The sequence below is a fragment of the Pygocentrus nattereri genome, chromosome 13 (genome assembly GCF_015220715.1).
Source record: "Pygocentrus nattereri isolate fPygNat1 chromosome 13, fPygNat1.pri, whole genome shotgun sequence".
Taxonomy (NCBI): domain Eukaryota; kingdom Metazoa; phylum Chordata; class Actinopteri; order Characiformes; family Serrasalmidae; genus Pygocentrus; species Pygocentrus nattereri.
In genome coordinates, this window is record NC_051223.1 from 30,811,767 (window position 1) to 30,883,855 (window position 72,089).

Sequence of the window (72,089 nt, forward strand, 5' to 3'; positions counted from 1 at the left end):
CACTCAGATTCTGATCTGATTAATGCAGATTTCATTATCATGAAAGATCATGAGAGAGAGAGAGAGAGAGAGAGTCAGAGAGACAGAGAGAGACAATGATAGTAGGGAGGAGAGAGAGAGAGAGAGAGAGAGAGAGAGAGAGAGAGAGAGAGAGAGTCAGAGAGACAGAGAGAGACAATGATAGTAGGGAGAGAGAGAGAGAGAGAGAGAGAGAGAGAGAGAGAGAGAGAGAGAGAGAGAGAGAGAGAGAGACTTATTCTCTGTAACACATAAAACTACCATATTAAAATATGCATTAGCACTGCCCTCTTGTGGATTTAAAAAGTACTGTTACATTTTGTTGCTGCCTAAAAATAAATAAATACATAAAATACTTTCTTTTAATTTAAGTTATTATAAAGACATTTTACTGTAAGTAATTCTGGAGCATTTATATTGATGCATTTATCATGAAATGTTCACAATGTAAAATGTAAAGGACATCTGCTGAGCCCAAATACTGTAGGGAAAAAACAGAAAAACTTTTTTAACAGTAAGTATTGTTTTCTTATTTGATTTCTCGCTAATTAAACATCCACTTTTCTCAATAACCATCCACTTTTCTTGTTTCGGAGACAGATTAGTGAATAAGGGACCGTCTGAAAAAGTGCAATCCAACTTCTCATGTATTTAGCTAAAAGAAGGCAAAATCAAGTCAAACCCTTAAAGCCTTCTACATGTATTCTGTATTTTTAAGCTGACAATTAGTTTGGTGTTCATGTTTCATTTTTCAGTCCTCGAGTTTCTGACAATTTTTACACTATAGTTATTCAGTGTCTAATGAATACCCAGCTAATCAGAAGACAGTCACTTCACAATGCGATGAAAAACCAGAAACAAGTAGATGTCACAATGTCAGCTGTGCCATCATAATGAGGCTTATAAAAGAATAGAATAGAATTTACAACCATTTGTCACTGTGTTTGCACACTGTGAAATAAGACCTCTGCATTTAACCCTTCCGTGCAGTGAAACACCCACATACATGCACGCTAGTGAACACACACACTAGGGGGCAGTAAGCACACTTGCCCAGAGCAGTAGGCAGCCCTATCCACAGCGCCCAGGGAGCAATTGGGGGTTAGGTGCCTTGCTTAAGGGCACTTCAGTCATGGATTGTCAGTCAAGGGGATCGAACCAGCAACCTTCTGGTCACAGGGCTAGTTCCCTAACCTCCAGCCCACGACTAGCCCCAGCCCAAATGTGGCCAATTTTTATTGTTTTACGGCCTTTTTTATGTTTTACACCCGAGCTGTGCACATGAACATTGCTATTCATTTTTAATCAATTGACCAAACCAGAAAGGCTAGTGAGTTTATCATGCCTGACCAGAGAAAGAAGAAAAAGAAAAAGACAGGCTGAGTGGTGGTCATCCTGCTGCTGTGCTCCTCCTGAGCTGCTGCAGAGGTGGAGCTTCAGAATGACCACCACAGAGCCCTGCAAATGTCCATGCAAGGACAAATGCGGGAAAGTAACACTGACAACTGACCTGAGGCCAAGACCATCCCACCACAAAGATCTTTACAGCAGAACTATTTTGTTAGCATAACTTAGAACCCAGATTGACCAGCTAAACAGGACATTTTAAAATAGGGTTTTTAGATGAAAGAAACAAACCATCCCACCTGACCAGCATGACCCGATACTAGGGCCATCCCACCATGGAGATCTTCGTGGCAGTTTATATGCAATAAGGGTTTTCTAAGCTAAACTCTAATATTAAACTTAATTTTCTGAACCTAAAGGTTAAATCTTAACTTCTATAGCCAAACAGAAACGCTTACAGTTTTAGAAAAGAAACACAGCTTTTATAAAAAACAACTTTATAAAGTGAGGAGTATTTCATTGCTCCTGTAGGTTAAGACCGGGTTAAAAAAACACAAAACACATTCAGATTCATTTCAAATCAAACTACTCTGAGTGACAATGCTTACATCTCACCATCTTAATAATGCAGGACATTTGCAAAATTCTCCTTTAAATAATCTTAAATGTGAGGATTTAAATCTATAGACTAACATTGCTGATCATGGCATTGTTGTTGAGTTATTGATGACTTATTATAGCCTATTAACACTCTTTTTAATGAAGTATTTACTTATTTTATCTATATACTATATATTATTTTATTAATCACAGAAAATCACTCATTTTATAAAGTAATGCTTGATAAAATTAATTAAAAACATGTGAAAATGCTTAGAAATATAGCAATAATCTCACATTGAGAATATTTATATTATTGAGGAACTTTTTGATGCATTTGTTACAAGCAGAGTTGATCACTGTAATGTTCTTCTTCTTAATGAACTTCCTAAGAAAACAATACATCCCTTAAAACTCGTACAAAACACATGGAGACTCTTTCAGTTATTCTGCTTCTAAACTATGGAGCTAAATTCACCTTTTATTAGTCAAGTTCTGTCAAGTTTAGTGCTCATTTAAGAAGCATCTAAAATGTAAAAACAAATAAAAATGTATGAATTAATACTTATTTAATTTCTTGCATTAAGGTTAAGATTTATCACCTGTCTGTAAAGCACAGAAAAGTGCTATATAAATAAAAATTGTAATTCTAATCATTATTATTATAAGACCAATTATTGCATATAGATAAATTACAATAGGTTAGCAAAAAGTTCTTAAAACAATTTCAAAATGATAAATATACACTGCATAGATTTAAGATGTTTTTTGCAGCATGACTAAATGCGTGAGTGACTGAATGACATGAGATGTACTGAGTTACTCTATCACACCCTCATGAGCATCAGTCAATACTATTACAGGCAGATCAGCACTAACCACTATATACTGGCTGAGGCAGCTGATTGAGTCTTGTGAATAAAATCTCTGAGTCTATATTTAGCGAACTACTTAAAAACTCTCTCTGGTGGTGGGCAATAAACCAAAGGCCAGTCAAAAGCAGACAGTTCTTCTTTTGTTACATAAGCAAAAACATGATTACCAAAAATGTGATCATCAAAAGCACAATTGGAAATCTCTGCATGGTTGTTAGTGTGGATATGCAGATATGTAGGGCATGTCCGAGCAGGGACATGATTGATGCCCTATTTTGTTCAGTGTAATTAAAATGTCCTCTTGCCTGGAGCAAACTTACAGCTTCACCAGCTCTGGTCACCGCATCCCGCAGAGTTACTATGGCAACACCCACGACTCGATCATACTGACTAATACTATATCCACTGTCCATCACAGAAAAATCACCCAGGCTGAATTAACTCACACTATCCAGAGTCAACCGGTCAACTTCTACATGGAGTGAGCTGGACTTAAATGATCACTGCAAGGATTAATTCAGATCAGGTGATTTTACTGCGCTATACCATTCAAAGGTCTGGACTTTTCCTATAGGTTTTGGTATATTATACAAAAGACTAAATCTGTGGATTTAAATAAGATGACAGGGGTATTCAAACTTCTATATGATATATTATGTACATACGCTCATTGTTCATTTTATCAGCTCCACTTACCACATAGGTGAACTTTGTAGTGCTACAATTACAGACTGTAGTCCATCTGTTTCTCTGCATACTTTGTTACACCCTTTTACCCTGTTCTTCAGTGGTCAAGGCCCCCTTGGACCCTCACAGAGCAGGAACTATTTGGGTGGTGGATCATTCTCAGCACTGCAGTAACACTGACATGGTGGTGGTGTCTTAGTGTGTGTTGTGCTGATCTGAGTGGATCAGACACAGCAGTGCTGCTGGAGTTTTTAAACACTGTGTCCACTTACTGTCCACTCTATTAGACACACCTGCGTTGTCGCTTCACCCTGTAGATATAAAGTCAGAGATGATAGCTCATCTGCTGCTGCACAGTTTGTGCTAGTCATCCTTTAGTCCTTCATCAGTGCTCACAGGACGCTGCCCACAGGACATTTTTGGCTGGATAATATTTGGTTGGTGGACTATTCTTTAAAAACTCCAGCAGCACTGTTGTGTCTGATCCACTCAGAACAGTGCAACACACACTAACACAGCACCACCACATCAGTGCCACTGCAGTTCTCAGAATGATCCACCACCCAAATAATACCTGCTGTGTGAGGGTCCATGGGGGCCTGACCACTGAGGAACAGGGTAAAAAGGGGCTAACAAAGTATCAGAGAAACACGTTCTGTAATTGTAGAACTACAAAGTGCTCCTATAAAGTAAATGCAGCTGGTAAAACAGACAGTGAGTATAGATACTAGTTTAGATACATGGCCGTAATAAAGTAATAATAAATAAATACTGCATACATATTGCATGCATGCACACACATATATGCATGTAGGTCTAGGCATGTAGATTGTTTTTATACAATATCTGCAACAAAATCTGTTTTATATGTCTTGAGAACACTGATCTCAAACTTTTGAATGGCAGTGGCACAAATTGCAGTCACTAATGCTGCATGGTGTACAAATGAAATGATATCAAGCCATGAACCTTTGTCTGGAGCTGGGTTTGGCAGCCACGTCAGCTGCAGGCTGGGACTTTGCCTGCCAATTAAAACCAAATCAATGCTCATATATTCACACATTGACAAGTTCTGCTGCAGCGCAGAGGCTGCCATCTAATCCACTCAAATCAGTCTGTTCAGATTAGGATCTGCCTGTGCTTGATAGAGGCCAGGAAGATCCTCCTCAAGTAAATAATTTACCTCTCAGAAAGCATTCTCTCTCTCTCTCTCTCTCTCTCTCTCTCTCTCTCTCTCTCTCTCTCTTTCTCTCTCTCTCTCTCTCTCTCTCTCTCTCTTTCTCTCTCTCTCTCTCTCTCTCTCTCTCTCTCTCTCTCTCTCTCTCTCTCTCTCTCTCTCTCTCTCTCTCTTTCTCTCTCTCTCTCTCTCTCTCTCTCTTTCTCTCTCACTCACTCAGTGTATTTGTGCTTTGTTACCTCGTGACACAGCCAAGGTCCTGCCCGTCTCCGACTCAGCACATTTCTCTGATCCCTTGGCTGGCAGTAAACAAGTGACATAACCACAGTGTCTAGAAAGAGAGTCTGGAGAAAAGAATGAACGTGGTACTTTGGCAAAAATATATATATATAATTGTCACAATTGTACGTTTGCTGTGTTCGGTACATAAACAAAGTGGACCAATATATAAAAAAAGAAAAGAAAAGAAAAGAAAACTGTAGGATGTAGGCCCTTTAATAACTTTAATAATAGCAAGTATGTGCTGATTCAGGTTTGCAGTTTATATGATGCTAATTGGTGGGATTTAAGTTTCCATTACTTGTTAGCTACATTAGCCTTGCAGCTACAATGCAAAAAGCCATATCACTTTTTACATGACTGTTTTCCAATTTCTCTTTATCCCTTGAAATAAAACAGGCTGTTTTTGTTATTGTGCCTTTAAAATACATGTACATACCCTGTGTTCTGATTGGCTGCCCTGTGTTGTGCCTCATTCAGAAAACAGTCCATGCTGAAACATTCATTATAGCTTCAGTTTGAATGGGTGGAGCTAAACTGCTGTAGGCTGAATAGGCAGATGTATGTAAACAGGTTATATTTTGTGACATCACAACAACAACTGGTGCAAAATGGGCTGTTTTTCAGCTTACTTTTCCTATTTATAGAGTGTATGGACTGGGGTACACTGAAACTTTAGCAGTGTTTAGAACTGCAAAAAACTCCTTTATTTCAAAAAAAGAGAGGAAAACCTGGCTTTTCATAATATGGGATGTTTAAGAAATACCTAATAGATTTGCTTATGTGGTCTCTGACACTGTATGACATACTGCTGTCTATAAAAAATGAACAAAAGTACAGACAAAATTCAGGCTTTAAGATTCTGCTACAGCTGTTTTGGAAATGTGTCATACTTTTATAAATTTTTATAGATAATATAATGCAGTTTGAGGCAAGTGTGTGGTGATGTGTGAAATCGCCATGCAGTTGGTGGGGTATAAGCTTCCACTACATTAGCCCTGCAGCTACAGTGCAAAAAGCCATTTTATTTTTTACCTAAGCATTTTACAATCTCTCTTTATCCTTTGTGCCTTTAAGATATGTGCAAATGATATCTGTTTTGATTGGCTGCTCTGTAATATTCCTTATTAAATTCCTTATTAAGGCAGTCCAGACTTAAAGATGCTGCTATTACTATTACTAGAAATGTGATCTACTTTATACATTATTATAGATAATGCATTGCGGTTTGAAGCAGTTGTGTGATAATATGTGTAATTGCAGTTTGCACAATGCAGTTTGATGGGGTGTATAATAATCCATTCCTTGTTAGGAGGAAAATAAGATGCAATTGATTTACAGCATCACAAACAGCTCTGGTAGGTCATTCTGTGTGGACAGCCCAGGCTGTAATAGGACTCTCCAGCTCTCCACTCGAGCCACTGAATGTACAGTATGAAAATAGCATGTTGAGGAACAGCATGTGTAGTTGAATGAGTTCACCTGACTCTAATCAACTGTAAGCTTAGCTGGACAAGACTGGAATCTATTATGTACATTATGTTCTGCATGAATAAAACAGAAAAAATAAAAGTCTGAGATCAGTTTTAATACATTATACAGTTCAGAAGTTTAATACAGGAAGAACTTTAATCAGCACTGCTATGTTTTCAATGATGACTTAAACAGTGCAGATTGAAATATTATGAAATCTTTTGAGTTTTGATTCTATAGTTCAAGTGTTTTTTTGGAAATTCCAAGAAGTTTATTATTTGTCTGTAGTAAAATCCAGCCATGTTATCTGCCTCGAGGTTTGATCACCACTTTCAAAATTAAAGGCTGTCTTCTGGATATTGTTTCATTCTAGCTTATTCTTAATTCACTTGTTTTTTTCTAAATTATGACATGATGTTAAAGAAATGACTTGTTGTATGTTAAAAGTCTTTCTATCCCAAAATCATTTCTTGTAATTTAATGACTCATTATTTTGACATAGAATGTCAAAATTCTGTGTTAATCTAAAGAAAGTAGGTGATTATTTTGAGATTCTAAGTACACATTTCAAGGAAATTATTAATTTCTTAATATTTAATTATTGAGACTTATATTTTGAGCAATAAGTGATTATTTTGTGATATGAAATACAAATTTGAGAAAATAAATCTTTGTTTTGAGATATTATGGCAAAATTTCAAGAAATGTTATTTCTAGTTATTAAGCTCATATTTTGAGAAATAGTAGTTAAATACAAAGTAGTAGTTTAAATACAAAATTTGAGAAAATATGTTGTTATTTCGATATTCTAAATCATTATTTCAAGAATAAATACCATTACAGTGACATAATAAGTCTTCATTTTTTCAGAAAATAAGTCATCTTGAGATACTGCTGCCAAAAACAGAGAAGGGGTAAAAAGCCTTCATTTAGTGTGTAAAGATTTCCTTAACAGGACTGTTCATCATTCTGGACACATTAATATTGTATCCATTTTTACAGCTTCCAGTAAATGAACTGAAATCTCTGAAGCTGAATTATGTACATGTATCTGCAGAAAAAAATGTTACATTACCAAAAACACTAACATTCCAAACTTTTGGTATGGTAGTGTAAGTGGCAATCTATCGACAGTAAACTGACACACTTTCATGCTTGCAAACATGAACACGTGCACACATGCACACACACACAGACACACACACACACACACACAGACACACACACACACACACATACACTCATGCACATACACTCACACACATATACACACACACATACACCATGACCTGTGATGGTAAGCACGGCTCCCCCAAATCAATGCCATACAACATTGAAAGCAGAAAACTCTGAATCAAAGCTGTCGCCATGGTAACCACCCCCTTTCCCACCTCACGTCCGCTGATCGATTGGGGTTCAGTGCTGATGGGACTGACCCAGAAGAATCACTAACCTACATAGCAGGCAGAACGCACTGTTCACCAGAGAGTGGAGGCCAGTTACAGCAAGAGAGCTGGACGAACGGCAAAGGAGGAGGAGAGAGAAAATTCAACAAGAGAATTAAACAAGCAGGACTGGGATAGAGAGAGAGAGAGAGAGAGAGAGAGAGGGGAAAAGAGGGAAGGACCTGAAAAACAGGAGAAAAGGGAAAGTGAACTGCGTCCACTACCAGGGGAAAATGATGACCGGTGCATTGTACCTGTTGCTGGCTGTCTGGCTCCACATCAGGCCATTAAGTGGAGGTAAGGTATCTTGGTCTGGGCACAGAGACAGCAGCAGCTGGGCTTTAGTAAGTAGAAGTGTTGAGACTTGGCAGAGAGAAATGGAGCAAAGAGCTTCAGAAATGTTAAGTTTGACTGGGGATCACCAGCACAGAAAAAAGCTCAGTGTGCAGGGTCACGGCTGGAGCAGACAGAGGGTCCTGCAGTGGGTGGGGGGGTTCAAAGGGACACTGCCGGAGATTTTTAAACAGCTCATGTTCAGCTCATGTTCGGGAAAAGTCCAGAACAGCTCAGTAATAACAACACACAACACAATAGAGGAAAGAGTTCAGAATGTTTTACATGGAATGCTTTTACATGGAATGCTTTTGCAAGTTGCAAAGTCACGTTTAAAGGCAATGTATTTTTAATTTTGCTAAATATATCTGTCATGCATTTTGTGTTACTTTTAAATGCTGGTGTTCTTGACTGAAGCTCTTCACTTAAAGAAGAATTCCATGTCCACTTTTTCTAAATTCCAGCAAAAATGAATCGTTCCGATATAATCAAAGTCATTCAGATTGGTTTGATGTGAAATGTTCCATTCTAAAGAAATTCAGTGATGGTGATGGGAATCAGATGTCTGAAGTGTGTAATCCCTCCAAAAGCTCCCTCACAGAAAGTGTTCATACTAAATGGCTATGGTAATACATTGTTTGATGCCTGATATATTGTTTTATTACACGTTTGAAGTATGACTTTGCATTAAAATATTTTTGTACTTTAACTCCTAGCAGGTACTTACATGCACTTGGTCCAAAGACATAATTGAATCGTCCCAAAAGAAAATCTACAAAAAGGCAACTTTACAGAAGAAGGCCAAAATGTTCTTAACTTTTCATGTAAGTTAACATGTAGAGCTTTTCTTCCAAGCAATTTCTATTGGTCCATTCATCATGTAATTTGCACACAATGAAAGGGGCAACCGGTGTGCTAAAATGATGTGGAAAATAGAAAACTGGAAAAAATTTTGACACCTTTATTGTTATTTCATTATTTATTTATTTTTGGGCTCTATTTATTTCGGCTCTATTCCCTGGTTGTTCTGGATTGTAATATTTGCATGGCAATGGTAATATTTGCATGGCAGATCTGGCTACTGCTGGTTTCTATAACCACCACTGTACAGAAATCAGAGTCTTAAAGTTTCTCTATAATATAATATAATTTTTTATAATATATAATATAATATAATCTATAACCGTTTTGCATGAAACCACTCTGAATGACTTTCTTTACATCTCAACCCATAAATCAAGCAGAAATTTTGAAAAATCAGAGTAGCTCTCCTTTCAGATGAGCATCCAAAAGTGGGCTGTCATGCTCAAACATTACTGGACTCAATCATATTAAAGTTTGGAAAAGGTTTGAAATTATAAAAAGAAATATTGCTGTAAAATATATTAAATGACTTATTTAATTAGTAGGAAGATGATGGAAGCTTTTTCTAAGTAAGAACAAAGCTGTAAAGTTTGAAATAATATTTAAAAGTCAGAGGTGTCTGGCTGGCGTTTGCATGAGTTTTCAGACCTTCACACATACTGATAAAATATGATAATGATAGATACTTCCCTCACATCCTTGGAAGACAGGTCCTTCACCAAGTTTTAACTGAATTCTATTTGAATACTCTTTCATTATGCTTGCAATCATCAGATTCATCTGCTTGGGGACGGGGTCCAAAGCACAACCCACGCTGAAAAATTTTCTTGCACATGTTCTGTGCAATTACACGTTTTAACCAGAGAGGGCCCAAATCCTACATAGTGTAGCTTTAAATACCCTTCTTTAAGCATGCAAAACTTCATTGAGCAACTTCAAATCAATGTTTCGTCTTGTGATTCATGTTTCCTGGCTGCTGATGCTTCATGTATGACTCACATTAAGGGTCATGATCATGTGGTTATAAGTAACAAGGAAATTGCAACTAGGGCACAAGATATGGTTTATTCACATGGGCGTGTGACCATGTGCTCACACACAGACACACACACACACACACACACACACACACACACACACACACACACACACACAAATATGCACACCATATAATGGAGGCCTAACAATAAGTGTCTGAGAATTGATCTGAGTGGGCTTTGCTATGATATAATGTTCAGTGTCATGCCAGGACTTTGAAATCTGATCCTCACCAGTTCAACAGAGGGAGGAGGTCGATCTAGCTGCTCAGACTGTGCAGAGATGTTTACCCAAGCTTGTTTTCAGACAGAAAGGGAAGTGCTGGTGTAACAACGCTCCAGCATGTAATTTTAACAATGAAAAAGAGGAACAGTACATCACGTCCTCACTACAACCCACAGACATAAATGTATATATATATATATATATATATATATATATATATATATATATATATATATATTCAAATCTAGCCAAACAGCACTGCACCTGCTCTTCAACATGACTAGACTTTGTAAATAAACCATTAACATTCAATGTGTTGTCAGTCCTGCTGTAATATAGTAATCATATAAAGTAATTGCTTGTCCATTACATTTCAATTAGGTATTTATATGAATGTATTAATTTATATAATACATATAATACATTTTATCAGCTCCACTTACTATATAGGTGCGCTTTGTAGTTCTACAATTACAGACTGTAGTCCAACTGTTTCTCTGCATACTTTTTTAGCCCTCTTTTATCCTGCTCTTCAGTGGTCAGGACCCCATGGAGCCTCACAGAGCATGTACTATTTGGGTGGTGAATCTCAGCACTGCAGTAACACTGATGTGGTGGTGGTGTGTTACTGTGTGTTGTGCTGGTCTGACTGGATCAGACACAGCAGTGCTGCTGGAGCTTTTAAACAGTGTCCACTCACTGTCCACTCTCTTAGACACTCCTACCTTGTCAGTCCACCTTGTAGATGTAAAATCAGAGACGATAGCTCATCTGCTGCTGCACAGTTTGTGTTGGTCATCCTCTAGTCCTTACCAGCGGTCACAGGATGCTGCCCTCAGGATGCTATTGGCTGGATATTTTTGGTTGGTGGACTATTCTCAGTCCAGCAGTGACACTGAGGTGTTTAATCCACTCAGACCAGTGCAACACACAACACACACACACACACACACACACACACACACACACACACACACACACACACACATATATATATATATATTTTTTCCAAGTAATTTTTCCACAATAAGCAAGACGGACACAATGGTGTAATATATTTTATATTCACAGTGAAATGCACATGAATCAGGTCATTCAATACACTACTATTGTCAGTGAATGAACATATGAGAACATACATACAGATCAACACATGCAGTATCTCTCTGTTTGCTCTCCTGCAGGTCTGCTGAAGTTGGAGGGTGAGCTGGAGGGCAGCAATGTGATCAGTCACTCTCAAGGTTTGGTGGGCCGACTGGAGACCCTCCTCCTCCATGGAAACAGCAGTGACGTCTCACTGCGTGTGGAGACGGTGGACGGTGATGAGGTGAAGCTGATCCAGGCCCACACTTTGGTTCTGTCCCTACAGAGCTCCACATTCAGCCGCATGCTGCAGACCCGCAACAGCAGCACACTGGTCCTGCAGGAGAGCTCAGACTGCGTGGCCGTCTTCGAGAAGTTCATCAGGTCAGCTGTTGACTGGACACACACACAAAAAGTTTGTAAACACCTTTATCCAGTGTTTGTTCTGAAATCACGGTATTAATAGGAAGTTTGCCTCTACTGTTCTGGGAAGGCTTTACACTAGATGTTGGGAGATTGCTGTAAGGGTTTGATTGTATGCAGCCACAAGAGCTCAGCTACTGATGTTGGATAATTAGTTCTGGATTGCCACTCCAACTCATTCCAAAGGTGTAGGATGGAGCTCCATCACTCCAGACAGCACAATTGCATTCTTCCATAGCTCAGTGCTGGAAGGCTTTGTACCACTGTAGCCAACACTTGGCACTGGGCATCGAGACTGGCTGCTCCAGAATATCCCATTCTATTATCATAGCTTTTTAAAGGAAGTTATTGAAGCTATCTGTGTGCAACTGAATGCAATGGGTGCACCTTAAATGAGCAGAATTCACTTATTAGAAAGAGGTATCTGGACAATTTTGGACATAATGTATACGAAGGTCAGGGGTAATCCAGGCCCAGAGTTGAGAAACACTGATCTAGATCAAACGCTGTACATCCTGAGAGCAGCAGAAGCAAACTTGTAACTCTGAAATACTCAGACATGAAAATCATTCAAACACTTTAATGCGACAGAACCACTACTGAGTCACTGACTTACTGGACTTATTGCAGCTCAATGCAAATATATCACCTCTGCATTTAAAACTTGAATGCCAAGGGAACACACAATATGTCCCTCTAGTGGTCAGTAGCTGAAAAGCAGCCCCCAGTCCAAAGCAAGGGTCACAACAAAAGATAGGATTAATCAGACTCTGCTTATTGCAAGTGAATCGGCTGTATTGGATTTAGCTTCTCATATGCAAAACAAAGCACAAGGAGCAATATTACTGTGCTTGTTTTTCATATGTCATATTTGTAGAATAAGCTGAAGTTTTAGTGTTTTGTTACAGCTTATGATACAATGATGCATGTGTTCCAAACAGAAGCCAAATACATACAAATGTCATGTATAAAAAGGGAAAATTTCACTGTGTTCTGCACTTTTACTCTGCCTTTACTCTGCACTAAAAAGCCTGCTGTAGAAAACTGGCCGTAATTTAATTTAAAGTTTGAAATGGAGCCTGATATGGTACAGCAATAATTAAGCTTTATTGCTCAGTTCCTGTTTTTTGTTTAGGTCTGATCTCTGAATCGTGTTCATATTAATGATCCATATCTGTCATTAGTGTGGACAGTATCAGTAACGTCATAGGGATGGTCCACTTGCGTCATGAACAACAATAAAAGCATAATATTTACGATACAGTCCATCCTTGCAATGGCGATGCAGCTCTGTCGGTGCTGGATGATGACCACAGTGATATTAGCACAGTGATGTGAAGAAAGTAATAATAAAATAAAATTTTGCATCGATAGAAGGCATGAATCCTTTGGATTTTTTGTCTTAATGATACAAGATGTGATGCTTTCAGAGCTGGGTGGACACACAAATATGATCCTTTCAAATCAGATCTGAGCCACTTTTGTATATGGCCTGAGTTTAGATTGGATTGCATATCAGATTCATGGCCATGAAACCTTCAGAATCAGAATCACTTATAAGGAATTCGACCAGACAAGCAAACAGACTGTTAACAAGTATTTATCTAAAGGAAAATTACAATAAAAAAACAACAAATACAATAAAAAATAAAGAATAATGAATAATAAAAAGCTATGGAGGAGTTAAACAGTAATGTGAATAACTGTACATATGCAGAAAAGAATTTGTACTCATATGAAGGTCCAACAACATATAAAATATAGAATGATATGAATATGTGCAGAAATGTAACTTCTCTACACTCTTAAAAATAAAGGGCCTGTGGAGGTAAATTTTTTACATCATTTTTTTATCAAGGTACAAACAATGTAAATGTAGCCACAAATGTACAAAGATGTGTCCAATTGTGTACCTTAAATAAGTTTTTCCAGGTGAAAACTTTATTTTTTGTACCTTTACATCCTAATGTAGCATGGAGTGTGGAGACGAGACAGGGTGTGTGGAGTCAATACAACTTAAAAATATAATTTCAATTGATTATGGTATGCCTGACTAAAGGTACTGAAATGTACATCTGAGGGTGCCACCCCAGTGACAGGAGGGGTCCTGCCCCAGTGACGATTTTTTTCTGAGAGTGTACAGTTGTGCATTATGGTACAGAGGAGTTACTGTAATGCATTAAAGTTGTAGAGTGCATGTGAGGTGTCCACTGTGGTTAACAGGCTATAGACCTCTGGGCAAAAAGCTGTTAGCATGTCTGGTGGTGCTTATTTTGAATCTTCTATTTTGGCTGGAAGAAGCGATGTCCAGGACAAGCAGGGTCAGCTGAAATTTGTTGCTGTGCTTTGACACTCTGCTGTTGTAGATGTCCTGAAGCATTGGCAGACTACATCAGATGATCCTTTCCACTGTCCTGATCATGTGCTGGAGTTTAGTTCATTCTTGTGAGGTGGAGGAACCAAACCAGACGGTTATGGATGATGTGACCATTGCTTTTGATCATCAGGGCCTGTGGCAGATTGAATTTCTTCAACTGTCTCAGGAAGAACATTCTCTGCTGGCTCTCTTGGCTGTGGAGATTGTGTTCCTCTCCCACTTAAGGTTCCTGAATATGATGATGCCCAGGAATTTGAGTGGCTCCTCAGTGGAAACCACAGAGCCATTTATGTTAAGGAGTGGTGGGGTCGGGAGAAAGGATTGTGCCTGAAGTCCACAACAATCTCTATAGTGTTTTGTGTGTTGAGCAGCAGGTGATTTCACCTTAAAAAGACTACACCTTAAAAAACCTTAATGAGAATGGTGAGAATTTATGTAGTATGATTTTTCCCACTGTGAACGCCCATCGACTTATTACCGTAATCATTTACTGTTCGCAGCATGACAGCAGTGGCTAACTTGAATGCTACAGAAGCATTAATGTATCTGGCCTTTTTTCACTTTCAGCCCAGTCATTGACAGCTGATGTTTGCAATGAAGAGTTGTGCAACTTGTTTGTTAATTTGCTAATTGTTATATTTGCTCATTAGAATGTATTTGGGTTGATTTGGATGTGCATGTGCAAGTCTTTTCAGGGCATGGGTTAGTTCAAACTAAAGACAGAAATGGATCGCTTACACAGATGAAGGTTAACCATCGATGCAGAAGATTGGATCAATGCAGAAGATTGGAAAAGTACTTTGATATGAAATGGTTAATTGTAGAGAAACTTGCCATCTTGGATTTCTTCACAGTGGAAGTGAAGTCCTTTTAAGAGTGAAAAATAACATAGTCTAAGGCACCGTTTAGAGTGACATTATCTGGTCTCTCTCTACAGGTACCTGTACTGTGGCGAACTCTCCTTGCGCTTGGACCAAGTCACAGCTCTGCATAAGTTGGCTATCAAATACGGTGTCTCAGACCTCCAGCAGGGACTGACTGAATACATGAGCCGGAACCTGGCTGGTGCCTCAGCAAGCGGTCATGTGGTGGGATGGTACGAGTATGCTGTGGTGGCAGGGGATGAGGGTCTGAAGACCACCTGCTTGCAGTTCCTGTCATGGAACCTGTCATTTGTCCTGCGGAGTACACAGTGGCCATCAGTCAGTGCAGAGCTGCTCCTGGCACTGCTGCGGCGCTCTGATCTGGTGCTTCAAAGTGAGCTGGAGCTTTTTGAGGGCTTGGAAGCCTGGCTGATCCAGAACGATCCTGACAGCTTGACTGTTGAAAATGCTCTCCGGGCGGTTCGCTATGCCATGATACCACCACAGGAGCTTTTCCGCCTGCAGCGCTACTCACCCATCCTGCGACGTTACCATGAGTCGGTGCGGGACCTTCTCTATTTGTCCTTCCAGTTCCACTCGGCTTCCCCGATGCAGCTGGCCAAGTTCTTCGATGTCAACTGCAGCCTATTTGTACCACGGAATTATTTAGTGGCATCCTGGGGTACATCCTGGGTTGTCAACAATCCAGTGCGAGATGACCGCAGCACCAGCTTTCAGACCCAGCTGGGTCCCAGTGGCCATGACGAAGGAAAGCGGGTGACGTGGAATGCTTTGTTTTCACCACGCTGGCTCCCGGTTAGCCTCAGGCCCATGTACAATGAGCAGAGCACCATGCACCAGTCCCAGCCTGTGCAGCCACCCATGAGTGCTGCTCGGCCTCGCATCATCATCACTCCTACCACATCCAGCGCCGAGTTTGCAGGTGTCAGCTTCCAGAAGACTGTGATTGTGTCCACCAGGCAGCAGGGTCAGCTGGTGGTGCAAAACATCTACAACTTCCACCAAAGCACAGAGGAGGCTGGGGACTTCCTAGCTGGAGCTGACCTGCAACAACGCAGCTCTGAATACTTAACAGAGGGGTCCCTGTACCTGCATGTCATCATCAAACCCCTTTATCAGACACTCATTGCTATTAAAAAGTAAAAGCAGATGCTATCAGAGACACAAAAGTAGTTTTAATCTGAAAGCACTGATGTTCTTCCAATGAAAGATGAGGATTCACTTCAGATGTTAAGAGGACGTGGAAGATTTTAAAGAATATGATCATCAACAAGCCCCTTGAGCAGATGCTCATTGCCATGAAAAAGTAAAAGTGAAAGCATCAAAATCCAGAAGACCCAACAGTGTGTAGAATATGACGTGAGAATTCAGATCTTAAACGATCACTTGTGATTTCAAATTTTGTGTTTGAAAGTATTTGGCTATTGGTGACAATCACAAGCTAAATTTTTCATATGTGAATGACTCCATATTATTACCAAGCAGAGATGGGAACTCAAGTCAGTGACTTGGACTTGAGTCACATTCAAGTTGCATGTTGATAGACTTGTGACTCAAATAGGACACATCCTTAAATGACTTGCGTCTCGACTCTTTACTCCAGGGGTGTCCAATCTTATATGCAGATGCTGTAGGTTTTCACTCCAACAAAGCAGGAGGTCACCTGATGAATGTCTGAAGACTAAGACCAACTGATTAAAGGAGTAGAATCAGATGTTCACCAGCTTGTTGGGAGTGCAAATCTGCAGCCACACTAGCCCTTTGCGGATAAGATCGGACACTCTCTTACTTTAACCACAGAGCTTCGGTTCCATCCTTCAGACTGAATGATGAAAGGATCATTATCGAATTCATGCTGGGCGCGACAGGTTTTTAGTGAGAAATTTCGTTTGTAAAATGCCACGGCTGCCGCTAATAACAAGACTAAACTGAAATTCTCTACTAAAGACATAGGACTTGACATGGACTCACACCTTAGAGAGTCATGACTTGACTTGCACTTAGAAACTTGAGGATCGACTCGGACATGCACTCCAGAGACTCAAGACTTGACTTTAACCCACAATGGACGTGACGGTCAAGACGGACTTGACTTGGGCTTGTAACCAAGATACTTGAGACTTGGACTCGCACCTCTAAAAGTTCAGACTCGCACTCGCAGCCCAGAGACTCAAGACTTGCACCCAAGAGACTGGAAACTCAACTCATACTTACATCTGAGGGACTCAAGACTCCATTTATACTCACACCTCAGAGACTTGAGATTTGACTCAGGACTCAGGACCTCAAGACTCAAGACTCAACTTGGACCTGCACTTTAGAGACTCGAGACATTCGCACCGCAGAGACTTGACACTCAACTTGGATTCTCAAGAATCTTGTGAAGATCTCTTTCATCAAGCCCCTGAAGTCACCATAGAACACCACATAAAATCACTGATATCCATCAAATGAAAGATGACAGTTTGAGTCAAAAATCATCAAAAAACATACAGCTATGGAACTGTTTGAATTAATTCATGAATTTCTCAGAAGATCAGACAAAGTTGACTCAGCGACAACCATCTGTCTAATAAATAAAACTAATGAATAAAACTGGGTAGGATTCAAGGATAATTGTGTCTACTGACTGCACTTGGTTTCCTAATTAAGGTAGATGCTGTCTTAATGCATTAAAATGGACTTTACATCTACAACCTGCGATGGAGTGCACCCATATCACAGCCTTAGAGAAAGACTACAGCCTCATGCACTGCTAGTTTTCTGTACAGCAACCAGATAATACATCTCCCACTTCAGAACTATCATTTACTCCTCACTGCACTGCTTCCAGACTTTTCCAGAGTGACACAGGAACAATGAACATTGTTTCTTAGTCTAATGTGAATAGGTGCTGCTGTAAATACGACACTATATCAGACTACTTTCAAGTTTGTAATCTCATGCAAGCATTTTAAAGTGTGCTTAAAAAAGGTCACATAAAACTTCATTGATTTCTTCTTTGTAGGTATTTTGCAATTGCAGTAGCCCTCATTGCTCTGAGAACAGATCCTAATTCCTCGTAATAATTCTTGCAGTCACAACATTTTTCCTTTTATTTTAACTATTGTAATCTTAATGTATTTTGTTGATTATAACTTAATAACATACCTAATGCCTGTTGCCCTTTACATTATGTGCAAATTTCATGATGAATGGACCAAAAGAAATGACCCAATATACATGTATATATATATATATATATATATATATATATATATATATATATATATATATATATACACTCTACTGTATAAAAGTCAGACATCACCTATTTTTGTTTATTCAGTTTTTAGGTATTCAACTCTATTCGTTAACCATCAATCATGGTGGAGAATCCAGAGTGAATAAATTCTGGAGTTGGTGATTTATTTATTTATTTATCGAAGGCATCATGAATTCTCATAAATATAAATGGATTTTTATATACATCATGTAGTACCCTCTGGAAAATGTTTGATTGGAAAGAAATTCATTCTACAGCAAGATAACAAACCCAAGCACACTGCTGAGAAAGGCAAAGAGTGGGCATTTTGACTTTATATCTAGAAATTGTGTAATTTTCTGTAGAATGAAAAACTTGCAACCTATGTAAAATGTTTATCTTCATATAATTGTTTTATGCAATAGAAAAGTCATTCCAATCCAAATGTTCATATTTAGATATATATATTTGAAAATTGGTGTGTGTGTGTATATATATAATATATATATATATATATATATATATGTGTGTGTGTGTGTGTGTGTGTGTGTGTGTGTGTATTAGTACATATTAAAATACTTCCTAGCCTAGATAACCTACTAATAGTAATTGTTTTCACCTATTTAAATATATTGTTTCATTACTTTAATATTTTCATTATGTATGTAATGAAATATATATATATATATATATATATATATATATATATATATATATATATATATATGAATGAATGTTACAATAAACCTTTCCAATTATTCATTTTTTTCAGCTTCTTCATTGATTATTTAAATAAATAAAAATGAATAAATAAACAAGCATTCAAATAAAGTGAACAGAAGCGCCACAGTAGGCGTAGCCTCCTCCTTCCCTTCCCCGCTCAAAAAGGAAACCGGGTGCACTACAACTCCCATGAACCTTTGCGCGAGCTTTTTTTTTTGCAGGAAGAGAGCGTGTTCTCTCTCTGTATCTGTGTGTCTCTTTATCTCTCTTTCTCTGTCCATCATGCCGAGCGCCGCCGAGTTTTCTCTGCGCGAAACTTGACGCGGAGGGGGGGGGCTTTTCGTGCAAAAAGACTACAACAAAAAACAACAACTAAAAGAGAGACACAGCGTTGTGCGCTGCGTGCAGGCGGCGGCGCGCACCTTCACCCCCCCAAACACACACATACACAGGAATACACACACAGCACCAGCAGCAGCAGCGAGCAGCACCGACACAGTACCGACACCGAGAGTGCATGCAGATCGCGGCTCGTGCACCTCTGTTTGCAAGGGCGAGCGCTTTCTCGCGGCGAGGGGGAGGAATGGAGGGAGGGAGCGAGAACCAAGGCAAAGTCTTTCGCGCCTCCCCTCCCCCGCAGCAGAGCAAAGGGGAAATGTCCGTGTCCAGAGGAGGTGAGTACAGCTCGCCGTGCGTGTGCATTGCACGGCGCTCGCGCTGCGTTTGATCTTTGCACGCTTTTCTTGCAGCGTGCACCGCCGCAGCCTCTTATTTTTCAGCTTTGCGCGCTAATGCAACTCTAAAACTTGGATGGTTTGGAAAGGAAAAAAGGTGGAGTGGAGTAGAAGGGAGGGAGGAGGAGGAGAAGAAGGAGGGGGGTTTGCATTGCATTGCATTTCCTGTTTTAAAGAGCTACCGTGTTCCTGCGACCTCGGCTTTCTCCTCGGTTTTTTGTGTCCGTGCAGTCGACGCTTATTTGCAGTCGTGCACGATCGATTATGGTGTCTTTGTTCAGGAACTAAGCAACGAGGCTAAAGTTGGCTTCTTGTACGAATTACCCCGTTCCACCTTAAATGGTGCAGCAGTAACATTCTGGCGCCCGAGGCCAGAATTCTTCAGCTGGGGCGCCAGAATGTTACTGCTGCACCATTTAAGGTGGAACGGGGTAATTCGAATAAGAAGCCAACTTCAGCCTCGTAACTAAGCAGCTAGCTTAGCAGTGGAGCGCAATGCATTGCAATGCGAGGGGGGTTGTGCAACGGCAACGTCGCCCCGCGCTCGAGTTAATGCATAATATCCCCCATAAAGTCGACTGTTATGAAATGGAATTTTGCATGCAATCGTGTCCTGCAGAATCCAATGCATCAGGGTTACTTTGCACCTCGTTGCATGGAAAATGCATGCAGTAAACACCGATCTTTGTTAGTGCCCACTGTGCTGGGAGAGGAAGAGACCTGAGCCTTGGTTGCATGGCATGTCGGAGTGAGCTAGCTAAGGGTGGTGGAAAAATTGCACTGAAGTTTTTTTTTTTTGTTTCGTTTGCGCCCGACCATGCACGTAATGGAAAATGATTGGGGCGCCCCGTCCTGAGCTTTGTCCCAGCAGTAAGCAGGCCCATGCAATAGGTAGCCACACGCTGCAAAAAGGAACACGGCTAAATATAGTTTTTGTTGCGAGCGTGCGTTGCTCCCATCATTTCGAGGAAACCAAGCAAATGTTCTCGAGCTGGGACCTCCCAAATCCTGGCCCGGAGCTGCCACCCAGCTACAGATTCCTCTGTTGCTTCTTGTGCAAGATTTCTGCAACTTGATTGTCACCTACAGGCCAAGCGAGCTGTTCAGCAAGGCCTTTTGTTGCACTTTTGCCCAGCTACACTGCAGGGAGTTTTCCCTGCTTTCTCTGCAGAAGTGATAGACCGTGCATGAGCATGCACCTATGGGCCTAATGGAAGTAGACCAGGCTGCTCCTTTTGCAGCTTAAACCATGACATATAACAAACAGCTGGTGTGGCAGGTCCTGCAGCTCGGGGACTGACCGCAGCTTTGTGGAGATGCCAAGGGCCGAGCTCAGTGATGAGCAGTTTTGCAAGAATTAGTGGGGCGCTCAGGTTTTCTTCCATGTCAGAAAGGGAGTGGTGGTGGTGTTGCGTAACTGGGACACACCTGTCTCTGTGATCTAAGGTTTGTTTTAAGGGCCGCCCCCAGCATGCAGGCAAGCCTGCTCCTCTACCTGTGCAGGGACAGTGTGGGAGTGTCCAGGAATTGCTTTATGGAAAGGGGAAGTCTGTGTGGCTTTTCTCATAAGTTTCCGTTTTTACACTCTGTGCGTCTTTGTAATGGATTCAGGCTGTTCATTCATCAGAAATAGCACATTAAGGTGGATTTAGGTATTCATGGTGTGAGAGACACTTGCTTGGTGACTCATGTGTCAGTTGATAAAGGGGTTACAGAATACAGTCACAGTGCAGTGCATGCTGGGATGAAGTGTCACGTCTCAGAAACTTTGGTAACGCTTGTCTTTCCAGCAAGACAGTTTGAGTGAACTCCCCCAGTTGGAAAATCCTGTCTGTGATCGTTCTGACTGCTTATGAAGGCAGCATGAGTGACTGCACGGTTTACCTGGAATTACAGGACTTTCAGTGTAGGTGAAAGAGGAAGCAGCCTGCTGAGGCCTAAAAGCTGCAGATAGTGGTTAGGTTTCTATTATTATTATTATTATTATTATTATTATTATTATTATTATTATTATTATTATTAGAGCTGGCACTACTCTGGTACTAGGAAAATGTTGGACTGGATATCTGAGGGGAAGAAAAGAATTAATCCTGTGACACATCTAGCCTAAAAGAGCTGGAACATTGTGTCACATTATGTTTTTGGCTGTATTACGAGATAGTAGAGTGGTTTGAGCGTGATGACCTTCTTTCAGATGCTTGTATTAAGTGAACTGCTTTGATTCAAATGTGTATTTTAAAAATGTAGCATTTTCCAAAAAAATGTTTTGGTATCATATGGTTCTAGAAGCTACAGCAGTGGCACCAGAAAATATTTTTTTGTGTTATATTTTTATATTTTGTGTTAACTTTATAGGAGAAGGAAAAACATTCTTACTTTTGAGTATTCGTTAATGGCCCAATATTTTTTTTTTTTTTTTTTTTCCCCTCAAGTAATTTTTAAACTTTTCCATAAGTTTGGTCATCATGAAATTTTAACACTGTGCAAAGCATAAGTGAAGTTATATGGGGAGGATGCAGGGATTTTGCATGACAGCGATGATATAGATTTTAATGAATGACATTAATTAGCGAGTCTCAAGCACATAGTGTGTTTTTGACCTAGTTGGCCAGCATGTTAGTTAGCCTTAGCCTTCCAATCGGCATGACTTACATGCTCATGCATTTTTCCTGTGTTGAATAGACATTTATGGTGATGACTCTCTACTCTCTTCACTTAGTAAGTTTCTCTTGCAAATTTAGCTCGAATGCCTTGTATGTTAATATCCTCCACATATGTAAAAAATATGGGTGCTGCTGCAGAGTCTGTTAAAATCCACTTTAGAGTATTTTGTCCATTTTTAACAGTATACAGTTTCTGTATTTGAGCGAAATATTCTGAGGTTTCTGTCAACAGTCTTGACACTACTGGTAAAATCCTTGCCGTAACAGTCTGATCACTTATTCTTACCATTTTTAAATAGTACTGTACACTTGTATTGCTTCAGTTATTATTTATGTGCACAAAAAAACTTGCTCATTTTAAAAACTTGACCCTTTTGTCTACTCTGAGTGGTGCACAGTGTGGTGTTGCGTCTGTGGTATTTGAAGTTTATAGAGTTGGACTGTAATTGTGTATTGAGTGGCAGGAAGTGACAAAAATAAAATCATCCTCTGGATTTTGTTGCTGCAAGGGATTCCCATGAGGGAGATTAATGATTAGAATGAGTGAATCAGCCCCACCGACTGAGTTTATCATGGTTTTTTGCTGTTGTTCAGTGTGCTAAGGTGATTAAGAGGCCATATTTGTCCAATGAAATATACACTAAGGTAGCTGCCTAGTGGTCATGTCAAGGTACTTGTTGGTTCTTACTGTTTTTGCACAGAACTATGCTTTTTGAATCTCCCTCCTTTTGCACACAACTGCCTTTTCTTCTCTAACATGCAAACTCTATTTTGGGCTGCTATAGTTAATGTCTGTTTCAACAAGATGGCACTGAAAAGATGCATCTAAATAAAAAATAAAGTGAAATAAGGACTCTGGTTTTCTTGGCGTACGGTGTTGTACAAGGCGCTGTGTTCTGAATCTTGTCCATATGCATGTAGCTTGAGAGGAGTAGCAGCTTGGCTATATAAAAATTCTATCCAAGATGTTTTTGGAGCTTGATTTCATGCAATTTGATCAATAACAAGTTGGGAGTTGAGATCAACTTTGAGATGAGTGTTGAACATGCTGAATGAACTGAATGGGAAAAGTATTATTATTTTTTTAAATTAGCAGTTCACGATGAGAAATGCGAAATGCAGGCCTAAAGCACCAGGGGTCAAAACATCTCCGTCAACTTTCTTGAAGCTCAAAAACTGGTTTGATAATTCACAACAAGCAGAGATTTGTTTAGAGCACATTTTTTGCTGATTTTTTTTTTTTCTTTTTCTGGAGAATGGCTTTATAAGCCGTCCCACACTGTATCAGTAGACTTGTGTCTCGTGCCTGTTGGCCACTGCTTGTCGTGCCTGTTGGTCACTGCTTTAACACGCTATTACAATGTTGGTTCTCTGGCTACCATTGTGTGCCATGCTGTGGCCCCAGTGATGCACAGTGGCTCAGTGTCCTGGCCATGCCTCGCCCCTGCAGCCAGGCCTAAAGCTACGCGGGGAGGCTTCCATGGCGCACAATTGTCACATTTGTCATGCAAATGGCCCCCGCGAGTTTCAGCGGCACAGATACTAAATCCGCTGTTTCGACAGGCTGATTGTTGGTGGCCGTCCAGCCACGTTGCCTTTTTTTTTCTGCACAAGGGAACAATCAGGTCGTTTTCTGTATTGTGCAGACGACCCGCCAGGCCACCTACCTTTTTGACTGTACCCCCAGACTCGTCCATCACAGTCTGCAAAATCAAATCCGGGTCGGGAATCTGCACACAGTGTCTGCATGCAAATCTTTTTCACATGTGCGATCTATGTTAGAATCGACTGGAACTCTGCAGCTGAATGTGTTTCGATGAGGCACTTGCATTGCATGTGTGAGTGCACTGAAAGAGGGTGACATGCTGAAAATAAGACAAGCATAAATAGTGTCTCCCTGGTGTTGAATCGCTCAGGAGTAATCAGCCTGTTCGCTCTGCAGGCTCTCAGACAGAGAGGCCCTGCCTGGAGGGGGCAGAATGCTTTCTCTAGCTCTCCCATTCTTTCTCTTTCATTCTGTCTCTCTTTGCTCTAAAGGATATGAGCTATGCAGGGTTGCGCAAGCTGCACATTCTGACATCGATCCGTCTTATTGCAGACTTCTGAATAATTGACTGCGCACCCCTCCTCAGAACTCCACTGAGGTGTCTCTTTACGATTGCACTTTACAAGACGTGCATATAGGCTAATCATTCATGTTGTTATACTATCGCATGGGCCTGCAATCCTATTAAAAAAAACCCCCAAAAAAACAGGCCATGCTATATTTTTGAGTGAGTAGAGGAATGCATTGTGCACCACCACCACCATCTCCTCAGCTCTGCTGGAGGCAATAAATAGCCTCATGTCATCATCAAGCATTGCTGAAATATGTTTGATATTAAAGTGGTGCTCTTACTTGGCCCAGATGCAGTTTGCTAAAGCTCTTGCACATGCAGGAAATAATCTCCTGCATGCAAATAAGACTGCCAATTCATATTGGTTTTAAGGAGCAATGTCTCGTTCTGCTCATTCCCTTTCCGGCACAGTTGTGTTTCTCTAAATTGGCTCCTGCATAATGAAGGCGGTGCATAATAAAGGTGGTATTTGACGTGAAGAGAACTTGAGTCAAGTCGAGTGAGCTACTTAAGGTACTTAGTAGCTCATGTGTACTTTGGTAAATAATTTTTTTGGGCCTTTTTTCTTCCGCTTATCTCGCTAGCTACAGGATGAAATGCTTAGCACGCTTCGTGGGAAACGACTGGAGCAAGGGTGAATGTCTAATGAGGGTTAAGTGAAAGTTTCACACGCCTAGCTGTTTGCTGTTAACACACCTGTTGAGTTTTCATAATGGTTAGTCTGCCAAGCATTTATGCTGACAACTGAATAAAATATTGCACGTTACATGGACAACTTAGCACAGTGGCAGCCGATCATAGGAGAAATCCCTGAGCTAACACTATTTATTTCAGAACTTTTCTTCCATAGCCAGCAAGCTAATTTTTTTTATATGCTAGCTAATAACTTTTCTTGCATATTAAACCCCAAGCTAACATTTTTTTAGAGTTTCTGAGAGGTTCTTTTGCATCTTAGCTCCCAGGCAAATGCTATTTTTAAATAAATCGACCAAGCTAATGCTAGTTTTATTTGTAAACTTTTTCCCATAGCCAGCAAGCTAACACTTTTTTTTTTTTTTTTTTTGTAGCTAAGAACTTTTTTATGCATTAGACCCTAGTCTAGCTAATAACTAGACCTCGAGTTAACGCTGCTTAGTTTTAGCTGAGGACTTTTCTATTAGCCTCAAAGTTAGCTAATAACTTTTCTTAGATATTAGCCTCCAAGCAAGGCTACTTGTAAGGTTAGCTAGGTCTTATGCCATATAGAATCAGTTGTAAATCTCTTGCACAGCCTGCAGTCACTGAGCATGCCAATACAATTTTTACTTTTCACCTAAGTGTTTCTTGCATATTAGCCCCAAATCCATCACTTAAAAAAAAAAAAAAAAAAAAAAAAACGTAATCAAACTTCTTACGTTATAGACCCCATTTAGCAAGTCAGTAGCTTACATATTGGGCATCAAGCTAACAGTTTGAGCCGTCTAATAACTTTTCTAAGATTTGGCTTTAAACCGTTTTGTTCCTTTACATGTTAGCCTCCAAGCTAAACTTAAGAGGCCTTAACCCACCTTTGCTATGTTTTCTGCCAAAAAGAATCAGTTGAATATCTCTGGCACAGCCTGCAGTCACTAAAGATGGCAATAAACGCATTCAATTTTTAGCTAAGAATGTTTGTGTTTTTTTTTCATGCATATTAGCCCCATATATAACACTTTAAAAAAATCCTTAACTTTTCTCAGAGAATAGATCCCAATTAGCTAGTTAATAACTAACAAAGACCAAGCTAACATTTTTAAAGCTAGCTATTGACGTTTCTTGTGTATTAAACTGTAAGCTAGCAGTTTTTAGCTAATAGGTAGCTAATAACCTTTCTTGCATATTAAACCATCCAACCTTTTTTTTAGCTGAGAAGTTCTTTTGCATGTTAGCCCTAAGGCTAAATAAACAGCCCAAGCTAATGTTATTTTTATTTATAAACTTTTTTCCACAGCCTGCAAGCTAACTTTTTTTTTTTTTTTGTGGCCAAGAACTTATTAGACCAGTCTAGCTGACAACTAGACCTTAATCTAACCCTGTTTGCTTTAGCAGAGAACCTTTGTAAAAGCCCTCAAGTTAGCTCCAACACCAGGCTAACAGTTTTAAAGCTAGGTAATAACCTTTCTTACTTATTAGACTGTAAGCTAACAGTTTTTGAAACTAATTGATGAATATATTGACATGAGAACAGCAAGCTAACAGTTTTTAGAGCTAGTTTGCTTATTAAACCCTAATGTATTTTTTTTTTTTTTAGCTGAGAACTTCTTTTACCAGAACTTTTCTTACATATTAGAGTCCAAGCTAACACTTGTTTTTGTTTTTTTAGCTGAGAACTTCTCTTGCCCCCAAGCTAACACTGCTTTATAATAGTACCTTCTCTAACATGTGTAACCCTCCCTGCCCACATTTCCTGTTCAGACTTCTAAAGCACAAATACTTGTTCTTGGGAAGAGCTCTGTTATTGGCAGGGAGAGTGTGGTGGGTTACGGTCTGTAGGCTAATGCTAGAGGCTTCTGGTGTGGAGACCAGAGTCCTGCACAAGGTCTGTCATTTTAGCTTGTGCGGAGCAGAGGAAGCAGACAGAGAAAGAGCCAGTGATGACATGCTTCCCAAAGCAGCGGCCCCGGCAGCTCTAAGCTGTGGGGTCTGCCATCTTTGGAAGTGTAGAGTGTCTTAAAAACTGCCAGAGCGGTCAGGGGGGCCAAACAGCCGGCGGCTCAAGAGGTTATTTTCATCTCTGTCTCTCTCTCTGTGTCTCTTCTGTTCTTTCTCTCCCTCTTTTTTTTTTTTTTTTTTTTCCTCCTCTCTTTTGGTCTGAGCTCTTTTAGTTTGCTTGTCTGTCCATTCTTGCTTAACTTGGTGGTCCACATTTCATGCCATTTTTTTTGTCCTTTTCTCTTGCTCCCTTGCTCTGCTCTTTTCCTCTCACTCTGATTCATCCTTCCTCCTACGGGTCCCTGGAATTCCACAGAACTCTTGGGATTATTGGAATTCCGGGCATAGTGCGTTAGAGGGGTTTTGAAGGTTGACAGCAAGCTGCCTAGTGAGTTCCTGCAGAAGAACTCCAGGCACGCTGAGGCTGTGCTAGTCACCAGCCAAACACGCTCTGAAAACCCCACACATTAACTGCCAACCGTCCGTTCAAGTGCATGTGAAATAATGGCAAGTCAGTGTTCAGGAGCTCACTGAGGTCACTTCGCTAAAGTCTCACCTGTCCCTTTTCTCCTACATCAGCCATTGAATTAAATACCACTTGGCGGTAAAAGCAATGTACAGCTGAATCTTTGGTGTTCCCTAGACAGTCCATCCTACTGTATCTTGGCGCCATCTGCTTCACATTGTGTGCTTCTCATTGCAAAGTGAACATTTGCTGAGCTCAGCGCAAATATGAGTTTAATGTGTTCTGACACAACTGGCTTGTGGAAAATGAACTACCTGAGCTTCCTAAGAAAGAAAAAGCATCAGAGCTCTCAGATCTGGCTGACAAAAATATCTTTCTCTGGAGTCTCAGAGGAAGTGCCAATCTCATTTTCTTCCTGTGCTGGTCAGACAGTACATACTAGCCATTGTTTCCTGCCAACGTTGCGCAGTTATATAATCCATTGATCATGTTATGTCCTTTTGAGTTCTCGCTGGTGCGGTAGGCCGAGTGCAGGCAGGGCTGTGTTTCCATCTGCCTCCATGGGAACAATGTTTTTATGTTTTTCTGAAGAGTATTTCCCCCAACAATGTTAAGATTGCTAATGGCGAAAGAGACGCAGCTCGGATCAGTTGGTGCTGCTTGCACTAATCTAAATGGTGTGTTAACTGATTCCTGTTGGCTTCTGGCCAGCACTGCTTGCAGTAGTGCTTTTTTGGTGAGGTGTTCTTTTAAGGGCAGGTCTGACGTATGCGTGCCATCTTGTGCAGCTTGGTGAATGTAAGGTGTGGCTACACGATGTGGGCCTTCAGACTGCAGACGGGGGTTACTGCTTAATGAAGTCCTGCAAGGGTTATAAGATCAGCCTCTGAGATTTTCCATAATGTGCTTGAAAGAAGTGCAGTGAATAGCCAAGGTAGTTCTCTGGCTGTGAAAAGAGTTCATCTTTTTATTAGCTTTCAACCAAAAAGTCAGTTCATAGCTTCATTTTAAAAGAGGAGTCTGTGGCATGTTTTGTGGTGTACTGAGTAGGTGTTGGATAATGGCAATATTGCAATGCGCTTTTATACATGAAGAAAACAGTTGATTGTGCAGCCCATCTGTAAGATACTGCTCAGCCTGGCTCTTTTGTTATTGGCCCCTTTTGCAATTATGTTTATTTTCTTGGATGTAAAAGTAATTGCATATATTAAAGTAGGGAGGGTGTTTGAAGGAATGATTCAGTGAAAAATCATATTAACACAATTTTTCACATACCCTAAACATAGTCAAACAGCAAGGACATGTTTAGTGTCCAAATTTTGCTTCTTTAGTTTAGAACTGGAGCTACGAGGCTAATGTAGCTAATAAACACTAGAAGCCAATAGTCACCCAAATCTTTTCTCTAAGTACTATGGGATGCACCAATATGGGATTTGTGCCAGATGCTAAAGTCCAAATTTTTTTTTTTATATACTTGGCTGCCAATGATGATACAAACATTTATACAATGTAGAAATTAGGACTAAATGCACCTGTACTAAAGAGAAATGTAACTTTTATTTGTATTGAGTTATAAATGCAGTGAAATGAATGAAATGCAGACATTTAACACAGTAACCCAGCATCACTTAAACATTCTTCTCTTCCAGAGTGGAATAAATACGTCACATCAGTTTAAAATGTCAACCAAATCTGTCTGATGTTGATATTTTCAAACATTTTTAAGCAGATATCTGCCAGTTTTGATATTTTTTGGGATCTTAGTAATATATCGATTACAAAACTTAAACTGGACCCGTTTTTAAGGTTTGACATAAAGACTTCTCATATATGTGACTTGAATCATAAAAATAAATAATGCTGAATGGCGCAGGAAGCCACTTTACACAACGTTTGCTCTGCTGAAATACGGCTGCCCATGCATGCATGTCATGGAAATGTAAGGACGCAACAGACTATGTTCTTGATTTCTATTGTTTCTTTGTCTAAATAACTGTTAGTGTTGAGATATTCTGCTGGAGACATGTGTTTGGAACAGAAAGAAAAACTGAATCTAATCTAGTTTCTGTATGCCTGCATGTTTCTGTATGCCTATATGTGTGTGTGTGTGTGTGTGTCATATATATATATATATATATATATATATATATATATATATATATATATATATATATATATATATATATATATATATATATATAAAGAAGAAATAAAATATATTGTGTGTGTTACATGATTTTTTTTTTTTTTAATACCACAAACAGGAAAATTCCACCTCCGCATTTAACCCATCCATGAAGTGAAACACCACATACACGTTAGTGAATACACACACACTAGAGGGCAGTGAGCAGAATCATCACTTGCATAGAGCGGTGGGCAGCCCTAACCATGGTGCCCGGGGAGCAGTTGGGGATTAGGGGTCTTGCTCAAGGACACCTCAGTCATGGACTGTCGGCAATGGGGATTGAACCGGCAACCTTCTGATCACAGGGCCGGTTCCCTAACCTCCAGCCCACAACTGCGTGGGTGGGTGGGTGGGTGGTTGGTTGGTTGGTTGTGTGGTGTGTGTGTGTGTGTGTGTGTGTGTGTGTGTGTGTGTGTGTGTGTGTGTGTGTGTGTGTGTGTGTGTGTGTGTGTGTGTGTGTGTGTGTGTGTGTGTGTGTGTGTGTGTGTGTGTGTGTGTGTGTGTGTGTGTTTTTTATTTTTTATTTTTTATTATTTATTTATTTATTTATTTTTCCTCTTTTCTCAATACACAATATAAATGACTTTTGTTTATTGTCTGGTTTCAACCTACATGAAGCAGTAATAGTGCCACATTTGTAAACCACTTATAAAACAATGAGTGCGATGAATTTTGTTTCTTATACTGTGCTGTATGGAAGCCATTTTAAGATGTTAATGTAGTCTCAAAATAATGACTTATTTTCTTAAAATACTGGCTTACTGTATCTAAAAGGCAAAATCTCATAACAGTGATGTACTATGCCCGAATAATGTCATTTTCTGAAAATAATGACTTACAATGGTGAAATAATGATCTCATAACAATGAATTAAATCCTTAAATAATTGTTTCTTAACATTTAATATCTTATTATTTTGACAATATGTTAAGAAAATAAGTCATAATTACTACTGCTGCTAAAAACAAGAAAAAAACAAACAAAAAAAGGCACTTTCTTTCAATGCCCTTCAGTAACACAGCACTAATTTCAGTAAACAGGACTAATTATGCTTTCTTTTAAAGGAAATGTTTAGGTGGTCAGCTTTCTTTACTGATATCGTGAAAACAATAAAAATATTGCCCACCTTTACTCTGCACAACCATAATGAAGAGCTGAATATGATTTGAGTGAGTTTGGAGGATGGATTTACAGAAAAAAATTGGGTGACTTCTAGTGTTTGTTAGTCTTGGAGCTCCAGCTTTAAACTAAAGGAGGGAAAAAATTCCAAACATATGATTGCCTACATATGGGTAAGTGGAAAATTGTGTAAGTTTGTTTATTGATTTATTGCTGAACTATTCCTTTAAGTCTCTATGGATTACTTTCATAGAGACTTTCTGCACATTCAGATTGAGCTGCTTGTCATGTTAGGTGGAGTTAGAGATTCCACCAGGTTGCAGAGCATGAATGCTTATCAGTCTTTGTTAATGTGTGTCTCTGATTTGTGAGAATTGGTGATTCGCATGGCTGCCTGAGTGCAGATGAAAGTTGTCCTCTACCCTGTTGAGCGTGCCACTGCCTGTCCCATCAATTCCAGCCCAGTCAGTCTCTCTCTCGCGCGCTCTCTCTCTCGTGCTGTCTCTCTCTCGCACGCTCTCTCTCTCGCGCTCTCTCTCTCCCCCTCTCCCCCTCCCCCTCTCCCCCTCCCAGACTCTGCTGAGGAGAGAATGGAAAAATGACTGCTTAGCCAGAACACTCGGTTACCCCCATGACAGCTGAGAAGCGTTTGACATGGCATGGCACTGGTTGTTATATTTGGAGGCTTTGAGCTGGCCTTTCTAGTGCTTACGTAATAGTTTCTCAGCCCTTTGCAGCTCGCAGAATGAACTGAAGCCTGTAAACTTTAACTTTTTTTTTTTCCCTCCCCCTCTGAATATCTCCTATGATGACAGCTTGCAGGAGCTTATTAGGCATCAGGCTATGACAGGTTGCAATTGTTTGGATTAGGAATGTTCACTTTGCAGTAGTTTTGAGTGGATAACTAGTTTTGCCTCTATTCATAATAGTCACGTTTTTACCTCTGGTGTGAAACTGTAACCGAAACTGCTTTTGAGCGGTGAAGTGTCCCCTCTCTGAAGTGCGTCTGTCTGTCCTGTCATTCATAAGAGTCGTGTGGGTGGGTTTTTTTTTGGCGGGGGATGGGTGGGGGGAGTGGGAAGAAAGAGTAGTTGAGTGTCAGTTTTCTGCCGCTATTGTTGCGTGTGCAAATGCAGGTGGGAGGAGACCCTCCTGACTCCTAGCTTTCAGGCAACAAAGCTGTTGTGGAAATGAGACAACAGTGGGCCCATGGGTGCAGGGAGTGGGGGCATGACGGGGCACGAGTACTGCAGTCTGCTTCCTGCAAGTGACTGCTCCGGACAAAAACGCACCACGTGTTCTTCTACACCTACGCTTCCTGCATGCCGTGACCAAATCAGGGATGGGCATTTCAGTCATATTTGATGTTCTAATTTGTAAGGTTTATTAAAAAATAATAAAGAAAAAACACAGAATGAAGATAATGTACTATTTTGTCTCCTACTTTTACTGTATAGTATTAATCTCAGGTCACAAATCCAAAACAGGTGACATAATAGATGAACTTTATACCTAGAAATGCAGCCAATCTAAACAGAGAAATGCTTAGTGTCTGTTTTCACCTCGGCTGATGTCCTCTAGTCACATCATAACTTATGATGCACCTCGTACCTTTTCGTTGGATGATGGAGAATTTGTGAGTTGATATTAAACCTGATAAATTAACTAAATGATGCTAAAAGTTGTATTTCATTAAATCTATACAGGTAGAGGGTAAGACGAGCTTGTTACAGTTGTTACATAACCGCCTAATTGCAGTTATGTGAGATGAACGAGGTTAGATGACTGACGTTGTTTAGCAGTCATTAGATTACACATCGTATTATGCCTCTAGATTCGCTTGAGGCATATAAATTTCTAACTTGGTGCTCGAGCATGTTTAAAGATCAGCATAAGTAATGTGTGTTTGTTTACATTTTCCCCTTCAAGAAAAACGTAACTTTAATTGTCTCTACACATGATTGTGTAACTAAATATTGATCACAATAAAAGATAGAGACAATTAAAGTTATGTTTTTCTTGAGGGAGAAGATATAAAAGTAAACATTTAGGAAGCAAGATTGGCCACTTTAGGCTTGTCCTTTTGTTCATGCAGTGAACAAAAGATAAATCCTAAATCGCAATTATTAATGTTACATTCTTCTAAAAGGGTTGACACGGTCACTTTTGTAGCTGTGCGTCTTTTTATTTTCAGTCCATGCCAAAGCCCCAACTCATGAAGTTATGTAAGCTAAGTGTAGCTTAGTGCTCTGGTGCTAATGTGCTATCAGAAACAAATTTTCAAAGCTATAACAAACCACATTAAATACAGCTCTGCATGTTCACGCAGCAAGTTTACAGCATAATAGGAGCCAAATATTTAATATACATCAGGAAAGTGTTTTTCATTAGTGAAATGGATAGAATGAGGCTGAAGCTGGCTTACTTTTTGCCAGCTACTTGTTCAGATTTTCCTGTTTCACCTTGGATGATGCAGTATTCTGGTGTCTCAGGCTAGCGTAGCCATTGAAATGACCATAGCCCATGCAACTGGCATAGCTAACAGGACAAAACAGTCCTCCTGCTTCTCAGGTGGGTTTTTAAATGTACTGAAAAGGCTAAAAGGGCTGACACATGGTCACTCTTGTAGTTGTGAGTCTTACTTTTAATTTCACTCCCTGGCAAAGTCTCAATTCATGAAGCTAGTGTGGTGTAAGCTAACCTAAGATTAGCGCTCTGATGCTAGTGTACAGAAACAAATTTTCAAAGCTTTGACAGAAACCATGTTAATTAAAGCTCTGGATGTTCAGAAAGCCAGCTTACAGCATGATAAGATCCAAATATGTAATATACTTCAGGAAAATGTTTTTCATGACTGAAATTTGTATATTAAGGCCTAAGTTGGCTTCTTGTTCACCAGCTTCTTGTTCTTAATATTATGTTCCAGTTGAAATGATGCAGTAATTACATTCTGGCATGTCAGGCGAAATATGGCTTATGTTTTACGTCCCTGGTTAGCTCTCGAGATCGCCCAAGTTAGAGAAACGCGCGATCGCCGATTGCATATTTAGTTTCACAAATTTGTCAGATACAGAGACATAAATGATGGATCCTTCCATCTCTACTTTAAGCCTTTCAGAATCATGAAACTTTAACGGATTATGGTTTTCCATTTTAATTGGTGTGATCAACAAATTAATAGGCAATTTTTAACTGTAGTTAAACGGTGTTAAAATACACACAGATTGTGGACAAGTAAGCCGTTTTACTTCCAACTGCCAAAGCTTAGTAGCTCCCAGTTAATAAGAGAAGCTGCCCAAGCTCAAATAACTGAATGTTACTCATCACTGCCCACTAAAATGTTAAAGCCCCAGTCAGAAATGAGACCTTATGATGTTTTAAGACCCACAAATACATTTACTGTTTTTGCACAGTTTGCCTTAACCCAGCTGATAAAATGCATCCAATTCACATTTTGTTGTGATGTCAATGTGTGATAGTAAAGGCTTACTACAATCTGTACTGAACAAAAATATAAATGCAGCACTTTTGAAGCAGATTAACATGGAATTTTCGGGAAATGTACTTCTACACGCAAATGGTGGACATGATGCTAATGTGGGAATACTGTTTCATTTTGCTGGTTTTCGTAAAATCTTTTCAGTGTTGCATTTATATTTTTGTACAGTGTATTTATGATCAGCTCAAGTAATTGCAGTCAGATGATTATGTAATAATTGCAACAGGCCTAATAAGCGCGTAGTAGCACCTGAATCCACTGCATCACTGAACTGGCTTTGGCATTCCCCATAATAGAGCAGTTATTTAGGTCAAATAAGAGTCAGCTTCACTGGAATCCCGACACACATCCAATGTTTTTAGAAGCTACACTCATCTTCTCCGGGATCGTTTTTGCCTGATTCAGCTAATGTTGCAGGTCTTTTGCCAATAGCTCGTACTTAGAGGGAAATATGTGAAATACAAGTAGAACAGGAAGGATTTTAGTGTTGTCAGCCAAACTTCGATGTGGTATTACAGATCACATTTCCAGTCCTCTCAGTTCCACAGTGAAATGGTAGTGGATCCAAGCCTCTTAAGATGACTAGAATAAAGAGTATGTGAAGCCTGCATTTTCTTTGTGTGCATGTCTGTATCCTGTGTGTTTGAGTCTTTGGCAATAAGAGTAGATACAGCACAGGTTAATTGTTCTTAAATACAGTGTAACTGATTAGTTATTTTTCCAGATATCCGTGAAACTATGCTTCAGCTGATTTCATCTTACAGTAAAAACAGCAGTACTCAGGAGGCTTGAATGACATGGGAAAATTTGTGCTCATATTATTATGAGTCAGTTGCAGAATGACTTGTTACGTGAATTAAACAGAATTTAAATATGCTTTAGTGCCAAGAGTGACTTTACATGCAGTGGACCTTTTGAAATGGTGCTTGAGAGCACTTTAGCTGCAGAGCATTTCTAAATCGCAGTACACTTGAAGGGAACACTGCCCTACCCCCTTTTTACAGATAGGAGTTTCATGTGGTTTGTAATACAGGTCTGCACTCCTGCAGAACATGCCACAGTATCTTGCAGTGTGTGACTAATTTTCAGTGTTGCACGTGGGAGCAGGCGGGAATCCAGCCCACTGCTGGTGGGAGCGGGCCAAAAGAGAAATCTCGTAAATTAATGAATAGCTTAAATAAAGTAGAACGAGTAGTTACTTCAGTGAGCCCACTGACCATGACCGCTTTGTTATTTCAGCAGAGAATAATGTATTCTTGAATAGACTTCGTCAGATATTGGATTTCAGTGGATCGCCTCAACAAAACTGCACGTTTCAGTTGTGGGGAGGAGCAGTACAAATGATTCTGATTTTCTGTTGGAGCGGGCTGAAATGTTGCAGGAGCAGGTGGGAGCGGGACTGAAAAAATGGTCCCACGCAGACCTCTAGTATGTAAACATTGTTAAAATTTCAAGATGGTTTGGCCCATCCATACAGTCTGTATAGGGGAACCAAGCTACAAAAATGGCTTATTTTCAGTTCATTGTTTTTATGATGTCAAGAAAACCAATTCATTCACATATATTCAGCCTTCAGCAGTTTAGCTCTGCCCATACATGCTGACGCTATATGAAGTGTTTCAACCAGGACTGTTTTTGAATGAGGCACAGTACAGTGCAACTAGTCAGAGCTAGTAATGCATCAGTATGATTTACCAGTATGAGTACCAGCACATGTTTTTTAGTACACACAAATTTCAAGTCAGATACCATAATGAATTACCTTCACTTCAGTGCTACCTACCTTAAACGCATGTTTTATTGCACATTAGAGAAGCACTTCTGTTCACCTGGAGGTATAGAATGTTTTATAGTTTTTGCTCTCATGCTCTTCATCTGCCTCTTTCAGTGGCAGGAATCGCTTCTGAGGCTAAAGCATCGGAGGTGCTCATATTTCGAGCTTTATGTCTTGTTTGCCTGCTTGAGCTGTAGTTGAATGTCCTCTAAAGCCTGATGCTGTGCAACCATCCTGTGCGAACAAAGCCTACAATTTATATACTCAGCCTGTAGGACAACACTCAGTCCATGCCACGTGAAATTAACTATGAAATGTCTATAAACAATTTCAAATAAAGCGGTCATTCAAAACAGCATGTTACATGCCAAGTGCTGTGTAAACACGCAGAGAAACTGAGCAGATTTGCTAACATTGCACTGAAGATGTGATATACACAGTAGGACAATATGATCTCTTTACAGCCCATGTCAAAACTAAATAATCAAAAAAAATCACCTTTTTAACATTTGTAGATCACAGGTCTATTCAGCCAAACACAGTAAGGGATTGGTACCAAATGTCAACCTTTTCTCCTTCGTTTAACTAGCCTACATGGCTCCACCCGCATTGGAGATGTAGCTGCGATTGTGTTGGTGCGTTAAATTTCTGGTGGGAATATAATACCAAGGCGGAATGTTTAAAGTGACCAGTGACTTAAGTCCAATTACAACTGGGTCAGTAGCACTTCTATGTGTGAGCCGGCCCTCGTTCAGTTGTTTGTTCATTAGCGTGGCAGTATACACTAGGCTTATGTCACATAGTATCAGCTGATATTAGATATCGGTATTGGTGTATATTTCACAAGTTTTAAATCAATGAGTGCTGTGTTTGGTCGATATTACTATTAATGCATTCTTAAACAGAACAGAGCTCATTTACATGTTGGTCTTAAAGGTACAGTAACAAACAACCTGTTGAAATATTGTTGCTCTCTAAAGAAAAGCCTGTATCTCCAAAATGATAACTTTGTGAAGAGGGCAAAAACATCCTTAACTTGATGTAAGTTAATGTAGATACAATTTTGTAGCATTTCTACTGGTCCATTCATTATGAATTTTTCAAACGATGTAATACCCTTTTTATTTTTCTTTCAACAGCAATGATCTGCTGTACTCAAACTGTGCAGAAAGCAAAAAATCCAAAAAATAATTTTTTTTGTGATTTTAGAGAGGTTGGCAAAAAGCTGTATAAAAGTGAAATCATGCTTGTTTTTGGTAGGTAAAACTCCATTAACAAGTGAGTCTCGGTGGAGGGAAAAATTAAAGATGTGAGTTCTTTAAATTAGCCTAAGTATCAAATGCAAATGCAAGTACTTGAAAGGTTCAGTCAATTATATAGTAGTGGAGTTCATGTATTTCTTTACGATATTGTCAGCTGTTAAAATTTAAACCTACATTGATTTTTTTTTTTTTTTTTTTTTTTTTTTTTTTTTTTTTTTTTGCAAAATGTAGGGATGCATGACGGTATTAGAATCATATTGATATCTACAGATAATTTTTGAAAACAAAAAAATTAATTTTACTCGGACCAACGTTTCGATTTGGCTGATGTTTTAATCACAGACACAGAATTCAAATAAACACACATTGCTCACTGCTGCCCTCAGTGTTGTAGCACCAGAAGTTATAATTGTTGATTTTAGTAAGACCGAGGACATTTCTCCATAATGTGTTTTCTGTTTTGTTTATACACTGATCAGGCATAACATTATGACCACCTCCTTGTTTCTACGCTCATTGTCCATTTTATCAGCTCCACTTACTATATAGGGGGACTTTGTAGTTCTACAATTACAGACTGTAGTCCAACTGTTTCTCTGATACTTTGTTAACCCCCTTTTATGCTGTTCTTCAGTGGTCAGGACCCCATGGAGACTCACAGAGCATGTACTGTTTGGGTCGTGGATCATTCTCAGCACTGCAGTTACACTGATGTGGTGGTGGTGGTGGTGGTGGTGGTAGTGGTGTGTTAGTGTGTGTTGTGCTGGTCTCAGTGGATCAGACACAACAGTGCTCCTGGAGTTTTTAAACACGGTGTCCTCTCACTGTCCGCAGTAACACAGAACCACCACATCAGTTTTGGTGCTGAGAATGATCCACCCAAATAGTACCTGCTCTGTCAGGGTCCATGTGAGTCCTAACCACTGAAGAACAGATTAAACGGGGGCTAACAAAGTATGCAGAGAAACACATGCACTACAGTCTGTAGAACTACAAAGTGCATCTACACTAGATTTCCAAAAGTATTCACTCATCCATCCAAATAATTGAATTCAGGTGTTACAATCACTTCCATGGCCACAGGTGTATAAAACCAAGCACCTAGGCCTACAGACTGCTTCTACAAACATTAGTGAGAGAAGGAGGTCTCTCAGGAGGATTAGTGCTCTCAGGAGGTCCTGTGGAGCAAGTCCAGTTGTGAAAGTTTCCTCGCTACTAAATATTTCACAGCCAACTGTCAGTGGTACCACGAAATGGTAGACCACATAAAATGACAGCGGGGTCAGCGGATGCTCAGACACACAGTGCTCAGAGGTCGCCAACTGTCTGCAGAGTCACTTGCTACAGACCTCCAGACTTCATGTGGCCTTCAGACTAGCTCAAGAACAGCGTAGAGAGCTTCATGGAATGGGTTTCCATGGCCAAGCAGGTGCATCAAAGCCTTACATCGGTAAAAATCATCGAATACATTGGTGTAAAGCAAGACGGGGATGACTCCTTCCTGTTTCAATGTGACTGCACACTAGTGCACAAAGCAAGGTCCATAAAGGCATAGATGAGCGAGTTTGGCGTGGAAGAACTTGACTGACTTGCACAAACTCCTGACTTCAACCCAATAGAACACCTTTGGGATGAATTGGAACAGAGACTACGAGCCAGGCCTTCTCGTCCAACAGCAGTGTCTGACCTCACAAATGCACTTCTGGAAGAATGGTCAAAAATTCCCATAAACATAAACTCCTAAACCTTGTGGAAAGCTTTCTGAAGAGTTGAAACTGTTATAGCTGCAAAGGGTGGGCTGACATCATATTAAAACCTATGAAATTTAGTGGCATCCAATTCTTAAACCATATGTGCGTGAAGGCAGACGAGCGAATACCTTTGGCAATATAGTGTATGTAGTAGGTGGGGGGCTGGGCTGGAGCCTATCCCAGCAGACATCGGACGGGAGGCAGGATACACCCTGGACAGGTTGCCAGTCCATCGCAGGGTAGACAGACAGACAGACAGTCACTCAAACACTCACACGTAGGGGCAATTTAGCATGTCCAATTGGCCTGACTGCATGTCTTTGGACTGTGGGAGCAAACCGGAGAACCCAGAGGAAACCCACACAGACATGGGGAGAACATGCAAACTACATCACTAGAACATCTCCCAGCCCGCTCAAAACAATTCCAGGGATTCATTAAAGTCACATAGAGATGTTGATGTGGTTTGCAGTGCAGTGAACTATGGAAAATGACACAACCTTGCCGCTATACGCAGCTTTCAGACAAAGCCAGGGTTGGTATTCACAGAACAGGACTGATCTTGGATCAGAGATCTCTGTATTTTTTGCTCATTGTCACAAGTACAGATTTATAGATCAGCACTAGTAGTTTGTGAACTCTGTTGTCCAAAACTATGGACAGCCAACTTGTTCAGTTTCATAGCTCATAGCAAGTCATACTTTGTCCCGAGTCTTCAAAACCTCAGTGATGACCTGAAAGTGGCTTTAGAGAAGTTTTGGTGATGACATTTTTACAGGAATGATTTGGACTATTTGGGTGACTATTGACTTGGTGTTTGTTAGCAGCGTTAGCCTCACTGCTCCACTTCCAAACTAAACTTTTGTGATTTATTTTAGATAATTGTATAAAAGCATGCAGTTTGCAGTATGCTTATTTCTATCTGCTTCCATTAGGAGTGAGCTATATTAGCCTTATAGCTTCAGTTTAAAACAATACAGGCAAACAGACACCAAGCATGTCTCAGTGATTGACTTCACTGGAGGTAAAGGGCAAGTTGTGTAAGTCTGAGTTAAGGCTGGACTGTTAATTTTAAAGTTGATATGATTTAGCTGACATGCTAATGTATCCATAGTCTCATATTTAAATCTGCTGCACCACCTAAACACACCTTTCTGGCACAAGCTGTACCTGCATAGGCTGTTATCGTTCCTGTTTGGCGGAGTGAAAGGGTTGAGTTGGGCAGTTGGGTGTGCAGCTTTGCAATGCCGCGTGTGTGTACACCTGCCCCCAGGTGTTTGGATTGGCCCACTCTGCTGTCAGTCATCCCGAGCCCTGCCAGTTGCCGTCGTGCTCTGCGGCTCTGGCGCAAGAGGCTCCAAATGAGAGAATGCGACGGTGGCTGTTGCCTCGTCTCTCTGTGTCACTGCTGTACACTCGCTTGCCCTCTGCTCTTGCTCTCTCGCTCCCCAGCTTTCGCTCAGCCAGGATCTGGAGTCGCGTGCGCTGCCCGATCGTAAGTGTCCGTCCGACTTCCAGCTCCAAAACGTGGGATTCCTCTGAAGAGCTAACAGAAAGGGCAGGGGGTCTCCGGAGGCCGCTCTGCAATGATGCAGTCGATTCCATTACCCTTTGATCTTGTCTTTTTTTTTTTTTTTTTTTTTCCTCACCATCTCTGAGTGTTTTCTTTCCCTGCTTTGTTCATGCCAAAGTGATGTCTTCTTCCTCTTAACCTCTTCCTTACCCTCTCTCTGCTGTTTTTTTCACTGTTACCACCATTTCTTCTACTTTTGTTAAAATTCCTACCCAATTCGACCAACCAATGTGATGATATCTGGCTAAATGCCTAAATGGAAGTAGCTCTTTGTTGTTCACTGTTAGACGCACTGTTAATCTCACTAAACGTGTTTTGGGTTTTCCTCTTTTCCCCTCTTTATTTTTATTTCCTCACTCCCCCTCTCCTCCTGTTTGCAGGTAAGAAGAAGCCGGTGCTCAAGCTCTCTAAGGAGGCGTTTGAGCAGCCCCCTCCTGCTGCTACGTAAGCACGTCCCCATTTCTTCTCTCAAATCTCACTTTAAATTTTCCTTCCATTTGAGTTGTCTTTGAAATCTGTGATTGGGCCTTAAGTGCCATATCACAAAAGTAATTAACAGTGCATTTTGTAATTGCTTGTGTTATAATGTGAAGAGTCAGAATCCTCATGCTTGGTAGGTCACAGTGTCAGTTGAATCAGGTTTGTAATTAAGGAAGACTTGTGTCCTCTGTCTTTAATTGATTGTGCGGGAGCTCTGTAGAGACTAAAAATGATTTTTTTTTCATTATCGTGTAGACCCCCAAGAGACCTGGACTCTAAAGCCTGCGTTACTATTGGAGAGAAGGTAAGATTCCTCCAATTTTCCATTAACTTAACAGGGGGTGGGGGGGGGGGGTACACATTACTAACTATTCTCTTGTATTGCTATAGTTTCCTGTAGTGTTGTGTGTGTTTTTTTTTTTTTTTTTTTTTTTTTTTTTTTTTTTAAGATGTGTTCTTGGTGAAACATTTTGTGTAGCCCTTTTTGCTTTAGTCATTCCTCTTTAAATAGTTTCCTTCAAATAGTTTCCTATTTGCTTGTTATATAGCATTTGATGGAAGATGTTATCGGAACAAAAGGCCATTTTATAGGTGGGAAAAAAAACATTCTTGATAGATGTCCAAGGAACAAGATCTTATTCTGAGTCATTTTGCATCATTTCTTGGTCTGTTCACCATGAAATAATATACATTTATATATGTGTGTATATTATTTGATTACCATTCTTTCCCAAAGTAGTCATATATGCAAAAGTTTGGGTGCTGCTGGACAAATTATGACATTTTGTTGAGAAAATAAGTTAATACATGCTTTTAAAGAGAAAATACCTCTGCACATTTTTAAGGCATAATTACTGTTTATTAGTTAAATGTAACATAAAAATGGCCTGTGCATTTTATATTTTATTCTTTACCTCTTCCAATATGTTCAACTCGGCAAATAATCACATTGTGCATTAAATTTGCAGAAAATGGCATATAAAGTTTATTCTCTGTACAGTATGTGTTCATTTATTTTCACTTGGAAAATCAACAAAATCTGTAATTTGACCTGAAGTGTTCAGACATTTCCATGCGACTGTCAGCCATGTTGCAATCAGGACCAGCATTTGCATTTTATGTTCTGATGAATATTGTTAGGCCTCCATTAAGGTTGGGCGATGTGACGATACTTTATCGGTATAGTGATGCATCACAATACACTTTTCTGAGCATATCGGGTATCGTCAGCACTTAAAGAGCACTGACCAACCTCATATTACACTGCAAAGAGAGCATAAGTTAGTCGTCTTCATTTGGCGAATATTGAATGAAGATCACTGCACTCATAGAAGCTGGAAGTATTTGTTAGGCTTGGTAGAGTTTTTTTTGTCAGTTCCAACTCATCAAACCCTTGAAACACAAAATATTAAGTTACCGAACATGATCATCATTCTTATGCCAGAATGCTCCATAAACACTGGCCCACCTCCCACTGCGTTTCATATTTTGTGTTATTGTGTGTGGTGATGTAAGGTTCTTTGAGTGGATATAAAAGCTTGGCTCAATTAATCGCCCCTGAGCCCTAAAGAATGGCCCAGTGCACTTTATAGCTCAATTGGATCCTTCTGATTGCAGGCAGACTGGAATGTGCTTTACTGCCTCCTGGGCTGTAAAAATATTTATTTTAAACTCATCAAATAAGTGGAATTTTCCATTGGCAAAGGTGGTGGCTTTTTGTCTTGACAACTTAACCCAAAGTTTAAGTTGCTTTAATGGTCGTTGTCAGATAGAGGCAGATTAGATTTTATTGGTGGGGGGGATTGCAGAGATTGAAAAGATCTTACATTGCAGAAGGCCGGTGTTTTGTGGCTTTGAGGTTCAGAGCCTTTCTGGCGTTAACCAGTCATAGCAGGTAACAGCAGGCAGGAAAGAGCTTGTGTGTTTTATTACCTAACATGGAGTCATGGTTGTAACAGTGGCTTTTTTTGCCCCCTCGTTAATCTTTTTTTTTTTTTTTTTCCCCCCCAACAAGAGTTTTCAAATGGAAATTTCTTATTCCACTGCCTTTTTCTTTTTGGTGTTTGTGAATGTGCTGCAAGTCTTGCAGTGAATGAGTCATTATAAACGAATGTCCTGAAGTACTTCTTTAACTGCTTTTTTTTCTGTGTGAGTGTAGAATTTTGAGGTGAAGGCAGATGATCTTGAGCTGATTGAGGAACTGGGCAGAGGGGCATATGGCGTGGTGGACAAGATGAAGCATGTGCCCAGCGGCGTGATCATGGCTGTCAAGGTTAGCGCCACCGCTTCTATCTAGCACCATTTTCCCCAGAGCAAGACTGTACGCCTGAAATTTTCTCAAGAACTCGAGGCTTTGTGGTTTGCTGGAAATTACCCTTAGCACATCTACCCTTTTTGCAAATGTTTGCTTGCCACTTTGCACTTCTGTTATGAAAGTGAACACGGGGGTCAAACTGCAGCTGTCTGTTCACCGGTTAAACCATTACATCGCACAGCTTATTTAGTTTATCCAATTCTCACTTGAAGCCTCTTTGGGCCTGCAGACATCTGGGTCCACTAAGTGTTTAGGGCTGAAACTCTGAATAAGCCATTAACTATTGTTCTGATAAGCCAGCTAAAGAAATCATTATATCTTTAAATTCATCATTATCCTGATAAAACAACTCACAGTATTCCTGCTGTTGGAACAAAATCTCATATCTCCAGAATTTTAACTTTACAGGAGAAAGACAAAAAGAGAAAATTTGAAACATTGTAAAGGTCAGGTGGTATTTTCAAATAGTATAATAATAATAATAATAATAATGATAATAAAATAAATAATAATAAATAATGTAAAAAGTACAAATTGTCAAAAATGGAGATACAAGCTTTTGTTCCACCAGCAGCGTCATACTTTGCTGAGCATGTTGTGGGTATTGTCTGTACTTTGGTTCTGTTCAGTTTATTTCGGTGCAGCTTGTGAAACATTCATAGTTAGTGATAGCATTTTGATAGCATGTTACAGGTGCTTGTTTTTTTTTCTTTTCCGACTTACCAAACCTCATACTGTAAAATTCATATACTGTGAACATGTCTTCAACTATCTTCATGTTTTATATATCTATCACCCCTTACGTCTTCTGGGGATCGTCCACAGCGAAATCGACTGAGACATTTGAGGCATTTATTCTTTTATGATGCAGTGAAAACAAAAGGTCAGATTGCCCCCTTTTAAATAAGCAATGAGTCTTAAAGAATTTACTCTGTCAGCTGATTGTCTGAGCTCAATTCACGTTCACTGTATTTATGAAAAAAAAAAGAGAAATCTGGTTCCAACCAGTCTTGTAAGCCCCACCCCCTGGTTAGCATCATTACATAATGACCCCTCAAATTTTTTCCTTTGATTAGATATTAACAGAGTGAGGCAAAGAGCATGTATGTAGTGGAAGATCATGTATGCAGTACTCCTGCCACTAATGACTTGGTGGTGTAACAGTTCCAGAAAATGCCATCACCTGGAAATCCAGGCTAAGTTTGGATTATCTGAGTGGATGTGCTTGGATACAGTGATCCTAATGCAGCCAACACACACATACACACACAAAAGAGCTGTCTAGTTTAGTGCTCAACATCAAAATTATGCTCACCCAAATGTTTCACTTTTGGATGCTTTAAGTCAGGTAGATTTGGTGTGTCTACCTGAGAGTAATTATTTGGAGTCTTTAGAATTGTCCCCCCTCCCTTGACACTGGTCTGAAATACACCCCCACTTTACACTGTAAAAGTGTTCTCTCTGAACACTCTGTTCTACAGTGTTCTCCCTAAGTTGCACTGTTCTAGAATGTTCTCCTTACATTTACACTGTTCTCAAAGATTCTCTCTATATTCACACTGTTCTACAATATTGCCCCTCTGTTCACACTCTTCTAGAATATTCTCTGTTTACAATATTACAGAATCATCTCCCTAATTCACACTTATGTCTCCATTCACACTGTAATAATATATGTTCTCCCCTACTCAGGCTGTGCTAATGTTCTCCCCTACTTGGGCTGTTCTAGAATGTTCTAGAACTCATGGTTTATTTGCTTATTTATTTATTTTTTTTCCCCAAAACAACTGCCAACATCACGTTATTAGTGTTTGTTGCAGCTCTTAATGCTTAGACTTCGTTAATCTTATAACACAACTTGTGATTTTTATGTGTTTCTAGAGAATCCGGGCAACAGTGAACACTCAGGAGCAGAAGCGGCTGCTGATGGACCTGGATATTTCAATGAGAACAGTGGACTGCTTCTACACCGTGACTTTCTACGGGGCGCTGTTTAGAGAGGTACCTGTCAACACACTGAAACTAAGTTCTCAACATGAAGGACCTGGAGAACAAATTTTAGTAGGATCAAAAAGTTAAATTGTGTAGTATTGTACATTTCATAGAATTTGCTATACCAGCCAAAGGCCTGTTGTTTTAAAGACAGATTAAAATGAGCGCCAAATCAATGAGCACTTTCATTTACATTTATGGCATTTGGCTGACGCTCTTATCCAGAGCGACTTACGGTTTCATCATTTTACATTGGTAGGCCAAGGCTGTGTTAGGAGTCTTGCCCAAGGACTCTTATTGGTATAGTGTAGGGTGTTTGCCCTGGTGGGGGATTGAACCCCAGTCTACAGTGTAGAAGGCAAAGGTGTTACCCACTACACTATCCCAACCACAACTTTCACAGGCCCAGTTTCATTTATAGTCTGAATTCATAGTTAGTATATTAAGGCTACGTTCACGTTACCAGATTGAAGTAGCACAGATCTGAAAGTTGTGTTTTTTTTTTTTTTTTTTTTGCCCTAATGTGACACAGATCTGATGTTTTTAGGGACGCTGTGTGGACATGCAAATCTGATCTTTTCAAATCCGACCTGAGCCACTTTCATATGTGGTCCTAGATCGGATACATATCTGATTCATGGCCAGGCCACCTTATTGTGAATGTTCAGATCAGAATTTGTGTGCTTCCTCCCTCCACTGCGCATGCACCATCATTCAGTGTTACCATGGCAGCAGCACCAAACAGAAGTTAAAGCCGGTAAATGGTGGAAAAACACATCAGACCTTTTTCACTTTTCTCATTTGTCAAATGAGACAAATCAAATTTGATGATTTGTCAACCATCGTGTCGGAGAGATCGGTTTTGAGCAAAAAATCTGATTAGAGCAATGATGCTAGTAATGTGAACGTAGCCTAAATTTGGCTGTACATCTTGTAAATATAGTGAGCTGAAATATTCTCCCTGTATCTAGATGCTGATTCCCCAATAGAAAAGTGATGCACAGTTTAATTATTTTCTTTGTTAGAATGTGATATGATGTCTTAACCAATCCTTCTCCACTCACTGCGAGGTAGTTTTGCTCATGTGATGAATGTGTTGTCAGGGTGACGTGTGGATCTGTATGGAGCTGATGGACACGTCATTGGATAAGTTTTATAAGCAAGTTCAGGAGAAGGGTATGACCATCCCAGAGGACATCCTGGGCAAGATGGCAGTTTCAGTAAGTACTGAGATTATTCTACTCTAGCAATTTATCTTTTTTTATTTTAAACAACATATTCAATAAACCAACCTTTTAAGAGCCATGTGGATCATGAATAACTGTGAACTGGGCTAAAAACAGTCCATATGGCGTCTTTTTGTGCTTGTGTGGTTGGGCCTTTTGTACGCTCCTTGTCATTGTAATTTTAAGCAGTTTTCTGCCTGTGGCTATGAATTTTCTGTTCAGCTTAGTTGTTACTTGTAACTCTGATGGTAAATCAATATATTTGACCAATAACCAGCCTGCCTAACACGGAGTCTCCTGAGGACCTAAATGTTAAAATTTGAGACTGCTGTGTTGGGTAATAAGATACCTATATTACTGTTCTGGGAGGGAATTTGGATCCTTCTCACTTCTTTATCCGGTCAACTTTCTTCTATACAACTCTAGACATTTGTCTTTCTCCAGCTGGCAATGAAAACAAATTTCTAGCAGCGGTTTGGCTTTGGTTTGTCTCTTTTAGCAGAAGTTTTCTTCTGGACTAGCTTCTATAGGAGGGGAAGGAGATATGGTCACATAGCTACAAGTGTATTGTCCAATGAACCTATTCATTTGATTCCTTTCACCATGCATGCAGCATTAATTCTATCCCCATTTTTCCCATGAATTAGACCCCTCTGGCAGAGAGACAATATTTCCATTGTACTCAATGTTGTTTCCTGTTGCAGATTGTGAAAGCTTTGGAGCACCTGCACAGCAGACTGTCCGTGATTCACCGAGGTGAGAGACTGGGTGTTTTTAGATGAGCTTTTGAATGCAGTTAATTAAGCAGGTGTGCTATTTACGAGCAGGTTTAACTGTGTGAAGTCTCAGCTTTTGTGGTCCATAGCAGAAAATAATACCCTATGAGTTTCTTAGGGTAGCAGTCACTAATGTGTGGCCTTCTACCGTGTTTGTGATTTTGCCTGAAGGGGCCATTTGGATGTGTGTGTTTTGTTTGTTTGTTTGTTTGTTTATTTGTTTATTTATTTATCTAGATGGATATTTTCTCCTCTGTAGTATTCATATACTGTTTTTGTTGTGATTTTCTGCAGCTGTAGTAGAATTTTTATTATTATGATTGATCGATTTGTTACTGGTTTTAGCAGAGTAAAAAAAATATAACTGCTCAACTTGATAACTCGCCAATATAGTTTTATTTTTTCTACTAAGTTTAGACTCTAATAGTTTGAGTTGAACACTGCTTTATTGACAGATAATGACTGTCAATGCTCAGGTTTTGTACTTGTTAAATTACAGAAGCTCCAAGCAACCCATGGTGTATTTCAGCTTTCATATCTGTTTATAACTTCTTGTTTTTTGTTAACAAAAACATGCAACATGTTTGTTATATTTTTACCATGATAGTGCTTTGTATTAAAATTCAGAAGTTTGGTATGTGTTGCTGTAATATATTTAAAAGTAGTTTCATCATACTTAGTTTTCCACACCACTGTCTAAGGTTTTGCACTGATCTGAAGATGGCAAATTTAGATTCCTGGCGATGTTGTGACAGAATTTATTAACTGTCTGTGCTTTATCAACAATTTTTTGCTGACATCTATAAAACTACAGGCTGTCAACATCAAGTATCAAGTAATATTATTAGCCAAGTGATACGTTGGTCAAGGAGCATCCAGGAAGAGTCTGTAGGGATCCACACAAGATATTCAGAAGACATTCAAACTTGCACATTTACACTTAACAAGTACGCTTATGATCTCTCGTGCAATGTGCTGTCGTACGATCGTAAGTAATCACCAATTCCCTGCGCTATTGTAGAGTTTTGGGCTCGCTTATAAGGTGCACAGAAAAAAAGGGTCATAAATACACACTGCAGCTTGACAGTTAGGATGCTATTAATCGATATGTATGGCATCTTTCTCCAATAAACTGTTTTAACCCTTTACTGCATAATGTTGCCTCAGGCAACAAACCCACATTCATCATTTTACAATGGCATGATCTATATTAACTAACAATAAAAAGGGTTATATGGAAAGTACAAATTTTTAAATAGATTTAATTAAAAGAATTAAAAGATTTTAATAAATCCAATAAAATGATTTTACTTGGTTGCCAAATCATTCAGTGGCCATTTAACAAGTAAAAGCATTTTATTTATTTGAAGAATGTAGGTTTGTTATCCTGAGGCAACTTTATGCAATAGAGGGTTAAGTATGTAACACCACACCACCTGCTGGGACTCGGTCTGATTTGGTAGTTTTTACTATAAATTAAATAAATTGAATGTTTGCATGCAATGCTTATAGTCAAAATGGTAAAACAGATAAAACATAACTGTGCAAATTAGTTAAAAGGGCTACCATTATTGTAGCCGTGCATCATGGTTTTTTTTGTTGTTGTTGATTGTAACAGATTATGAGAAGAATTTAATTACTTTTGTGCATCCTGAAGCTGCGGATGGTGTTTTCACACTTTTAAATCATCCAAATTAATTAGCATACTTGATACAATGATCATTCGGCTCAAGCCTAATTCATTTGAGTGAGTAGGATCATTTTTTACTTTAACTGTGATTTTTATTCAAAATCACCAGTTCAGTATGCATTGTTGCAATATTGTTAAATAGGAGATGCCTCATGCTAGGCTTCCCTGTGGCACAACTGTCTTAATCTGAAGACCGCAAGTCAGATTCCTGGTGGACAAAACGTGTCTACAGGTGTCCGGAAGTGTATAAGTTATCCATAGTGGTCCACATAAATGAAACATTTATGTTCATATATTTATACTAAACAAAACTTTTATACCTTCGTAGACAGGCTTTATACTCCTTTACAGCTGCAAATTCTTTGTTTTAAGGTGTTCTTTAAAATTTCTGTGCACCGTTTTTCCAGCAACGCTGAAAGAACTCTTTCATCATCACTCCTCTTGACATCAACTCCACCCATCCGGTTTCTTTGCACAAGCTGTACTTCCCTGTTAAGAATAGTGGCACTTACTGATAAACTGTCTTCATTCTAAGTTGGTGTTGATGTGACATTCATTAAAAAAAAAAAAACCCACAGGGTGTTTTTGTTCAACTGGCATCTTGCTAGTGAATTAATTTTTGAAGTCTTAAAGCTTTCACTCTCTGAAGAACTTCCAGTGTAAGCCTCCTACAGGGACTTGTAGGTAGGAACTAAATAAAGCTCCACACATCAATAGAAGTGTCTGGTTTAACCAACAACAAGCTATTACAGTGTAAAAGGAATTTGAATTGAATCCAAAAATCTAATTTTAATTCTTAAACCCCAGATAACTCTAGCACTACTGTGATATGGCATCTAATGCCACATTTGCCTTCTAGCGCAGGCCTGAAAAACTGCACTGTGCCTGGTCAAATAAGGCAGTGTCAAAAGAGGCCCATGAACGTCCTGTTCAGGGTTGTCTTTATGTAATAATTTGGGCTGCCTGGAGAAATGTGTTTTGCTGTTATGAATAGGGGTTTTCTTTTAAAAGGTGGTTCTGATGCTGATTTAATGTGCTATCTCATTTACAAAAAAGCAAAAAAATTTTTTTTTTCATCTCACTCTCGTTCTCACTCTTTCTTTCTGCGCGGTTCTGCTTTTCTTTCTGTTTTAGATGTGAAACCCTCCAATGTTCTGATCAACATGCAGGGCCAGGTGAAGATGTGTGACTTTGGTATCAGCGGCTATCTGGTGGACTCGGTGGCTAAAACGATGGATGCTGGCTGCAAACCCTACATGGCGGTGAGTAGCACCACTTAGGATGTCTCTGTTCAAATAACTCCTGTTTTTGTTTACATTGTGTAGTATTTGAGTAAGGCATATGTAGTATGGCAAATTTTTAAATTGCTGTATATTGCATGATGGTAATTAGGGCTGTCTTGAAAACTTTTCATTATAAAAAATGTTGATTTTTAATATTTTCCTGCTCAGTAAATTAGGTGTGATTATGTAGGAGCTTTAATGATTCTTTAAGTTATTCTACAGTGTTTTTTTTATTGTCTTTTTAAAGGCATCCTAACCATCTTTTTAATTTAATTAGAAGTTATTGCTAGGATAATGACATTATATTAATAATTTTTTATATTTATAACAAATGATAAATCTGTACGGGGGAAAAATGAGACGATTCATCATTGCAGAACAACTGCTAGCATGTTAAGTTATATACTTTTATTATGTAATATTATTTTATTATTGTCTTACTAGTACTACTTATTTAGTAGTAGTAGTAGTAGTAGTAGTAGTAGTAGTAGTAGTAGTAGTACCACCAATAATAACTCATTTGGCTTTTTTATTTTGGCTGTGTATTGATATTTTTTATTTATTTATTTTTAACTAAATGTTATGCTTTTATCATTTTGTTGAATTTACCTTTCTATTCCCTTGAGATTTTCACTGAAATGAAAGGTAGATTACAAATACAATGCATATAATTATTATTAATAATAATAATAATATACCCCATCCCTCAGTCTACCTAACACTCATGTACCTTTTTATGCAGTAATCAAGTATTTAATGTTTCCAATATAAAATAATAATACATTAAAAAACTTATAGTGCCTTAGCTGAAAGTGCTTTGCAAGGTGAAAGGGAAATGGCGAAAGTGAAGAAAAAAAGGAAATTGAGAACCGAGTATGAAAGAAAAAATAAAAATACTAAAAATAATACTGACAATAAAGCAAAATGTGAGAAACTACAGGCAAAATATTAATAAAGAAATGGGTAAAACAAAGAATTGATCATCAGCAAAAAACAAAACAAAATAAATAAAAAATAATCATTCATTTTATTTTGCACGTTTTTTTTCACATGTATGACATGTAACCTGCTACACAGACCAGAGAAGCAAACGGCCTGTTAACAAGTATTAACCAAAGAACAAATAAATCAAAAATAGCTAGAATCAAGAATAAGAGATTAGTTGATAAAGAGCCGGTGCAAAATTTGCTTGAGAGATTTTGCGAATATGTAAATGTGCAGGGTTTGAAGTGACATTGTATAGTATAGTTATTTATGGTAAATTACAAAATGGTATGAACATTTGTAGACATGTACATAAAATTACATAAAATGTTCAATAATGCATTAAATATATAAGCTGTAGAAAAGCTAATGTAAATGAATTTGTTTAACTGCTTTTTTTATGTGGTTAGTTTTTTATTCATTTAAAATATTATTTTATTTCAATTATATTTGAATATGTCAGCATATCTGAATGGTATTTGTTTAAAAAATGGATTATATAAATAGCAAAAAATGGTAAAAATGCTCTTCCTTACCTGTAAGCAGTATTCCATCGTGGGAATTCACTGTTAAACTAGTTTACTTCTGAAAGGGCTGCTGACATGACTGTCAGTGAATGAAGGCTTCACACAGCAAAGTGCAGTCAGAGAGAGTGCGATGGTGGGTGGTTTGGCGGCTTCATGAATGAAAAGGCGAGCTGTTGTAGTCTTGAGGAAAAGCTTTGTTCATGCCAGAGTGACGTCTTAATAAACTTCCTCCTCTCAGCCTCCTCATCCTTCTCTTTCTGTGTGCTCTCTTTCTTTTCCACCACCACTCTATCACTGTACTTTTCAATCACCCTTTCTCCTCCTCCGTTTCTCTCTTCGCAGCCGGAGCGGATAAACCCGGAGACCAATCAGAAAGGCTACAACGTCAAGTCTGATATCTGGAGTTTAGGAATCACCATGGTGGGTCTGGGCTTTAAGCTTTTGTGAACTGATTACTGTGCGTGACCACAGTGAATCTGTAGAGTGATTAATCCGTGCAGTGCATGATCCTGTTGAGACTATCTCCGATGCTCTAGTGTAAACTAGACAGTAGGCCTGCACCGATATCAGAGTTCTTGGCTTTTGTCAGAATTTGGACTACATCCAAACTGTCTAACATTGAGGAGAAATTTAAAACCGTGATATTATTCCAGTAGCATTATGAATGTCTATTAACCACCCTCATGCAGTTTGAATCATTTTCTGTAGTCTGTAGAACCTTGAAGGGCAACTCCACTGATTTTTCAGATGTTGAGTAAACGGAGCCATTTAGATTGGTTTGATGTGAAATGATTATAGATTGTTTGTTTACATTGGTGTTGACAGGAACCAGTGGTTTCAGTCAATGTGTACAACACCAATAAAACCATTTTATTTGCTATCCAAAATATTTTTTATAAGTATGTAAGGTGCATGATGCTGTGAAAAATCCTGCAAGAACACCATGCACGTGCCACAAAGAATGGGGAAAAATGGAGAAAAATTAAATGTCAATATGTTTTGTTCTCACACACACACACACACACACACACACACACACACACACACACACACACACACAATATTGCTAAAAGTATTTACTCGTCTGTCTTCACACACATATGAACTTGAATGACATCCCATTCTTAATCCATAGGGTTTATGACATTGGCCCACCCTTTGGAGCTGTAACAGCTTCAACTCTTCTGGGAATGATTTCCTCAAGGTTTAGGGGAGTTTGTTTACGGGAATTTTTGACCATTCTTCCATGTTTGTGAGGTCAGACACTGATGTTGGACGTGAAGGCCTGGCTTGCAGTCTCTGCTGTAATTCATCCCAAAGGTGTTCTATTGGGTTGAGGTCAGGCCAGTCAAGTTCTTCCACACCAAACTCGCTCATTCGTGTCTTTATGGACCTTGCTTTGTGCACTGGTGTGCAGTCATGTTGGAACAGGAAGGGGCCGTACCTGAACTGTTCCCACAAAGTTGGGAGCGTGAAATTGTCCAAAATCTCTTGGTGCTGAAGCATTAAGAGTTCCTTTCTCTGGTGGACCTAAGGGGCTGAGCCCAACTCCTGAAAAACAACCACACACCATAATCCCCCCTCCTCCAAACTTTACACTTGGCACAATGCAGTCAGACAAGTACCGTTCTCCTGGCAACCTCCAAACTCAGACTCGTCCATCGGGTTGCCAGATGGAGAAGCGTGATTAGTCACCCCACGGAGAACACGTCTCCACTGCTCTAGAGTCCAGTGGTGGCATCAAGCTCTCTAGATGTTGGGTTCCTGTCTCACCAACACTGTGAACAGTTCTGACCCAGTAAGTTTCTATTGAATGGAAAATTTCACATCAGAACACTTTGAATGACTGACTGTTAATTTAATTGTGCAAAATGTTAGGGAAAAATCAGAAAATCTGGAAAAAAAAGAATGCTTGCTCCTGTATTGCAGTCTTTATTGCAGTTATAGTATGTCTTGAAATATATGGAAATGCATTATGGAATCAGTGTGTAACTTAATGTATAGTTTAGTTAAACCGTTTAGGCAAATTCACAATTGTAGTTTAACATAAGAGCAGTTTTGTCTTAAACATCATTGTGATTTAAAAATTGAACATTTTCTCCTTTGAATTGGGTCAATTTGGAGCAAATATACAGTGTAACAGAGCCTATTCTGCTTGTTTCCTCTGGGTGCATCATGTTGCAAACATCTAATATGCTGTGGTGAAGTTTAATGAAGTCCTCTGTAGTGCAGTGGGCTAGAAGCTGTAGGACACCGACAGTGGCAGCAGAAGTGATGTGCTATTGCTCGTGTGTATTTTTCTTTGCTGGACATTAAATTTCCCCCTCCCCTCTTGTGGTCAGATCGAGCTGGCGATCCTGCGCTTTCCGTATGATTCTTGGGGGACACCATTCCAGCAGCTGAAGCAGGTGGTGGAAGAGCCATCACCACAGCTCCCTGCTGACCGCTTTTCACCAGAGTTTGTGGACTTCACATCACAATGGTGGGTTTTACCAGACAGATCTCAGAATGTGTTCTCATTACAAATTAGGGATGTACTATGATATCAGAATCACACTGTTATTGGTGAACAGTTGCTTTTAGGAAGAAAGGTCAAGTTTGTACAGATGTTTAGATTTGACATATTTCAAATGTGTATTTATGTACTTATTAAGTATTTTATTATTTATTGTGTATTTATGTATTATGTAGTACAAATCCAGGTAGATTTTAACCCCAGTTTTTATATTTTCTAGATGTTTATGTATTGATGGTGTCAGCGTCTATAAATAAGTACACGAAAAGTATTGAATAATGACATTGGCCCACTATGTATTCTAAATTCCTGTATCTGTCCATCCCTAGTAACTAACCAGCACACATGCATGCATCTTCATTGGGTAATATTTCTGCTCTGTAAAGTGACGTCACCTGATTAAAAGGAGATTTTAGAATTTCTGCGTAATACAGTCATTGGGATCTAAACCAAGTAATTCAGAGGGTTTGACGTGAAAACGGGTTCACTGTAGAGAAGCATCCTGACTTGGATATCTTTTAAAGTGGTGGTGATAGGAACCAGGAGTCTTAATGTCTACAGCACAAATATGGCCATTTTTATTAGCATCCAAAAGCCACCAGTGAACCTACATACATCTTCTGAGTTTTTATATTTAATATTGATAGTAGTATATAGTAAAATAGTAATAAACTATTTTACTAATGAACTATAATAACTAATTTTTAGCTTTTTAGATCACAAATACCCTAAAATGATCTGATGTCAGACAGTGTGCTTGTAACTGTTTGACGTAATGTAATGACGTAATGACGCTTTTTGTGAAGCTTTTAGAGGTATTAAAAACTTGTATGTCTGGTTCCTATAACAGCCACTGTAAACAATTTTGTTTCTCTAACCTGCATTTCACATTAAACCACTCTGAATGATATTTACATCTTGATTGTTTATTTAGGCAGAAATATTGAAAACATTGGTGGAATTCCCCTTTAAACGGGTGAAAGGCAAATGAGTCCATGTTGAATGAGGGGTTTTTTGTCCTTAGACTGTCATTGTCTAGCTTTTCACTTAGTAACCATTTTGAGATTCATATACATGACGAATAAATCATCTCTTCTAATATATATATATTTTTTTGTGTGTATTTCTATATTAGTTTAAAGAAGAATTCCAAAGAGCGGCCAAACTACACAGAACTCATGGTGAGTTTTTGAAATCTGCCATTTGACTTTTGACTGTACTTCCCTGCTCTGACCACTAGATGTCAGCCTCACACCACTGATCTCCACTCTTAAATGGGAGCTGAGCCAGCACCTGTTGCTCCATGATGTTCGGAAGCGCAGGCGAAAGCAATGGCAGTACAAATTAAGTGCAGTTTATGTTCATTATGTCCTTTGGTGTCTAACACTTGGTGATATTTTGTTTGCTTTTAACTTTCTCTCTGTGCAGCAACACCCCTTTTTCACCTGCCACGACTCCAAAGAGACAGACGTTGCTAGCTTTGTGAAGATCATCCTCGGCGACTGAACACGCCTCCTCACGGTGAAACTGACCTGCCGCCGGCGAGGAAAAGCGGGACTATTCCACAAAAAAAAAAATAAAATAAAGCACCAATCGCAAGACTGACACCTGTAAGACACGCCCACCTCAGCCAACAGTGCAGAGGGACTCGGTAGAGGCCGGGGGGTGGAGACTGAAACTAAAGGGGGGCTACGGGCGTTTCCTAGCAACACACAGGAGTTGGGCAGGGGACAGGGGCGTGTGTGTGTATATGTGAGTGTGTGCCGTGTGTGTGTGTGTGTGTGTGTGTGTGTGTGTGTGTGTGTGTGTGTGTGTGTGTGTTAAAGGAGGGTGTAACAGTCCCAGGTTGAATTTTCCTACATGAGATCTCACAACCTTTATTTAAACATGCCAGTCCTCTCAGTCCAATGCCAGTTTCGACATCAGCTGATTTTTAATAAAGATGTCTGTTGAAGTCCCTTACTTTAGTCATTTACCTTGTCAACACAACACAAGAACCAGGCAAAAAAAGCAAAAAAAAAAAAAAACAGAGCGATATAGATATATTTATATATTATATAAATGTGTGTATATACTCAACGGATATTTCTTTGGATATTAGAGTGCATGATGAATTATATGGTGGGTTTGATGGGGTCAGAAAAAAATGCCGTTATTTGGGATGGATGCAAAAAAATTTCTCTTCTTCTCGAGTCACGTAGTAGCAAAGATAGGAGTGCTCTAGTCTGCTGTGCTTTGGTACGTTGCGTCCTAAAGGGCTGACCTCAGGTCAGTTTTTTTTTTTTTTTTTTTTTTTTTTTTTTTTTTTTTAAATGTGCTGGGATAGTGGAGGTCAATAATTAGGCCCATGTAACTGACCTGAGTCAGTGGAGACGGAGGGGGATGTTTCACGAAACTAGCTTTCTCGGTAAGTACAAAGATTGTGCAGTGGAAACGCTCTGTACCTTTTCTGTCATACATAGTGAAAAGATCCTTGGCATGCATATGTTTTTCTCTAATACTTGGTTAAGCATTCAGTTGCATTAAAGGGGAATTGCACTAGTTTTTCAAAATGTATGCATAATTTAGCCATCAAGATGTTAGTCATTCAATGTGGTTAGATGTAAAATCTTTTTTTTTTTTTTTTTTTTTTTTTTTTTTTTTTTTTGTGCTCAGTCTGAAAAATTGTCTTGTTTGGGGATTTTTTTTCCATACAATGCCCTGCATTTACTTCTCTGCCATCAATGGATAAAAATATGATTTTGATGCCAAAACATTGTCAAATCTATCGTACAGCATTGTGTCAGATATCGGGCAAGGTATTCGGAACAATTTCATAATAATCAATAACTTGAAGCTTTTAGAGCTGTGGGAGCTGCAGAAAAATCTTACTATTTCGAATGTTGTCAGTTTATTAAATCTGCTTCAGTGGTATCTAACAATGTAGTTGTTTCAAAATGATAGATGTTATTAAATTCTGTTAAAATCAAATATGCACCAACCAAACGCAATTCACTGCCACACCAAGCCAAGTCATAGAACAGGGTGATGTCTCTGTCCTGGTCGGCAATAGTTAAAAAAAAAACGGGAGAAGAAGGGGCCGAGGGGGAGCACAGTGGCACTTAGTATCCACAAAGGGGGCCTTAGCCTAAAAGTCTTTAGTGGCATTAAACACTTTAGATGTCTGGTTCCTGTCACTACCATTGAGAACAGTTTGGACTCTGAATTGTTCTAGTGTGGAACTTTTGACCTCAAAGCACTTCAAATGACTTTATATCTTGATGATTTAAGTATAGAGAAATGCTGAGAAATCGGTGTAACTGCCCTTTAATAAGCATCAGTCCAGTCACTTTTTTTTTTCTTTTTTTTTTTTTTAGGTTACACTAGTCTTCTAAGACACTTCTCCACTGTCTTTGTGCTTCATGTCGGAGCAAAACACAACATAGACATTCCCACATTCCTGTAGGGGGTGCCTGTCTGTGACTAGTTCAACAGACCTGATTGAACTTTTGAACAGTGTCTTTGACCAGCAGTATCACAAGGCCTCAGTCCTAGTTCTAGTGGAGTATAATGAACAGGGACTGTCTTGAGGAAAATTTGAGCTGACCATTTGGGCCACTAAGCCAAGAAATCTTGAGGCCAGTATTAAGAATTGGTAGACACAATCATAGAAACATGGTTTATATATTGGATTTCCAAAAATGAACATGCAGCAGTTAAAAGAAACCTTCAGGTATTGTTTTAAAAGCTTGACCTGGATAAAGAATATACATTAGCTGCTGTATTAGCTCTAAGAATGGTTGCAGTTGACCCAACTGACTTTGCGTTTCCTATTGCCAAAATGTGAAATGGTGTGGCAACGTCCACTCCTAGACTAGCGTAATCCTTACCCAACAGGACTGATGCTGTTATGAAGGCAAGGCGACAAATAACCAAGTATTAGAAAAGAAATAGACCTCTGAAATGGTCATCGTCATGGTGAAATGGTCAATTTAGCAACCCTGGGTCTAAACTGACTTTATGTGGAAAATGAAAAGTGGTTTTGAAATGTGAAAATGTTGAAAAGTGGTTTTGACAGACAGGCAGCACCATGGTAAACAAACAGGTTCCAAAGCCCCTGCTACAACCCCCGCCTGGTGTCACTGAATCCTCGGAGTTATGAGGTTGTTGAGGAGTCTAAATAAGAGTAATGATATATTTTATTAATTCTGCAGGCAAGCTAACAATCTACTATTCATGTTCAACACTGTTATAGACCAACACCAGCTACTCTGTAGGCTACTACTGCTAAATCATCTTAACGATCACGTTTGGCCAAGCTTGGAAGGAGGGATAGATTGTTGAGGTTGCCAGTCTTATGTCAGTTCAGTGCACAGCTATGTTATCTTGCAAGGAGCAGTGGTTGCATTTTGACAATTATCTCATCATTCAGATGATCTACTGATATTTGGAGAATACAGTAACACGTATCGGTTCTGTAACACAGTTTACCACAGCAATAGTGACAGTTTTTGAAAACTCCATTTGTTTTCCCATCTTAGACCCAGAGTTCCTTATATGGGTGTGAAACTGATGTGACACAGAGATCCATGATGCATGCAACGGATTTGCAGTCTGTTTATGTACATTTTTTTTTTTTTATTTATTTTTAAATTTTTTGGAGAAAATCCTGTTTTGTGAAATGTCCCCAAAGAGAAAGCTGGAGCTTCTGAGTGCAGGTCTGCACTTCACATACCCTCCATGAAGTGTGTATGCGCGTGTACTTGCTTGTCTGTGCGTCTGTGTTGAGGTTAACTGGGGAATTGGTATCTTTTGGTCTGTTGCTTCATCTAGTCCTCTGTTCTGAGCCAATCAAGAGTCCTCGCTCTGTGTTCAACTGCAATTCAACTGGAAATTACTATTATTATTATTATTGCTATTATAATGATTTATTATATTATTATATCAGCATAAGTACATGTGTATTAACCGTCTTGAGGTGTTTTGCAGTTTCTGTATTTATTGTAACTGCTGTTTTTTTTTTTTTTTTTTTTTTTTTTTTTTTTTTTCCTCATTGAAAACTTGACATTTTCTTTTTAATTTTAAGGTTTATATGTGAATGTTAAGTTGTTTGTATGCATTAGCTGGCATGATCGAGAGGGCGTGCGTGCGCATGTGTGCGTGTGTGTGCGTGTGCGTGTGCGTGTGCGTGTGTGTGTGTGTGTGTGTGTGTGTGTGTGTGTATTGTATTACAGTTTGGACACACGTAGCTGACACTTCTCTGAAAGTCTCACCGTGACTCAGAAGCCTGATTTGTGCCTCTTTATTAAGAAAAAAAAAGACCTACAATACATTAAACAAACAAACAAACAAAAAAAAAACTAAACCCATGCTGCTTTGTGTCGCAGATAGTGCTTTGCAACCCTCAGGTTTTTGGATAAAGGGGGGACGGAGGGCATGTTGCTTTGGGCTACTGGTTCTGTTTGTGCAAAAAGCTCTGTTTTGGTGAAGACGGTGAGGTTTTCTTTTTTCCCCCTTTGTGGTGTATGTGTGAGAGAGAATATAAAGGATGAATTACAAGCTGATTCCCCTGTAATTGTTATACTGTATGATTCAAACATAAAGGTTCCCCTCTATTTTTCTGCATCTTTTTTCCTCTACTGGATGTAGACACCAGAAAGAAAAAGACAACTGCGCGATTGCCCTGGTTTGAGTGACATTCTTTGATTTCCTGTGGTTTTAATGCTGTAGCACAGATCTGTCGATCTTATATGTAGATCTCGCACACACAGTGTACTGTGCAGAAGTTATCTTCATTTCTTTAATTTCCAGTGTAAATGGCCATTAAGTACAAGCTAATCATTTTTCAGTGTCATTTTAACGTAGAAAACAAATGTAGTACGTTTTATTAAAATACATGTCCTTTTTCTGGATTTAGTGTGTCCACAGCTTTGATTCTGTTCAGGAGATTTACTTTCAGTTTCTCATAGAAATTGGCACTGATATTTTTCATACCGCTGAAGTTCAGTCTTAGAAGATGGTTGCGTGTTCTTTGCTTCTCACAATCCAAGTAATCACCAGCACACTCAGTGAAGTCTGGACTGTGATGGTCAGTCTGTTATTCTGAGAACACTAGCAGCTTCTTTGTTTCAAACATTTTAATTTTTTTTTTATCTATTTACATTTTCACAGTAAGCACTTCTTGAAAGCTGTACATCCTTTCAGACCAATATTTGCATTGATTTGTCTTCTCAGTGTGGAAGGATGGACAAACACCTGAGGACTTTTTTAGATTTGAAACTGTAGGAAGGGTTGATTTTGCTTTTTAATGGGGGGTGTTTGGGTGGTTCACCAGGTTTTTAATAACGTATTTAAATTCCAGTTTACGTTTTTATTTATTTATTTATTTTTTATAAAGCCACTTTCACCTTCTCCTTATGCAAGTGGACTATCTAACATCTAATCTCTTCAGAAATATTTCCTGAAGAACTTTAATTTAATGGCCGCTTTGACTGGAAGTATAAATGAAGGGCCTTCTCTAACTGCTGTACAGTGCTGTTTAAATGCTATTTAATTTATAACAATAGTGGGAACCTTTCTTCCTTTCTTGAGCTTTATAGAACCATTTATTAAAGGTTCTCTAAGGAGCCAGACACAAGGTTGTTCATTATAGAGAAGATCCATTTAGCTATACAAAGATTTTTTTTTTTTAAATAATATCAATGGGTGTGGTTTTGGACCATATTCCCTGCACGTTAGACATGTCAAAGTGAAGGTTTCTGCCGTTCTTCAGCCTTAAGTGAGGTAACGGCCAAGAAATTGTCTTCCTTGGCTGCTTCCGTGGCTTTGAGATACAACTATTGTGTGTTCCCTGCCATAATGCTGTACCCAGTTCACCTCAGGAAGGGCTGTTAATTAGTTCATTAGTTGTATCAGATGTGCCGGGATCAGAGGAAATGCCAGGATTGAAAACCACTGTTACAGCATGATCATGTTTTGTTACTTGTCCCTTTCAAGTACTCCATCTTCTGACATACCTGATCCAACAGATCAGCTGACTATCAAGCCCCTCATCTAACAGGGAATACTCTAAAACCACTATAAGAGCCGTATTAAAAAAATTCAGCAAATGTGTGGGCCAGCTGTGTTATTTCCATTTTATTCAACATTTTGCCATGACCCAAACAGGCTATTATTTATTTAACATGTTAAAATACATTAGCAAAATAGGCACTGAATACTGGTTCAAAAATATTTCAAAATAAATTATTTTAGGTAGATTGCCTCTTCGCTTGAACTAGACACCCAGCGTCTTTTGTGTAACCACTGGCCCACAGACTGCTGGGAACGTCTCTGGGTGAAACAGGTTAATAAGAATAGAGAATCAAAATGTTTTCATGGGCCAAATAGGTCTGTGTCACAGGTGTGACTTGGCCCATGGGCCTGTTTTGAAAAAATTGTCTCAAAAACGTGCAGGTTATTGGCTGTCTTAAGATGAGACAACTACTGACAACGCAGTTTTAATACAGGGTGCACTGGGGTGTAAAAACCCTCTGACTCACTGTTACATTAGAGGGGCTGTAATAAAGTACCCACTCAGCTATTTTTCAGCTATTCTGAAGCTCAAAATTCCAACAAAACGAGACCATCCTCAGCACCCTTCACTGTCAGGTCTATACCCAAACATCTAACAGAAGTCAAGGGTCAAGGACCAGTTCAAAGGCCAGGTCCATACAGATGCATTATTCCCCATTTCCTTTGGCATTGCAATTTAAGCCCTAGCCACACCCCTCTACGTTTTGCCTTAGTACAAATACTGTAGGACTTGGCATGTTTAGGACCACTCCTCAGGCCCATAATGACGAGACGCTGGTTGAGAAGCCTATGGGTCCTATACATAGGCATTGGGACAGAAGACAAGGCCCAGCCTTGGGCCATGTACCCTCAGACCATTGACCGAGTCCAGCATCCAGCCCATCCAAAGCTTGATACATAGGCTCAATAATTTTTATGGTTTCAGGCTTCTAACTTGATCTCAGAACACACAATGCTAATTTTTCATCATTAGCTCCAGCACATATAATTTAAGAGTCTTTCTATGTTGGTTCTGAGGCCCAGGATTCTAGCAGAATCACCAGGTCAAGATGTTCCAGCCTTCAGGCTTGGGACATTGTCTTGAAAAGCAATGAACCAGTACCCAGAGACCCCAGAGGCCATGGCTTTCCCAGGGCACACAGCTCTTTGACCCCAGTCCCTGAATTTTAGGAACTATGCTCTTGAAACAAACACGGAAGTCTGAGATTTCATTATACATTAAATTGGTTCCTAAACGATGATTGATTTGTGAGATGCATAGATTTCCACACAACGGACGGACGGACAAGATTGCTTAATTTGTAAGATGTGGGGGTTTGGAGACCTATAGAAGTGTGTAATTCCATGCAACATGCAGAAGTCTTTATTTATTTATTCCTTTTTCCTCCTAAGTGGATGAATCTGATGTTTGCCAGTGCTTTGAAAGAGTATTTAGCAAGAAGTCAAAATTGGTGAAGGATGCGTCTTCTGAGGATGTCAATTATCTACTATTGTCATGTCTTCAGTATAATGTTGTTTAGGTCTCAAATCCAAAATCATCAAGAAGGACCTTATTTTTGATCCTGCATGCGTGACATCAATACGGACAGACGGGTTATGACACGGATGGGGAAAAGCTCTGACATCTGACTCAACACCTTAAAATGTATTTATATATTTCCATTAGAAAGCAGAACCATTAGGTTTCAATCTTAATGGTTTCTAATAGTCCTTTTTAGCAGAGAGGGTGACTTGCAGGGCACACTCACTATATTTTCTCCTGGCTCAGTAATGCTGCCTCTTTCAATTTTAGCAGAGTGCAGCTTTAGGTAACGTTGAACACGTTTTATAATATAATCTTTACATGCTGTTTAATGTTAGGGCTTTTTAAAGTAAGACACTTCTATGTAGTTTAATTCTGCTCCTGGTTTCGTTGAATTGACATTTTAGTGTTGTTCTGTTCTATCCCACCCTTTTTTATCTCATGAGGGGCTATAGTAAAGAGCAGATGAGTTGAATGAGGTGTGTTAAAGCAGGGAGAATGCTAAAATAAATCTACCAAGGCCAGGACTGAGCAGCTTTATCATTTAGTCAAGTAAAAATTTACTGTTATAAAACTGAAATGAAGTAAATGGCACTAATTACTACTCTAATGAGAAAGATTAGCATTGTTGCTGATCATGGAGTCAGCAGACAACATTTTTACCAAACGATGTCTGGCAAACTGGAGAGTGAGTCTTCAACAAAGTGAGAGGATTTAGGGCACCAGACTGTGTAAACCAGAGTACAGTCGCTGCTAGACAGTCCTTCACTCTTCCAGAAGTTTCTGCACACAGCACTCTAAGGCTCGGCTGTCTCTCTGGATGCTTACCAGTGCTTTCATGCGCACTGACAACCGGACTTGTCAAAATGCTGAACAGCAAATATTAGTTCAGGGTTTCACAGCCCAGCTCCAACACATTTGACTCCACTCATCAGCTCATTATTAGCCCTTCATGAATCTGGTGTGCAGTCATGCTCCTGTGCTGTGTCTCAATTGTGGACTCAACACTAATTCTAATACAGTTGTTTTTTTAGTATATAGTAAGTATGAATTTGAGTGATCTTGAATGATTAAAAAACACTGTAAGAACGGGTGGATTTCTGAGTATGGTGTTGATGGACACTGTTGTCCCAGACTGCAATGCAAAACTGCAGATGCTGAATTGAGATGCTGGAGCTAACGTGGAAGGCATCACTCCTCTACAGGAGAGTCTTTGCAATCTCAAAGAAGTGTGATGAAAAGATCAGGTGGTGAAGCAAAACACAGTGGGCCTCATTTGCCAATATATTCCTATGTTTCTTAAATTTGTTATTGAGAAAGGTCCTAATAAAAGATCTACATCAGATTTATGACGTGTTCTTAAACTGCAGGATTATTTGTGCTCTTGAGTGTTCATAGACATTTTTCTTACCTAACAACAAATTCCAAATAAGAAAACACTGGTGAATGTTAGAATCTTCATGAAACTGCGTGAGGGTTTTTAGAAGAAATTTTTTCTTACGAACGGTTGGTGAATGAGGCCCATTGTTTGTGGTGAGCCGAGGGCCAAAAAGACAAAACGATATGTTTAATAATGAAGGCAGACAGGTGTCAAATCATTCATCATCTAACCCACTTATCCTCCTGGGTCACAGGGCGGAGTGATATATATTCAATCCTAGGGGCAATTTAATGTTACCAGTTGGCCTTACTGCAGGTTGACTGGGGGGAGGGGGACCAGAGCACCTAGTGGAACATGCACACACTTGGTCGCCTGGCTGGGGAATAGAACCCAGCTGCTTCTTGCTGTGAGGTAACAGTGCTGCCCACTAACAAATATTAAAAAAAGAAGAAATTATCATTTTTCACATACTCTGTTTACACCAATCAGCCATAACATTAAAAGCCACCTCCTTGTTTCTACGCTCATTTTCCATGTTATCAGCTCCACTTACTGTATAGCTGCACTTTGTAGTTCTACAATTACAGACTGTAGTCCATCTGTTTCTCTGATACTTTGTTAGCCCCCTTTAATGCTGTTCTTCGGTGGTCAGGACCCCCATAGGACCACCACAAAGCAGGTATAATTTGGATGGTGGATCATTTAGCACTGCAGTGACTGCAGTGGTGGTGGTGGTACAAGTATCTGAGTGTCGATACAAAGAAGTGGTTTAAATATTATGGCTTATTGGTGTATATTAGGTAAATTGTGTTTCACTTGTTGTGTCTCAGGTTGACTCCTAGATCTGATTACTATCTATCAGGTCATAAAGGGTTTACTGGCACACTGGGACATGGAAATGTCTGACGTCATATGTAAGCAAACTAAATGCATGTCCTTACTAGGGCAGAAGTAATAAACCTTTAGGCCAAGTAATATCAATTTATGGATGCTCGCAGGCTGGCACGGGCTGTCACTGGTACGTGAAATATCCTTTCATAACATCAAATAAAAATCCTGCTGTATCCTGCGGTAATTTCAACACAAGACAACACAATTCCAAGTAATGCCAATTAAAAACATTTTACCCTTTTTGCCGTTGCTTATCGTTTTGCAATGATTTGCTAGCATGGAGAGGAGTAGCAACACAGATGAGAAAATGGTGTTATGTGGTATATAGTAGTGCTTTATAGATATCATCTGTGATAACTGACCTTAACATACATGAGGTGGATGCCACATTTTTCATTTTTATATACAATATTGTGCAAAGGTCAGAGACCACCCTTCATTAAAGCCATTATGATATATATATATATATATATATATATATATATATATATATATATATATATATATATATATATATATAATTTATTTATTTAATAGAGAATTACAAAGAAGATTCAACAGCTACATTTTCAGATTTATCTGTAATTTTTGTTTCTAAATTTTATCTTTATTTCAGCTTCCATTCTTTTCAGGAGACTCGCTTTCAGTTTTTGAAAGAAATCTGCAGGGATATTTTTCCACAGCTCCAAAGTTCAGTCTTAGAAGTTGAATGAATTAACTGATCTGAAGCAACAGTGGAGGTTGATTTTTCTCCTTTCTTTTAAATACTAGAGCTTTAAATACTATTTGTAAGATGGGGACAGAGATGGGGGTCTTGCATGGTTCTTAGGGTCCCATTTTCACTCCAGATTTTAATCATTGTTTGAACTCGTTTTAAAACTTATTGTTTTTTCACTTTGACTTTCTTCTTATTAATGCAAGTGGATTTTCTAATATCCTCATAAAAAAGGAATGAATTAATGAACTTGTGCTTTATGGCCAGAAGTTTGAGTGATGCTGCCTCACAGCTACAATGCAGCCTGGACACTTGAGTGACAACATATAGCAGCTTTGAGGCTGTCCAGACTGGATGCCTATTGGACACTACATTACAGGTACATGGTTGACTAGGCTGGCTACTTGGATGATGCTGCACTGCAGCCGAGGGTTTGCCTGGACTGGTGGTGTGCAGCTGCAAGAAAATGCTACCCCTTTACAGCCAAGGACATTTACATTCTTCATGGCCTCCCTTGCCTGTGTGATGCTACACCACAGTTGTGGGGCCCCTCAGGCAGAGTGAGACCTTCCTCCTCTTTCAGGGCCAGTTAAATGATTTCTGGGGAATCCCCCAAGCCAACTGTGTGTGCATGTGTGTGTGTTTTATATATATATATATATATATATATATATATATATATATAAATACAGACCAATAATTGCAGGATGGTCTCTGACTTTTGCACAGTACTAGATACATTCAGTTGGTTTGATTCACAGTGCATTCTGGGATATATGAGATCAGGTGGAATGCATATTTGTCTTTTATATTTTATTCATTTTGAGGTGAACTGTGGGATGCCTTAAGGAAAAAAAGTATTATAGTGCATATTTCTACATGGGAAAGCCCTAGAAAGCAGCTGAAACCTACATTATCTGCTGATCTGAGACACATCCTCATTTTTTCTATCTACAGCTTCTTGATTCCTTGTTCTTTGTGAATCATTCGCTCCAACAAGCTTTCCTGTTTCCTCTTCCTGTGCTTTATTCTGGGGATTCCAAATTTCTTTTTTTCCACATTCACATTGAGTTTTTCATAAGACTTGCTCAAAGCCTTATGACTATGCTGCTCCATGCCAGGTTGTCCACTGTACTTGTCTTTTGGCTGTTATCACTGTTGTTAATTTAGCAGATGTAACAAGGACAAATGGAGTTTCAACATGCAGCCAACTACCATGTGACTCTCTCCCTCTGTCTATCCCTCTCTCTCACTCTCTTTGGGCATTTAGCATAGTCAGAACAGTTACATGAAAGATAACAGTAGAGTCTTTATAAATGGCAAAACAATAAAGTTATATTAAGTTAACATGTTGAACAAGTCAGTTAACATGTTGAATAATGAGCTGGTAAAATAGTAAAATAAATTAAATATAGCTCTCTGTTTACCTTAGAGAGACCATATTTTGCCATTCCTCTGTTATTCATGTCTTTAGCTGGGCAACCAAACAGGGCCTTCATTGTCACATTCTGTGCTTCAAAATGTGGCACACTTTTTTAGTCGGAAACAGATAAGGACTAGCCAGTCTAGCACCAACTCTCTTACACAGCCATGTTGTTTCAATACATGACGAATGTGGCTTCCCATTATTATGTTGAAATAAGCCTGCATATTCCTGAAAAAGACATTGTTTAAAATGCAGCATATATTGCTCCAAAACATCTGTACATCTTTTAGCATTAATGGTGCCATTTTCAGATGTACAAGTTTCCTATTAATACACCTCCATACCATGACAGACCCTAGCTTTTGAACTTTATGCTGGTAACATTCTGGGTTATTGTTTTCTTTTTTGGCTTGGAGAAAATGACATCCATTATTTCCAAAAAACAATGTAAAAGGTAGTGTTGTCAGACCACAATACAGTGCATTTCAGATGAGCTCAACCCCAGAAAAGTCAGCAGTTTTTATGGACGTTGTTAACATATGGCTTCTGCTGAGCATACTACAGTCTTAACTTGCTTTTGTGGAAGCAGTAACAAATGGTGTTTATTGACAATATATTGGTTTGTCAAAGTATTCATGAGCCCATGAGATGATATCCTTCACAGCAGCATGCCAGTTTCAATGCGTTGGATTAATGAGTTGAAGGTCATGGACATTTGGTTGTGGTTTTTGGCCTTGTCCTTTATGCATGAAGATTTCTCTTTTGATGATATAATGCAGATGGCACTGTCTATGCATCTATCTTTACACAGGTGACGAAGCAAAATCTGAACAAATGAGTAGAGACATGTAATGAATGCACATGCTTCCATACAGGTGTGCTGCGTGAAACAGTTGAACACCATGCTCAAAATGCTGACCTGGCCAAACTGACCTTGGTTTTGGATCAAGAGAGGGTTCATTATGAAAGGGGGTTCATTACTGATGGCAGGAGCTTCAGTGGCAAAGATTTATCAACTGGCTAGTGTTTCAGTGGGAACAGTGCATTTGTGTTTAGGCCGATTGGCAAGACATCAGTAAATAGGAATGCAAATTGTGGTTGAAAGAACACATTCAATGACAGTGATGCTCATGCTTTACTACAATGTATAAGGAAAATCAGAAGGGCAACTCTTCATCACATGACTGACGATGTCAATGCAGGATATGATCAGACTGTCAAGAAATAGAGTCTATCCACAACTGCATAGAGAAGGATATTATGATAGAGTTTTAATGCATGAACACCTAATCAGGTTTACATCAGTGATATAAAACCCATCGGCACTTTTCTACACAGATGTGAAAAAAAATGATCTAGTATGTGTATCTAGTATCATCTTTCAAGTCAAGTCAAAGTTTATTTATATAGTGCTTTTTACAACAGATGTTGTCACAAAGCAGCTTTACAGAAAAATCTGGGTCCGAGCCCCCTTGAGCTTCGCCAGTAGCCACAGTGGCAAGGAAAAACTCCCTAAGACCAAGAGAAAGAAACTTGAGAGGAATCAAGACTCAAAAGGGGAACCCATCCTCCTCTGGTCAGCACTGGATATCAAACAGCATTAATATAAAATATTAGAATATAAAATAAAAATGAGGAAAAACAGGTGGCGCAATGGTTGATTAGAGAGCTTGAATTTATGCAGTAGCAGCAGCAGCATCAGAAGGGTCAGTTCATGAAGGTCAGATTTGCACAGCGTTGTACAGTGTGAAGCTCAATGGTGGTCAAAACAGTCCAGAACGCTGAAATAGGCATCCGATCAAGGCAGAAGGAGCAACAGCATCAGATGCACAGGATGGGCATTGCACCCCCCCCCCCTCCCGCTACAATGCCCCCTTTAACAGGGCATGAGAGGTCACTGAATGCTTTGACTATAAACATGGTGTCAATCCTGATGCTATAACCTTCATAGTGACCAATTCTCAGGCCAGTTGAACACTTTAAAATTTTGGACACAACACTCTCAACCACCATCGCCAAAATGACATCTGGGGGAATATCTTTTGGAAGAATGACGTTCTGTCCCTACAGTTCCCCAGACTTGTAAAATCTATGCCAAGGTGCGCACAGGAAGCTAGTGGTGGCCCCACACCTTACAAGATACTTTATGTTGGTTTTATCTGGTTTTGCCATCACCCATGTTATGCATGGTTGGTCTGCAATGGTCAGTATTCTGTCTCAGATCTTGATGATTCATTTATGCACGTGTATGAACTGTGTGTGTTTGTAATTTTATTCAGTTCTTTTTGTTTTCTTCCTTCTTTGCTGCACAGCCTAGATTCATTCTATATTTGAAAGATAAAAGAGGCCTAGAAGAGAGAGTTTCATTCATTAGAAGCTCATAGATGTGTTTATTTCAATTACAGCCGCATCCCCGGCTCATCACAAGCCACAATGTAGCCTTTGTGCTGTATCTGCAGGCCCTCCCTAGGTACAGTAACAAGTGATCATTTAGGAATATGCTTTAGCCACGTGTCCACTTGATATCACTCTCATATGGTTTAATGAAAAAGCTTGTGTGTGTGTGTGTGTGTGTGTGTGCGCGTACCTTTGTATATGGTTCTATCTGAGACACTGATAACTGCCTGCTGATAAAACACTGTGTCTGTGTGCGAGTGTGTGTGTGTGTGTGTGTGTGTGTGTGTGTGTGTGTGTGTGTGTGTGTGTGTGTGTGCTGCATCACAGTGGAAAAAGTACCTCGTTGGCATCCACGTGACATCAAAATCCCCAGTGTCTCCTCCATGCTGCCTATTTAAGAAACTCAGTGTTCTCACAGGCAGTGTGTCACTGAGTTATCATCTTTTTACTGGAACTAGACATTAAGACTTCATTAATTCGTCACAGCAATTTATTTTCATGTCTACATCAGTGTCCTGTTAAAGCATGTAGCTCTGTACAACTAAAGGAAATGTGAGAGAGATTGTCATCCTTCTTCCTGGAAGTGCAATATTAATGATCTCCCAGCTATAAACTCATGTCTTTGTCTTCTACATTTGTTTTACCCTCAAAATGGGGAAGCACCAGTCCATGATTGGACAGTGGTAACTTCACTAGTTGTTGTCAATAATTAAGTCTATTACAACTGTAAAATGTCATGTTTTCTGTGAGAAACCTCAGGGCTGGTGCTGTAGTGGTCATAGCACTGCCTGAGAGTTGATGATTGATTTAACCCTTACATTCATGAGTGTTTACTCAAATAGTCTGCTCTCAGGTCTTGTCTCTTATATACTGACTGTTGGTTCTAAAACAAACTGATCTAGTATTTTTTTTAATTATTATTATTTTTACATCAATATACTCTGGGCCTGAACACATCCCTCTGTGACTGGGACCCAGATTTCCTGACTGAGAGACCTTAATTAGCCAGGATCGGCAACAACATCTTCAGCACCACCGTACTGAGCACCAGCGCCCCTCAGGGCTGTGTGTTTAGTCCACTGCTGTTCACTCTACTGACTCACAACTGTACTGCAAAATACAGCTCAAACCACATCACCCACCAAGTGGTGGGTCTGATCAGCGAGAATGATAAGTCAGCGTACAGAGAGGAGGTGCAGCGGCTAATAGACTGGTGCAGAACTAACAATCTGTCTCTAAAGGTGAACAAAACCAAGGAGATGGTTGTTGACTTCTGAGGAGTGTGAAGTGACCACCCCCCAGCGAACATCAGTGGCTCTGCTGTGGAAATTCTCAGGAGCAGCAAGCTCCTCAGTGTTCACATCACAGAGAACCTCACCTGATCCCTCAACACCAACTCCATAGCCAAGAGCCCAGCAGCACCTCTGTTTCATGGGAAGACTGAAGAAGGTTTATCTCCCCGCTCCCATCCTCACCATGTTCTACAGGGGGACTGTGGAGAGCAGCTTGAGCAGCTGCATCATCGCTTGATTTGGGAGTTCGACATCTGACCTCAAGACCCTACAACGTATAGAGAGGATCCAGGTCTCTCTCCCCTCCATCATGGACATCTACACCACATGCTGCATCTGAGAAGCGACCAGCATTTAGGACGACCCCATCCATCCCTCACACATACTTTTTTCACTGCTGCTGTCTGGCAGAAGGTACTGGAGCAACCTCTGGAGCAACTGTGTATCCTACCTCAGGAACTTTGCACTTTGTACTGTCTATTTTCTTCCATGTTGCACTGTGTTGCTCCTGGAACGTAATTTCACTCCACTGTGCACTTGTACATAGATGGAATGACAATAAAAGCCTCTTGACTTGACTTGGCTTGACTTGATCAAGGTCATTCCACAGCAGTTCACCTCAGGACTGGCATGTCATGTTCAGTTTTATCAGTTATTGAAAAATAGACTCTATACGATTCTGTAGTTGGAATTTACAAGTTTTAGTTTAACTGA

The 72,089-nt window shown here is 39.5% G+C and overlaps 2 protein-coding genes across 2 annotated transcripts; both read left to right on the forward strand.

Moving 5' to 3' along the window:
- Positions 1-7,950: 7,950 nt before the first annotated feature.
- Positions 7,951-18,333, forward strand: LOC108429817 (BTB/POZ domain-containing protein 17). Its single transcript, XM_017701842.2, has 3 exons — positions 7,951-8,198; positions 11,546-11,828; positions 15,182-18,333. Exons 1-3 carry the CDS (start codon positions 8,135-8,137, stop codon positions 16,269-16,271), a joined length of 1,437 nt encoding a protein of 478 aa, XP_017557331.1. The 5' UTR covers positions 7,951-8,134; the 3' UTR covers positions 16,272-18,333.
- A 970-nt stretch (positions 18,334-19,303) lies between these two features.
- On the forward strand, positions 19,304-56,725 carry map2k6 (mitogen-activated protein kinase kinase 6). The gene is made up of 12 exons (XM_017700828.2): positions 19,304-19,769; positions 41,292-41,355; positions 41,647-41,695; positions 43,550-43,663; positions 45,587-45,706; positions 46,801-46,917; positions 47,628-47,679; positions 50,524-50,651; positions 52,526-52,603; positions 54,526-54,665; positions 55,834-55,879; positions 56,127-56,725. Exons 1-12 carry the CDS (start codon positions 19,613-19,615, stop codon positions 56,202-56,204), a joined length of 1,143 nt encoding a protein of 380 aa, XP_017556317.1. The 5' UTR covers positions 19,304-19,612; the 3' UTR covers positions 56,205-56,725.
- Positions 56,726-72,089: the final 15,364 nt, after the last annotated feature.

What these genes read in the sequence shown, in the direction of transcription:
- LOC108429817 (XM_017701842.2), top strand. Translation starts at nt 8,135, where the DNA reads ATGATGACCGGTGCATTGTACCTGTTGCTGGCTGTCTGGCTCCACATC. An exon ending in CATCAGGCCATTAAGTGGAG is followed by an intron (nt 8,199 to 11,545) that starts GTAAGGTATCTT and finishes GCTCTCCTGCAG; the next exon opens with GTCTGCTGAAGTTGGAGGGT. An exon ending in GTCTTCGAGAAGTTCATCAG is followed by an intron (nt 11,829 to 15,181) that starts GTCAGCTGTTGA and finishes CTCTCTCTACAG; the next exon opens with GTACCTGTACTGTGGCGAAC.
- map2k6 (XM_017700828.2), top strand. Translation starts at nt 19,613, where the DNA reads ATGCAGATCGCGGCTCGTGCACCTCTGTTTGCAAGGGCGAGCGCTTTC. An exon ending in CAGCCCCCTCCTGCTGCTAC is followed by an intron (nt 41,356 to 41,646) that starts GTAAGCACGTCC and finishes ATTATCGTGTAG; the next exon opens with ACCCCCAAGAGACCTGGACT. An exon ending in GGAGTTTAGGAATCACCATG is followed by an intron (nt 52,604 to 54,525) that starts GTGGGTCTGGGC and finishes TCTTGTGGTCAG; the next exon opens with ATCGAGCTGGCGATCCTGCG.